General features: G+C 45.2%; 1 protein-coding gene across 1 annotated transcript; it reads right to left on the reverse strand.

The window, feature by feature from the left end:
• Window positions 1-3,130: 3,130 nt before the first annotated feature.
• On the reverse strand, window positions 3,131-44,827 carry LOC126204292 (L-dopachrome tautomerase yellow-f2-like). The gene is made up of 5 exons (XM_049938680.1): window positions 44,530-44,827; window positions 31,132-31,384; window positions 20,613-20,972; window positions 9,448-9,688; window positions 3,131-3,872 (listed from the first exon to the last, which is right to left on the reverse strand). Exons 1-5 carry the CDS (start codon window positions 44,825-44,827, stop codon window positions 3,654-3,656), a joined length of 1,371 nt encoding a protein of 456 aa, XP_049794637.1. The 3' UTR covers window positions 3,131-3,653.
• Between the last annotated feature and the right edge of the window lie 27,262 nt (window positions 44,828-72,089).

Below are 72,089 nucleotides of genomic sequence, written 5' to 3' on the forward strand. Positions count from 1 at the left end.
CCCGTTTAACTTTACGTTTTCCATGTTTTTACGAAAAATACCACCCTGCAACTTGTAATGTCGAAAGCAACGATTAATTGTTCAGCTTTCGAAAGGCGTCTGTGCCGGCAAAATTTGGACGTAACAAGTCGTTTCGGTCTCCTTCCAGATATTAGGGATCTCTCAAATCACGGACTAGCATAGCTTTTCAGTATCACTTTATGCGTTTGGTCGTTTACTAGTCGATAGTTATGAATGTTACATTATTTGTGATAATAAAAATAAGTAGACTGCCAAATAACATTGTAAATTTAATAAAAGTGATCCTCTTACACGTATTTTCCCCATTATTTGTAATATAAATAGTAAAGAAAATGACTGTGTTGAAAATAAAAAAATGACTGACGAACGGAACTCTAACCAGCGATCCAGCGGCTTGAACGCCAACCACTTTTTTTATTTTTTTTATTTAAACGGTTTGTTCTATATTGTTCATTGAATTCGTTCAGTTTGTTCATTGATCCGTTCGCTCAGTTCTAATATTAGAAAGGGTAGCTAACGCTCTGACCGAACACGCTGAGCTAGCGTGCCGGCACCACTCAGCTGTCGTCGCTTCATGGTTCAAATGATCAAATGTGTGTGAAATCAAAAATGGCTCTGAGCACTATGGGACTTAACATCTACGGTCATCAGTCCCCAGTCATCACGTGTGTGAAATCCTATGGGACTCAACTGCTGACGTCATTAGTGTGGTGTCACCGCCAGACACCACACTTGCTAGGTCGTAGCTTAAATCGGCCGCGGTCCATTAGTACATGTCGGACCCGCGTGTCGCCACTGTCAGGATCGCAGACCGAGCGCCACCACAAGGCAGGTCTCGAGAGACGTACTAGCACTCGCCCCAGTTGTACGACGACGTTGCTAGCGACTACACTGATGAAGCCTTTCTATTTGCCGAGAGACAGAATAGCCTTCAGCTAAGTTAATGGCTACGACCTAGCAAGGCGCCATTTGTACCATTGCATGTATCTCAAAATAGTCTCACTTGTATCATCAAGAATGTTGTATACCAAAGGACGATATAAAAGTTAAGTGTTCTAGTAGCTACGTTCTTTTCTTTATCACATTCATTACGAATCCTGTTCCAGACTTCGCGCCAGTCGGCGTGTGTGTACGTGTGCCCTTTCGGCTACCCGTCACTGTGGACTGGCTGCCTTGTCAGCCCACTACAATTCTACAATTAGTCCTTAAGCATACACACTACTTAACCTAAATTATCCTAAGGACAAACACACACACCCATGCCCGAGGGAGGACTCGAACCTCCGCCGGGACCAACCGCCGCTTCATGGTATAATTGGCCACGCACAGATATTTGACGACCGAAAGTATCTTGCGATTTTCTCAATAAAGCTTGAGAAGTTACACAATTTGTTGTCCTCATGGAGTACTACGAGTGTACGAAGTTTGCAGTAAATCCGCGTTCCAAACGTCGCGGCCTCCCCTAGCTAGTCGCCCGACGCGCGCAGCGGGAATGTGACACACCGAGAGCTACCCAAGCACCACTCACGACCCGTCCTCACAGCTTCAATTCTGCCAGTACCTCGTCTCCTACATTCCAAACTTCACAGAAGCTCTTCTGCGAACCTTGCTAAACTAGCGCTCCTGGAAGAAAGGATATTGCAGAGACATGGATTTTCGGTGTGGCACACAGTTTTAATCTGCCAGGAAGTTTCATATCAGCGCACACTCCCCTGCAGAGTGAAAATCTCATTGTGGAAACATCCCGCAGGCTGTGGCTAAGCCATGTCTCTGCAGTATCTTTTCTTCCAAGAGTGCTAGTTCTGCAACGTTCGCAGAAGAGCTTCTGTGAAGTTTTGAAAGTAGGAGACGAGATACTGGCAGAAGTAAAGCTGTGAGGAGGGGTCGTGAGTCGTGCTTGGGTAGCTTAGATGGTAGAGCACTTGCCCGCGAAAGGCAAAGGTCCCGAGTTCGAGTCCCGGTCCGACACACAGTTTTAATCTGCCAGGAAGTTTCAATTTCCCACCTATGCGCTGCTTATATAAAACGAACTCTGTAGGTCAGAGTCTTTTAAGGAGGAACATATTCGTCTTTTCCGCTGGTATACCCATCATCATTCATCCCCATTACTGTCGGAGGAAGACAATGGCAAACCACCTCCGCTAGGACTTTGCCTCGTACAGCGTTGCCGTCCTTCCGCATCGTCCCCTACGCTCCTCGGAGTATGGGACATCACCATCATCATATAGGGTGAACAGTAATAGAACCGACAATCTGCAGGGACGGATTCCTGTCCGGAAATGAAGGAAGAAAGTCCTACGAACATATGTTCGGAGTTGCATCATTGCCATGATAGGTTTCTCCTACGAATGAAGGTTTCTCTGACACTTGCCGTTTGTTCCTTGTGTGTTACAGGCTGTGTGATCGACGCAGCGTACTGTAGGCAGCGGAAAGGTCCGGTATTCATGTCGGGAACAAGCCGAGATTGTGTACAGCCAAGCAGATGGAAACGGTCGAGAGGTAGCATGGCCGCCGCACGGGATTTGCCGAGCGGTCTTGGGCGCTGCAGTCTTGGACTGTGCCGCTGGTCCCGGCGGAGGTTCGAGCCCTCCCTCGGGCATGGGTCCGTGTGTTTGTTTAAGTAGTGTGTAAGCTTAGGGACTGATGACCTTAGCATTGTCCCATAAGATTTCACACACATTTGAACATTTTTGGTAGCATGGCCATGCCAAAACAAAACGTGCAGGGAGGCGGCGGACTCTGCGTACACCAGATTTGGAGGACCAGCTTCTGCAGAATATTGATACGATTCCTAGTACATGCTTCAGACAAGTGGCCCGCTAACACGGTGTAGACCAAAGTACGTCATGTCTATCCTGCCTGACAACGGCTACTATCCCTATCACCTGCAGTCCCATGGAGGTCACTTCGAACATCTGTGATGACGTGGATGCGATGCAGCTCTGTTCTGTGTTCCAGTACGATAAGCTCTCGTTGCACGCCCACCGTCAATTTCCAGACACATTTTCATAGGACCTTTTTTCCTCCAGTTCCAAATTAGAAATCCGTCGCTGCGGTTTGGCAGTTTTGTTAATGTGCACACTGTATATTATTGTACCAATTTTTTTTATTTTTATACTTTTGATATTGACATTTAAGATAAAATATATTTCTTACAAAATAAATAAAATGAAGAAACAGCAGAAAAAAGATCGTGGGTGATGAAAGGCTTCAGAGTTTACAGCTGTGAGATAGTGATGAAAAATCGCAACGTTTCGTCGAGAGTTGTATTCATCATGTTCTGCCGAAGACTTCTGTAGCATACGCTGGAAGTGTCTAAATAAAAAGATTGTGGGTATCAGTTTAAGAGACCAATAGTAAGAGAAAAGCAGACAAAGATAGGCGATTAATAGCAAATATTTGTAATCCACGGATGTGTGATAAAATGCTGAAGTGATGATAGTATCTGATGATGATGATATGACATAAAAAGAACAAAAATAATGGTAACAAAAAAGCTCAGTCGTCTCTACTCTGACACTGCAGGCAGATATGGCATCAATGCACATTACACGAAAAAAAAAAAAACATACAAATTGTTCCGAAAATATTCTGGTCCTCTCGTCCAGCTTCCCGCACATTGATCTCGGCGCCTATCCAAAAGGCACGCTGATTAGGCTTAGACGTGCGGCGGGCGTCGGCGGCAGCTGCCATCTGTGGGCCGGGCGGTAAGGCTCGCAGACGGTGCCTCTGATGACGTCAGAGACGCGGCCCGTGAAGACGTGGTAGTTGTACGCCTTGCTGTCGACCTCGCCGTACAGCAGCACCGGCAGCACGTTGTTCACGAACCACAGGTCTCCGCGGGCGTCCACCTGCAACCAGAAGGATACGATGCAATTCTGTGTGTACAAATAGAGCCCTGACCACTGGAGAATAAGAGCACTTCATTTTGATAAGACTTGTTTCTGGTTGAAACTTCCTGGCAGATTAAACTGTGTGCCGGACCGAGACTCGAACTCGGGACCTTTTCCTTTCGCGGGCAAATGCTCTACCAACTGAGCTACCCAAGCACGACTCACGCCCCATCCTCACAGCTTTAGATCCGCCAGTACCTCGCCTCCTACCTTCCAAACTTCACAGAAGCTCTCCTGCGAACCTTGCAGAACTAGCACTCTCGGAAGAAAGGATATTGCGGAGAGCACTTGCCCGCGAAAGTCAAAGGTCCCGAGTTCGAGTCTCGGTCCGGCACACAATCTTAATCTGCCAGGAAGTTTCATATCAGCGCACACTCCGCTGTAGAGTGAAAATTTTATTCTTGTTTCTGGTTTTCTTTCTTCTTCAGGTGGCTTAATGTACTGACATACACTCCAAAAATAAATAAATAAATAAACCGAAGAAGAAGTTATGCAAATTTGTCGTAAAACTGATATTCGCACCGGCAATGGAGCGTGAAACTTTGACAATGCCAGCCACTCGTGCTAACGAAGCGTCAGAAAAATCATCAGACAAACGTAGGCCAAGAACCCGAGACAGAAGCCAACAGGCAGTTCGTCAGTGTTCTAGCAGTAGTGGACACCAAAAGATCCTGAGGAAGATCCCAGCAGAGGGGTCGAAACGTCGAACATTTTAGAAGAAACATGACACGGCCTAATAACCCAGACGATTTTAACTTCAATGACAACGGCCACGAAAGCCTGCAGACTTACAGTTCGTCAAAAGTTGTAAACCTTGGATGTCGATGAAAGATGTGTGCTGCTGCAGTGCAATTTGACCGCACAGCTGGCAAGGATAAGAGACAAGGGAAATGTCGTTGCCAGGGCATAAAATCTTTGCGAATTTCATTCCGTGTTCTCAGTTGGACAGTAACTATGCCTCGCATATGTAGATGTCAGAATTTGGGGGAGGACGTGTAGTTGGGCTCAAAGTAACCGGTGAATAATCGGCGGATCGCTCGATATTTGAATAGGAACGATGCCACTATTTTCCAATTTTGGCAGAAATGGGTCAACCACAGTGTCAAGAAGAAAGCGGTCGACCTAGAGAGACGACAGAAGGTGATGACCGACAAACAGCCAGACGATGGAGTTACATTCATTGAATGGTCGGAGAGTCTCTCAGAGACCCAGGTTCATCTTTACCATCGATCCTACGTGCAGCTGGTGCTTTATTGACCACAAGGACCATTAATAGGTGGCTCACAGAAAGAGGGCTGACCTCATGGCGACCCTTGCGCCAACTACCATTGACCTCCATACACCAACAAGACCATTTGCAGTGATGTAGGGCACTTTCGACCTGAAATCTCATTGGCTGCAACTGAATCGTCTTCAGTGATGAGTCTGGAGACGCCCCAGAAAGCGGTGGGATACCAACATATGGTCCGACAACCAGGAGTGTTGGTCTGGGGTGCCATTTCATTTCAGAGCAGGACCCCTTTGGTTGTCATCTGTGAGATTGTTACACGTATGTCGACGATATTCTACGCCCCGTTTTGCTGCTCTTCATGGCAAGCCATCCTGGGCTTACATATGAGCAAGATAATACCTGCTTGTCTTCGTGCTTGCCAAACCTTACCTTGGCCAGCAAGGTCACCGGATCTCAGGTGGCTGCAGCGTTGTGGGCGTGACCCTCTAACCGGCTCAGGATTTTGACGATGTAACGTGCCAATTGGACAGAATTTGACGCCCCCTCAAAAGGACATACAACTCTGGTTGCGTAAGGGCCAGAGGCCAGAAGTGGACCAGCGCATTACAGACTTATTCCTTCGATGACACATTTATCCAAACTTCCTCTCAACATCCAACAGCCTACAAACATGCAGCATTCTATCACAGGAATCACCGTCTCCTTTTCTGTCCACATATCCTCAGAAGACTACGACGAGGAACGTAATACAACAGATCATTTGCTACAAGTAATGAATCTGAATCCAAAATGATTGAGAACATTCTCAATAAAAAACTGAAGAAGTAAGCCAGATACCTACCGTACCCAGTGAACAACGTAGGACTGAAAACGAAGTGGTGCCGTTTATCCTCTACAGGTGAAACGTCTATTAGGCCAAGCAACGTTTTAAAGGCAAAGGGTTTCTCTCCCTTTCCCTATGTCCGACAGCCATTAGGTACATCTTGCTTCAGTTCAAAAGATAAACATCCGGTCATCGTGAAAACAGGAATTTACAAGATCATCTGTAAGTGGTATCAGTCCTGATATACTGGAGAGCTTGGAGGTCGATGTGTGCTACGCTCAAAGAATACCACAGAAGCTGGAGATCAAAGAAGCCAGATTCAGCCTTGCCGAACGGTGTTTAAATCAATACCACAAAAACATAATAGATGTAGAAGTCCTACACGCGGGGGGAAATGTTGCAATGCTCACTCAATTCGAAATCTTAGAAATTAAAAAAAGAAGATTATGCATCCCCGCATTTGTTATTGAACGATCTAAGTTTATTCAGTTTTTCATCCCTTTTAGAAAATGTTACAGCTTCTACACAGGAGCAAAACCTGGATGTCTTCATTCACGAGTAGATAACGACATAAATTGCTGTATACATGGCCCTATTCCACTGTATGTTGTTCATAATTATTATAAATGATTTCCTAATAGACGTGGTAGAAAAGTAATGTTACTGTGTCAAAACTTTCAACAGAGATAACATTTATACTTTAAGTCAGGAATCCATGAAAGTATAATAAGGGGAGATGGTACTAAGGACTTAAACTGTAAGTTGCTTTGAAGTCGGGGACGCCATGCTATATGTCCCAAAAAATTAGCAGACTATTGTTTATGATTGCTTTTTGTTCTTCATTTCTGTCGTGTGCGCAGAACAGTTGCTTCAAATAGAAAGTCTTGCAGAGCTTTAGTGAATAACACACAGTCAAGAAGACATTTTAAGACATTGCTAAAAACATATTTGATCGAATAATACGATGCATTTCGCCTCAACGTAACTTTCTCCTATTTATACGTTTGGAATGACCAATAAGAGAAGTAAACGATATGAAAAGGCTTCCCTTACTACGGACAGATGACACTGATGTTTGCTTTCTGTTACCCTCCCGAAAATGCTGAGGACATATTTTGTTGTGTTTGGATGGCTTCCAGTGTTTCCTTCTCACAGCGTTCACCCAGAGAGATTTTCGAGTTAGACTGATAGGAAGTCTGAAGTCAAATGACAGAATTAAAACTTCTACAGTAAAAGTAAATAGTGCAATCAAATTTCATGGACCGGCATATAAAAGAAAATCTCTCTTCAATGAGCCCACTTCCTAATGAAATACGATTCCTTTACAAAATTGGAGTGTAATCAGAATGCTTAGTAGCACCGTAAATGACGCAGGCTGGTGTTTTTGATAAAAATATTTCAACAGAAGCTGAAGTTTAGGGCAGCTCAGATGGCGGACGTCGGCTTCAAGTCTGTGACATCTTGACGACTCTCTTTAATCTAACTCAAATCAAGAATCAATAGCCGACCGCTGTGGCCGAGTGGATCTAGGCGCTTCAGTCTGGAACCGTGCTGCTGCTACAGTCGCCGGTTCGAATCCTACCTCGGACTTGGTTTTTGGTTGTTTGGGGGAGAGACCAAACAGCGAGGTCATCGGTCTCATCGGATTAGGGATCGACGGGGAAGGAAGTCGGCCGTGTCCTTTCAAAGGAACCGTCCCGCCATTTGCCTGGAGCGATTTAGGGAAAGCACGGAAAAGCTAAATCAGGATTTATTGGCAGGACACTTAGAAAATGTAACAGACCTACTAAGGAGACTGCCTCCTCTTTTAGAATACTGCTGCGCGGTGTGGGATCCTTACCAGATAGGACTGACGGAGTACATCGAAAAAGTTCAAAGGCAGCACGTTTTGTATTATCGTGAAATATGGGAGAGAGTGTCACAGAAATGATACAGGATTTGGGCTGGACATCATTAAAAGAAAGGCGTTTTTCGTTGCGACGGAATCTTCTCACGAAATTCCAATCACCAACTTTCTCCTCCGAATGCGAAAATATTGTGTTGACACCGACCTAAATAGGGAGGAACGATCACCACGATAAAATAAGGGAAAGCAGAGCTCGTACGGAAAGATATAGGTGTTCATTCTTTCCGCACGCTATACGAGATTGGAATAATAGAGAATTGTGAAGGTGGTTCGATGAACCCTATGCCAGGCACTTAAATGTGATTTGCAGAGTATCCACGTAGATGTAGATGAACCGTCGTCCTCCCGAATGCGAGTCTAGCGTGCTAACCACTGCGCCACCTCGCTCGGTACCTCGGGCATGGATGTGTGTGATGTCCTTAGGTTAGTTAGGTTTAAGTAGTTCTAAGTCTAGGGGACTGATGACCTCCCATAGTGCTTAGAGCCATTTGAACCAAGAATCAATAGATTAAGAAAGTTTACACTTTTATGGTTCAAATGGCTCTGAGCACTATGGGACTTAACATCTGAGGTCATCAGTCCCCTAGAACTTAGAACTACTTAAACCTAACTAACCTAAGGACATCATACACATCCATGCCCGAGGCAGGATTCGAACCTGCGACCGTAGCGGTAGCGTGGTTCCAGACTGTAGCGCCTAGAACCGCTCGGCCACTACGGCCGGCGTATCATTGTTTCCTCATCACCTTAACGTAGGGCGTAAGGTTAACAGCCTTGTCTTCCTGAATTGCGATAAGCTCCTGTACGTGACATTAACAGTAACTGCTTAACATTCAAAACTCTTACACACCTGAAATGACTCATAAAGTACACGGATTTGAAATCTAATACAAATATCTGGAACAGCCTTGGACAACACACCCACCATCAGAAAAGACGAACACGCCATTCGGCCTGCTTGAGCGAGTTGTTTATATCTCCTCGTGCAGTCCATGCTGCGGGGAATCAGTGTTGTTTTGCGCACTCGCAGATGTGATGCGCGTTCATGGTGACGAATTTTTCATCCAGTGAACTTAATTATGTTGTGTTACGGTCGGTCGGTAGGTTGACGTTATCGAGCAACTAGAGTCCTGAAAGGCGAAGAAACGATCCCGTGCGACCATCCCAATTTTTAGACGGGAATCTTTCACGAGCAGTGAGCAGGTGAGACTAATCCAATTATAAGAGACAATCGACATGTAGTTATTGTGCTAGTCAACTCAGTAATCTCGAATAGGCCACCTCGGCCGGCTCCACTTTTATCCTTGTTTGGTTGCCATCTTTGGGATCAGTTGTGTAGTAGGAAACGAGCTTATAACCCGAAATCTAATTCGTACAATAATAATAAAGCCGTGAAATAAGTCTAAATGTTTCGTTTAGTTATACAATTTTATCTCACTTGTTTTGTATTTTTCCAAGTTACTGGCATTTTTGCGGATACTGATTTTTATTGAAAATCGTGTATGTGGAGCAACTTTGTGAAGACGCTGTTACACAATGACGGCAAGCAGGAGCGCAGGTGTCGGTTAGTTACCTTGACGTCGCTGGGGTAGACGAAGGAGCGACCGTCGTCAGGGGCGACGACGCCTATGGTGGCGGGAGACATGGGGAGGCCGGTGCGCGAGTTCCAGCAGGTGACGCGGTGGTTGTTGACCTCCATCTGGAAGAGCACGCCCGTCTCCTCGTCCAGGAAGCTGCCCGTCGACTGGCCGCTGGGCCCGCGCGAGCCCACTGCCCGGAAGGAGCGGAACCAGGGCGTCGTGCCAGCAGCGGTCCTGCAAACGCCAGCCATTTTGAAGTACTCTCGTAGCTGCGACAGTTTCGGTGCATAACCATCTGACACAAAGCTTACAGGACAATTGGGTTAGCCATCAGTATACCACTGTTTAGCATCCAGCTGGGCGCCGATGATGGTGGCCCCGTTCAGAGATTTGCATCTACAGCTGTACTCCGCAAGCTATTTTATGGTATGAAACTTCCTGGCAGATTAAAACTATGTGCCGGTTCAAATGGTTCAAATGGCTCTGAGCACTATGGGACTCAACTGCTGAGGTCATTAGTCCCCCAGAACTTAGAACTAGTTAAACCTAACTAACCTAAGGACATCACAAACATCCATGCCCGAGGCAGGATTCGAACCTGCGACCGTAGCGGTCTTGCGGTTCCAGACTGCAGCGCCTTTAACCGCTCGGCCACTTCGGCCGGCCTATGTGCCGGACCGAGACTCGAACTCGGGACCTTTGCCTTTCGCGGGCAAGTGCTCTAACAACTGAGCTACCCAAGCACGACTCACGTCCCGTCGTCACAGCTTCACTTCTGCCAGTACCTCGACTCCTACCTACCGAACTTTACAGAAGCTCTCCTGCGAACCTTGCAGAACTAGCACTCCTTAAAGAAAGGATATTGCGGAGACATGGCTTAGCCACAGCCTGGGGGATGTTTCCGCTCTAGAGTGAAAATTTCATTCTAGAAACATCCCCCAGGCTGTGGCTTAGCCATGTCTCCGCAATATCCTTTCTTTCAGGAGTGCTAGTTCTACAAGGTTCGCAGGAGGGCTTCTGTAAAGTTTGGAAGGTAGGAGACGAGGTATTGGCAGAAGTAAAGCTGTGAGGACGGGGCGTGAGTCGTGATGGGGTAGCTCAGTTGGTAGAGCACTTGCCCGCGAAAGGCAAAGGCCCCGAGTTCGAGTCTCAGTCCGGCACACAGTTTTAATCTGCCAGGAAGTTTCATATCAGCGCACACTCCGCTGCAGAGTGAAAATCTCATTCTGGAAACTTTCCGTAGGCTGTGGCTAAGCCATGTCTCCGCATTATCCTTCGTTTCAGGAGTGCTAGTTCTGCAAGGTTCGCAGGAGAGCTTCTGTAAAGTTTGGAAGGTAGGAGACGAGGTACTGGCCGAAGAGATGCTGTGAGGACGGGGCGTGAGTCGTGCTTGGGTAGCTCAGTTGGTAGAGCACTTGCCCGCGAAAGGCAAAGTCTCAGTCCGGCACACAGTTTTAATCTGCCAGGAAGTTTCATATCAGCGCACACACCGCTGCAGAATGAAAATCTCATTCTGGAAACTTTCCGTAGGCTGTGGCTAAGCCATGTCTCCGCATTATTCTTCGTTTCAGGAGTGCTAGTTCTGCAAGGTTCGCAGGAGAGCTTCTGTAAAGTTTGGAAGGTAGGAGACGAGGTACTGGCAGAAGTGAAGTTGTGAGGACGGGGCGTGGAGTCGTGCTTGGGTAGCTCAGTTGGTAGAGCACATGCCCGCGAAAGGCAAAGGTCCCGAGTTCGAGTCTGGGTCCGGCACACAGTTTTAATCTGCCAGGAAGTTTCATATCAGCGCACACTCCGCTGTAGAGTGAAAATCTCATTCTATTTTATGGTATGTCGCTTGCCCCTTTGCTGTTCCAGTTGTGGGTGATACGCGGGAAGAAAGATTGTTGTTAAGTCTCCATGTGAGCTCGACTCTCTAACTTTCATGGTATCTACGCGAGATATATGTAGAAGGAACAACTACATTGAGTGATTCCTCCAGGAATGTACGCTCTTGGAACTTTAACAGCAAACCACACCACGCTGCAGAACACCTCTCTGGTAGCAGCTGCCATTACATTTGGCTGAACAGTTTCGTGACGTTTTGTGTTTACTGAATGAACCTGTGACAAAACGCGCTGCTCTTCTTTGGATCATATTTATTTCCACTATCAATCCACACACATCAATAAAAGTTTTGGATCATCCCTGTTCCCAGAACTCCTGAAGATAGACGTTGACAGTGGTTACTGTATCACAGACACAGTCCCTTTAGCTTTTTAGAGATGTCACTAAACCCACCCAAAGACTTAAACAACGGTGGATGAGGAGCGCCTATTAGACGGAGGGAGTCCTGCAGCCGATCAGCTCCAGTCATTCCACCAGGAAGGAGGTACACAGCTCGTGTTGTATGTAGTACAACCATGCCTGGACGGTCAATACCGCGGTTCGATCGCGTCGGCATTGTTACTTTGTGCCAGGCGTCTCGGAGTAAACCAAAGCGATGTTGGCCGGCCGTGGTAGCCGAGCGGTTCTAAGTGCTTCATTCTGGAACCGCGCGACCGCTACGGTCGCAGGTTCGAATCCTGCCTCGGGCATGGATGTGTGTGATGTCCTTAGGTTAGTTAGGTTTAAGCAGTTCTAAAGGACTGATGACCTCAGATGTTAAGTCCCATAGTGCTCAGAGCCATTTGAACCAAAGCGATGTTGTTCGGACGTGGAGGAGATACAGACAGACAGGAGCTGTCGATGACATGCCTCGCCCAGGCCGCCCAGGGGCTACTACTGCAGTGGATGACCGCTACCTACAGATTATGGCTCGGAAGAACCCTGACAGCAACGCCACCATGTTGAATAGTGCTTTTCGGGCAGTTACAGGACATCGTGTTACGACTCAAACTGTGCGCAATTTGCTGCATGATACGCAACTTCACTTCCGACATCCATGGCGAGGCCCATCATTGTAACCACGACACCATGCAGCGCAGTACAGATGGGCCCAACAACATGCCAAATGGACCGCTCAGAATTGGCATCACGTTCTCTTCACCGATGAGTGCCGCATATGCCTTCAACCAGACAATCGTCGGAGACGTATTTGGAGGCAACCTGGTCAGGCTGAACGCCTTATACACACTGTCAAGCGAGTGCAGCAAGGTGGAGGTTTCCTACTGTTTTAGGGTGGCATTATGTGGGGCTGACGCATGCCGCTGGTGGTCATGGAAGGCATCGTAACGGCTGTACGATACGTGAATGCTGTCCTACAACCGATAGTGCAACCATATCGGCAGCATATTGGCGAGGCGATTCTGGACGAAAATTCGCGACCCCATCGTCCACATCTCGTGGATGACTTCCTTCGGGATGACGACATTGCTCGACTAGAGAGGCCAGCATGTTCTCCAGTCATCAAACCTATCGAACGTGCCTGGGATAGAATGAAAAGGGCTGTTTATGGACGACGTGACACACCAACCAGTCTACACCGAATCGCCCTTGAGGAGTGGGACAATGTGGACCAACAGTACCTTGATGAACTTGTGGATAGTATGCCACGACGAATGCAGGCATGCATCGATATAAGAGGACGTACTACTGGGTATTAGAGGTAGCGGCGTGTACAGCAATCTGGACCACCACTGGACTCGCTATATAGTGGTACTACATGCAATGTGCGGTTCTCATGAGCAATAAAAATGGCGGAAATGGTGTTTATGTTGACCTCTATTCCAATTTTCTGTACAGGTTCCGGAACTCTCGGAACCGAAATGATGCAAAACTTTTTTTTGGTGTGTAGTATGGATCTCGGAACGACAGTAGTCGACAATTATTTGAGCGAAGGTTTAGTGAACTCTCTCCTTCGTAGTGGATTACATTTCCTGAGCATTATGGCTGCTTCCCATATGCGTTTTGTACAATTAGTTTTATGTGGACATTCCACTTCAAATCGCCCTGTACTCGTATTTCCGGATATTTAATAGAGGTGATTGCTTCCGGTTACTGTTTGTCAACTGTGTAATCATACAATAATGGGTCTTTTCGATTTTTTATGCGCAATACGTTACATTTGTTTACGTCGAGGGTCAAGTGGCAACCCCTGCCCCAAGCGTCGATCCTCTGCAGGCCTCCCTTGAACTGTATCGTTTGCCACGGTTCCTATTTTTCCCTTGGTTTACTCATGTTTGGAATTTCCGCGCTTTCCTAGAGGGCGTTGCGGAGCTAGCGCGCCCGCTGGGAGGAGGTGCTGTGTGCCGTGCCGAGGGCGGACGATGCAGTTGAGACGAGTGTTTGGCCCTGGACGACCGTTCTGCAGGGGGTTTTTTGTTTTCCGTTCATGGGCTGGGGAAGCTATGAAGTCCATCTGCGGCTGCCAATAACCTCCAGAAGGTGGTGTCGTCACTGAAAGTAAGAGTTTTCATCTAGTTAGTGCAATGGTCGTCGTCTGGCGGGGCCAATCTCCCGGTCTTATGGGAGCTATTAATAACTGTGTGGCAACGTTTCTCTGCTTTGAATTTGTGATCGGAAATTGCCTTACGTGTGTGTTACTGCCCCTTGCATGATCGTACATTTGAACGTCATGCTGAATTAAGGCGCGCGTCTTAAAGAAACAAAAAACGAAAAAAAGAAAGAAAAAATTTTTGGCTGTGGACCTTCTGCAAGCAATAGTTTTCCCATCGACGGCGTAGCTCACTGTTTGGATAAGCACGTTGTAAAATGTTAAGTAACCTTGTATTGTTAGTTGTTTGGGTTCATAATATTTTGTTCTTTTTGTCCACTTTTATAGGGTAATGTTTATATCGTCAAACATTTATAATTTTTTTATTGTTGTTGCCCTTTTTCTGTTCCCATTTTCCACTTGAAGGTTACTTGCAGTGCAAATTGATATGGGTAGTCGGTAAAGACAAGGGGTATATTATTGTTTTCTTTGATTTTAACATTGTAGTATATAACAGAAAACTTTAATTGCGTCAGAATAAGCTTTGTAAAGGTTATCTACAATCAATCTAGAAACAGAAATAATGTACGGAAATAAAACAATTGTAATATACCCTGTTGGCGTTTCTGCATCTGCTGCATTTAATTCTTTTATCTATCACTGATTGTGTATTCTTGCCTGGAGGTTAGAAATTTTATTATTACTAAATGTAATAATTATATGGCAAAAGGCTTGAAAGAGCAGTTAATTTAAATGAATTGTGCCTTGAAGAAAGGTTATAAGAAGACCATAAAAAAGTAAAACAAGGGTAACGGAATGTTGCTGGATGAAATCAGGCGATGTAAGTGGAATTAGACTACAAAATGAGATACTAAATGTAGCATGTGTTTTTATTTGTGTAGACAAAAAAGTAACTGAGGATGGACATAATAGCGAGGTCAGAAAATGTAGATTGACATTCGCAAGGAAAGTATTTCTTAAAAAGAAAACTCGAATATAATGTGAAATGTTGGGAAGTCTTTTCTGAAGGTGTCTTAAAGGTGTTTTCGTCTGGAGCGTTTCATTATAAGGAAGTGAAACTTGGATGATAAATAGTTCACACAAGAAGAGAGCTAATATGATTGTATGCATGGTCATCTTCCGAAGTAGCTGTTATATGTCTATTATTATTGATATTTCCGTCGTAAGCTTACTCCAGTTAAAGGATATTTTTCAGCATCTTCCACTCATTTTGGAAATATCTCTACACTCTGTTATTTATAGAGCAGAAACAGTGTTTCTTTTAAAAAACTGGCGTTGTTGTTGTTGTGGTCTTCAGTTCAGAAACTGGTTTGATGCAGTTCTCCATGCTACTCTATCCTGTGCAAGCTTCTTCATCTCCCAGAACCTACTGCAACCTACATCCTTTTGAATCTGCTTAGTGTATTCATCTCTTGGTCTCTCTCTACGATTCGCAGTACCAGCACAGCAAGGCCGTTTTGGTTAGTGTTACAAGGCCAGACCAGTTAATCATCCAGACTGTTGCCCCTGCAACTACTGAAAAGACTGCTGCCCCTCTTCAGGAACCACACGTTTATCTGGCCTCTAAACAGATACCCCTCCGTTGTGGTTGAACCTACAGTAGAGCTATCTGTATAGCTGAGGCGCGCAAGCCACCCCACCAACGGCAAGGTACATGGTTCATGGGGGGAAAACTGGCGTACTATTACCCATATTCTGAAATGCACTAATTTTTATTTTGTTGGAGCTGCTTTTTCTTACGCTGTGTTATTTTTTTCGGTTTACCTCACTTCTGTAAGCTTCACGAGGGAATAGCATTGTAGTTTCAATGTTTCTCCTCCAGCGCAGAGTTTCTCTGAATTCGTTAGTTCTCCGTGTAGGCTGTTAGTATTGCCAGTCTGTGAATGCAACGTACAGAGCGGTTCTAGGCGCTTCAGTCTGGGACCGCACGACCGCTACGGTCGCAGGTTCGAATCCTGCCTCGGGCATGGATGTGTGTGATGTCCTTAGGTTAGTTAGGTTTAAGTAGTTCTAAGTTCTAGGGGACTGATGACCTCAGTAGTTAAGTCCCATAGTGCTCAGAGCCATTTGAACCATTTTGCAACGTACAGAAAAAATGAGTAAATATTAACAATGTGCTGCATGAAGAATGTTGAAACTAAGGCATATCTCTTTTGTGAGGGTTACAGAAGTGAGGTGAAGTGGAAAAATAACAAATGCAGCGAAAGAAAAAGGAGGTTAAAAATGGTAGTAACTGAGGAAATCTTTTTTCGACCTCAAATTGTACGTCAGTTTCATCAAGAAATCTAGTTTTGATCTGTTAACATCGAAACGTAGAGCCGTATTATGTTTACCATATTTCCAGAACGACCACAGAAGATGTTTTATAAACAAAAACCAAATGTAGCTGGTAAAAATACTTTTTAGCTGCAGTAAGCTTATGAGAAAAACGATAACCTGTGTATACAAACGGCAATGTTCTGACCTTCTCACTCATTATCGCCCAGCCCAAACCGCTAAGGATATAGAAATTTGGAGAGTGTGTTGATATCATACTGTAGGTGTCGTTTAACAAGGGATTTTTCGAAATTTCACCCTTAACGAGTGAATTAGGGGATGAAAGGTATTTTCAAAATATGGCGCTATTAAGGCAATTTTGAAGCTACACCTACGAAAATTGGCATTTGGTCTCTAAAGAAATATGTATTTCATCATTTTTGGAAATTTAAGCCTTTTTTGAAAATAAATCATTATTAAAGAACAACTAGAATACAACAATGAAAATTTATATTTAAATTCTCGGTTGCAAATAAAAATATATGTTTAAGTGTTTTTGGAAATTCAAGTCTTAAGGGGGTGAAATAGGGGATGAAAATGTTTACTAAAATGTGTCATTATGGAAGCATTTTGAAGCTAAACCCAACAACTCAGTTATACATAAAAATACGTGTTTCAATCTTTTTGGAAATTCGAACAGGCGATGAAAGTTTTTATGGAAGTATTCCGTTATGGAAGCATTTTTTAAGCTAAATCTATGAAAACTTGTATTTGGCTCCTCTGTTAGAAATAAAAAAAATTGTTTCACTGTTTTTGGAAAATAAACCCCTAGGAGGGTGCAGTAGGGTGTCACTGATTCACTGACACATCACTGCCCAGCGAAAACTGATAGGAATATAAACTTAAAATTTGGAGAGGGTGTATGTAAGTGCTTGAAAGTAATCTGGGTAATTAAGAAATTCTCTGTAGTTATTTCAGAAAAAATTGGAATATTTTATAAATGACGTGTCAATAAGTTCGTTTCTCCAAGGTCTAGCTATACTGCCCGTAAAAAAATTTCATTTACGTGATATTTAACGGTCAAGAAACAATCCTGAACTTTTTTTTAACATGAAATATTTTGTGAAATGATTTGTCTACAAGTAATCAATGAAATATATTAGAGAAACGCTTGACGTGTCTTAGAATGGTGCTCGAAATTATTGGGGCGTGAAATAAGCTATGGAACACTTTTTTCCTCGGCTAATTTTGGTTGAAAAACCCGGAATTTTTCGTGGGATATCGTGGAATATTCCCGCTTCAGCCCCTATAGGTGGCTGCGGTACACGTAGCCTACAAAATGGCATCTGCAGTGGAGGTGCTTTCCAAGCAGAGAGCTGTCACTGAGTTTCTTTTGGTAGAAAACGCGAGCATCGCAGATATACCTAGGCGCTTGCAGAATGTCTATGGAGACCTGGCAGTGAACAAAGCCACGGTGAGTCGTTGGGCGAGACGCCTGTCATCATCGCAACGAGATAACCTATCTGATCTCCCTCGTGCCGGCCGCCACACACAGCTGTGACCCCTGTAACGTTAGAACGTGCGGACACTCTCACTCGACTTGATCCACGGATCACAATGAAACACCGCTCGCTGCACAATTGGACGTCTCTGTTGGTAGGGCTTGACACACTTGTCCTCTAGTTGGGGCACTCAAAGATCTGTGCCCTCTGCGTTCCTCAACAGAATACGATAGAGAGCAACGCAGAAGCAAATGTGCTGAACTGCTTCCGCGCTACAGCGCTGATCGTGGCAATTTTTTGGCGAATATTATCACCTGCGATGAAACATGAGTTCACCACTGCGAACCGAAAACAAAACGGCAATTCATGGAGGGCCGCCACATCACCTCTCCTCCGAAAAAAGAATTCAAAACCGCACCCTCAGGCGCTAAAGCCATGGCGGCGGTCTGTTGGAATTCTGAAGGGGTTAGTCTATCTGATGTTTTCCCTCATGGTGCAACGATAAACTTTGAAGTTTATTGAAGTGAAAGTGAAGAAACGATTTCAGCGTGCTCGTCGCCAGAAAAAATCAAACGAACTGCTCCTTCTCCATGGCAGTGCAAGCCCTCGCACAAAGATGTGCACTCTAGAGAAGCTCACAAAACTTCATTGGACTCTTCCTCCTTATCCGTCTTACAGCCCAGATCTCGCACCTTTCTGTTTGGGCCAATGAAAGATGCACTCTGCGGGGCCAAGTACGTGGATGATGGGGAGGCTACTGATGCAACAAGACGTTGGCTTTGGTGTCGACCATTAGAGTGTTACCGTGTGGCATAGGAGCCATTCTCGTAAGGTGAAAAATAGGGTTTTGCAACCAAAGGAGTGGGGAGATAATATGGTGTATCGGAAGCCTCAATAAAAGTAACTGCTTTCAGAAAAAAATGTGTTGCATTACTTACTGAACGCGCCTCGTATGTACAGCCAATGAGGTGCCACTTGAAAATTTAAAATTCCATGTTTAACATAGAATCTCAATAAGTATTAGAGGATCTTTGTTGGTGGATTGCATCATTCAATGTTCATCTACATCTACATCTAAATCTATATTTATACTCAGCAAGCCACCCAACGGTGTGTGGCGGAGGGCACTTTACGTGCCACTGTCATTACCTCCCTTTCCTGTTCCAGTCGCGTATGGTTCGCGGGAAGAACGACTGTCAAAAAGCCTCTGTGCGCGCTCTAATCTCTCTAATTTTACATTCGTGATCTCCTCTGGAGGTATAAGTAGGGGGAAGCAATATATTCGATACCTCATCCAGAAACGCACCCTCTCGAAACCTGGCGAGCAAGCTACACCGCGATGCAGAGCGCCTCTCTTGCAGAGTCTTCCACTTGAGTTTGCTAAACATCTCCGTAACGCTGTCACGCTTACCAAATAACCCTGTGACGAAACGCGCCGCTCTTCTTTGGATCTTCTATATCTCCTCTGTCAACCCGACCTGGTACGGATCCCACACTGATGAGCAAAACTCAAGTATAGGTCGAACGAGTATTTTTTAAACCACCTCCTTTGTTGATGGACTACATTTTCTAAGGACTCTCTCAATGAATCTCAACCTGGCGCTGGCCTTACCAACAATTAATTTTGTATGATCACTCCACTTCAAATCGTTCCGTACGCATACTTTCAGATATTTTACAGAAGTAACTGCTACCAGTGTTTGTTCTGCTATCATATAATCATAAAATAAAGGATCCTTCTTTCTATGTATTCGCAATACATTACATTTGTCTGTTAAGGGTCAGTTGCCACTCGCTGCACCCCGTGCCTATCGGCTGCAGATCTTCCTGCATTTCGCTGCAATTTTCTAATGCTGCAACTTCTCTGCATACTACAGCATCATCCGCGAAAAGCCGCATGGAACTTCCTGTGGTGTCACCGCCAGACACCACACTTGCTAGGTGGTAGCCTTTAAACCGGCCGCGGTCCGTTAGTATACGTCGAACCCGCGTGTCGCCACTATCAGTGATTGCAGACCGAGCGCCGCCAAACTGCAGGTCTAGAGAGACTTCCTAGCACTCGCCCCAGTTGTACAACCGACTTTGCTAGCGATGGTTCACTGACAAAATACGCTCTCATTTGCCGAGACGATAGTTTAGCAGCCTTCAGCTACGTCATTTGCTACGACCTAGCAAGGCGCCATTATCAGTCACTATTGATATTGTGAATCATGTACCGTCCAGACCGACGTTCACCATTAACGGATTAAAGTTAAGTATTCCACCAGCTACGTCCTTTTTTCTAAATTCTAATTTCCTTGTCCTGTTCCAGACCTCACGCCAGCCTGCGTGAGTTAAAACGCGTGCCTTTCGGCCTTCCCTAGTAACACGGTGTTGGCTCTCCTGCCAACCAAAACACTTCCGGCACTATCTACTAGGTCATTTACATATATTGTGAAAAGCAATGACCCCATAACACTCTCCTGTGGCACGCCAGAGGTTATTTTAACGTCGTAGATGTCTCTCGATTGAGAACGACATGCTGTTTGCTAAAAACTCTTCAATCCAGCCACACAGGTGGTCTGATATTCTGTAGGCTCTTACTTTATCAGGCTACAGTGCGGAACTGTATCGAATGCCTTCCGGAAGTCAAGGAAAATCCTGCCTCGGGCATGGACGTGTGTGATGTCCTTAGGTTAGTTACGTTTAAGTAGTTCTAAGTTCTAGGGGGCTGATGACCTCAGATGTTAAGTCCCATAGTGTTCAGAGCCATTTGAACCATTTTTTGAGGTGCCACTGAAAAATTTAACATTCAGTGTTTAACTTAGAATCTCAAAGTATTAGGGGATCTTTGTCGGTGGATTGTATCATTCAGTGTTTATGTAACCTGTTTTATTTCTTACTTTCAGACAAGTCGTTTCACAAATCATTTGGCCATTTTTAATGTCTCTTGGCACACGTAATACACTGTGGGGCAGAGTGGACCAACCTGTTACGCAGGAGTCTGGTGGAGACGGCGTACTCGGTGGTGGCAGACAGCGCGTGGAAGTAGAGGGTGCGGAAGCCGCCGTCCGCGGGGTCGGGCGCCGACAGCGCCGCCGAGAAGACGCCGTCCGTCCACTGGAAGTCCAGCCCGGCGATGCGGTAGTCGCCGTGCTGCGGCTCGAAGAAGAAGAAGTGGTGCTGCACGCGGAACGACGACATGCGCGCCAGGTCGAACACCACCATGGCGTAGGAGCCCAGGTCCGGCAGGTAGGCGAACGCCTCGGCGCACCGGTCCGCCGTCACGTCCACCGCGATGTGCGCGAAGAACGAGTCCGGCCGGTAGTCCGCTTCCTTCAGGTAGTAGCTGCGGACACACGGCCGCGCGTCAGATCCACAGTACCTACAGTATCTAAATCGATAAATGTAAGGTAATTTACTTGCTATTGTACAGACTACCACTGTCAGGGACACCAAAAGACTTATAATATCAAGTCTGTTTGTGTGGCCATCCTCCGCAGCAAGCATATAAATACTGGGTTTGGTACCGCGTCATAGTGTAAAAAACTACTGCTGCTATAGAAAAACCAACGTTTCGGCCACGATTGCAGCGGCCTTCTTCTGTCTCTAATGGTGCGTTCTAGCTATGCAGTGTCCTTCATATTTTGTTGTTAATGTTCACTGCGCATGGCATTACATCATAATTTTAAAAAGGTAGATAGTTTCATTGGTCACTTAAGGAAGAAGGAGAGGGAACTTTATTTTAATAATAACCTATTAAAATAATCATCTATTAAAATAAAGTTCCCTCTCCTTCTTCCTTAAGTGACCAATGAAACTATCTACCTTTTTAAAATTATGATGTAATGCCATGCGCAGTGAACATTAACAACAAAATATAAAGGACACTGCATAGCTAGAACGCACCATTAGACCCAGAAGAAGGCCGCTGCAATCGTGGCCGAAACGTTGGTTTTTCTATAGCAGCAGTAGTTTTTTACACTATGACGCGGTACCAAACCCAGAAAACTTTTATGTCGACTGACTCTGGCCGCGGAAGCCTACGCAATTATATAAATACTTGTTTTGCAGGCCGTGCGGTTCTAGGCGCTGCAGTCTGGAACCGAGCGACCGCTACGATCGCAGGATCGAATCCTGCCTCGGGCATGGATGTGTGTGATGTCCTTAGGTTAGTTAGGTTTAAGTAGTTCTAAGTTCTAGGCGACTGATGACCTCAGAAGTTAAGTCGCATAGTGCTCAGAGCCATTTTGAACTTGTTTTGCAAATCAAACTGCCTTTACCTGCTGCTAGTTACTTTATTTATCCATACGCGTTTCGCCTTCTCCTCTTCTATGGCATCATCAGCGGGATCTATGACGATACAGTTTTGTTAGTTATAGATTATCAAACAGTTCACTTCGCGATTCTTTGTAAAAAAAGTAATTACTTACGATTTGCTGATTTGCGTTTCCTCACATCTGGTCTGGAGGTCGCACTACCACTTTTATCAAATGGCTCTGAGCACTATCTACATCTACATCTACATCTACATCCATACTCCGCAAGCCACCTGACGGTGTGTGGCGGAGGGTACCTTGAGTACCTCTATCGGTTCTCCCTTCTATTCCAGTCTCGTATTGTTCGTGGAAAGAAGGATTGTCGGTATGCTTCTGTGTAGGCTCTAATCTCTCTGATTTTATCCTCATGGTCTCTTCGCGAGATATACGTAGGAGGGAGCAATATACTGCCTGACTCTTTGGTGAGGGTATGTTCCCGAAACTTTAACAAAAGCCCGTACCGAGCTACTGAGCGTCTCTCCTGCAGAGTCTTCCACTGGAGTTTATCTATCATCTCCGTAACGCTTTCGCGATTACTAAATGATCCTGTAACGAAGCGCGCTGCTCTCCGTTGGATCTTCTCTATCTCTTCTATCAACCCTATCTGGTACGGATCCCACACCGCTGAGCAATATTCAAGCAGTGGGCGAACAAGCGTACTGTAACCTACTTCCTTTGTTTTCGGATTGCATTTCCTTAGGATTCTTCCAATGAATCTCAGTCTGGCATCTGCTTTACCAACGATCAGCTTTATATGATCTTTCCATTTTAAATCACTCCTAATGCGTACTCCCAGATAATTTATGTAATTAACTGCTACCAGTTGCTGACCTGCTATATTGTAGCTATATGATAAGGTATGTATCTTTCCATGTATTCGCAGCACATAGCACTATGAGACTTAAGATCTGAGGTCATCAGTCCCCTAGAACTTAGAACTACTTAAACCTAACTAACCTAAGGACATCGACACACATCCATGCCCGAGGCAGGATTCGAACCTGCGACCGTAGCGGTCGCGTGGTTCCAGACTGAAGCGCATAGAACCGCTCGGCCACACTGGCCGGCCACTTTTATCACTGCCATATATTCACATCTTGGTGTTCTCGCCATCCACACACTGTTCATCATGTTTCTCACCACACAAAAGAGTGAGGTAAATAGTGAACAGTGTGTGGATGGCGAGAAAACAAAGATGTGAATATATGACGGTGATAAAAGTGGTAGTGCGACCTCCAGACCAGATGTGAGGAAATGCAGATCAGCAAATCGTAAGTAACTACTTTTTTTTACAAAAAGTGAACTGTTTGATAATCTATAACTAACAAAACTGTATCGTTATAGATCCCACTGATTATGCCTTAGAACAGGAGAAGGCGAAACGCGTATGGGATAAATAAAGTAACTAGCAGCAGGAAAAGGCAGTTTGATTTGCAAAACAAGTACTTATAAAAACTAACGAGAGTAGTTTTACAGAAAATCGTGTGTCTGACGGAATATTTTCAGATTTAAACACCTTCAAAATACTGTCCATCATCAGTAGGAAAATAAAAAAAATGTTGTAATGAGAGCAGAAGGTTTATTGACGCGTTTCGCGTTTTTGAGGCATCTTCATAACTTCTGCAAGAAAAAACTAATTGTTGTCCTAGATTTTGGTAGTGGAACTTTGAGAGAGATGACGATAATAACCTGCTGCGAAGGCATGCAGCTATGCTTTTTCACGGTTCTACTACGAATCTGGCTCTTCGTTGCAACTATAGGGCAACGTTTTTTAAAAATTCTTTTGCATTCTGGGTCCACACCAAAAGCTTCGGCTACTTATGACTAAATGTGTTACCCGCAGTTCCTAGTAAGCCCCTTCACTCTGGTGCTTTTATAGAACTTTTTTAAAAAGTTTTTACTGTCTTCTCATGCCAGATAAGACCATACTCCTAATCTGTTTTTCTGTATTTTTCACATATAGATATTGTGAGGATGTCTCAAAAAGGCGAAACGCGTCAATAAAGCTTCTTCTGCCATTGCAAACTTGAGCGTTTTTTCCTACTGAAAATATATCACGGTTACTGCACTACGGGGGTACAGTGGGAGGATTTACATAGTGTCCATCAGACACTTGTCCCAGCTTCTTTACGTTGGTGGACACTGTGTTTAGCCAGCTCTGAAATTATGTTGTTTAATGCCTTCAGCAATTTTTTCCACTTCTTTTATGTCTCGATAAAGTTTCTCTTTCGGTTTCCTTTTCACTCTCGGGAATAAAAAAAAAGTCAAAGTGGGGCCAGGTACGGTGTGCAGAGCGGATGAGGATCCTTTGTGATTTGGTTTTCGACCAAAATCTGCCTGACACTTAATGCTATGTGCGCAGGGGCGTTATAGTGGAGAAAGAATTCCAAATCGAAAAATGTGCTGAGAGAGCGGACTGATATTTTTATGAGAATGCAGGCTTTCTTGGTGAATCTCGATGATAAAATCTTATCGAGAGCCGAGTAAGTGCGTTGCTCTCCAGCAACGTTTCAGCAATTCTCTTACTTGCCATCTTCAGGTGAAGTGTCAAGTTCGCGCTGCTGCTCTCATCTGTTATTGTCTCCTCTTTGGGGAAGTGTGAGGGAGAGTTTGTAGCCTTTCTGCTTTTACTCCCCTGTGTACGTGTGTGTGTGATTGTATCTGTAGTTTTTTGGTGTCTGTGAAATGTGATGACTGTTCTGTTTGTGTCTGGTATTTGCCTGAGGCTGGCGAGATGTTTGGTGTTATGTGGGAAGGAGCAGGATTAGGGATTCGATATTGGGATTTTCTCTTCGACTTAATCGTCGAAGATCGTCATGGGGCGCTTGTGCTTGTCGCGGGACATGTCGTACCGACCTAGGGAGTGGATGAGGGCGTTTCCTGATCTGGAAGAACCCTCATAGAAGGCCCTTGCCAGATCTTGGAAACGCTCTCTCAGGAGTGGGATTTCGGCTGTGGCGTGCAGATCATCTATGGGGAATCCAAGAGGTAGATGCAATGCCCTCCTGAGGGCGCGGTTCTGCAGCCTCTGGAGTTTGTCCAGGTGCTGCTTTGCAACGTATTCCCAGACAGGGCACACACATTCCATTACTGGCCGGATCAGGGCCTGGTACACATTTACTCCTACTGGGCAGGGAAGGGAGCTGGTTGAATTCAGGATTGGGTATAGGATGGACATTCTGGCCCAGGCCTTCCTGTGGACCTCGTCTATGTGGGGTTTCCACGTAAGACGAGAGTCCAAGGTTACACCAAGGTACTTGGCGGTTCTGCGCCAGGGGAGTTGGGTACCGTTTAGGTGAAGGTGGAGGGGGGGGCGTTGAGGAGGTTCGCGCCTTCCGAGCCTGCGGGTAATCAGAATAGCCTGCGTCTTTTCAGAGTTGATGCGCCAGTGACGGGCCCAGGTTTCTGTGTCGTCTAAAACCCTCTGTAGCCTACGAATGACCAGGTCCTTGTTCGCATTTCTCGTGTAGAAGGCTGTGTCGTCCGCGTACTGTGCAGTGTGCACCAGGGGGCCGTTGGGGTGTCCGCAATGTACAGGCTGTACAAGACGGGCCCCAGGACCGACCCCTGTGACACCCCAGCACGAATACGCCTTTTGGTGGAGGTGGCAGTTTCTACTTTGACGGAGAAAGTTCTATTCGTGAGATAGCTTTTGATCAGCTGAACTATACTCCCGGGAAACCCTTGTGTGTACAACTTGTAGAGTATCCCTCTATGCCATACTGAGTCAAAGGCTGGCTACGTCTAGTAGCACTATCCCGCAGCAGCCTCTGTGGTTGAAGCCCTCTGTGGCTGCTTCAACCATTCTCATGACCTGTTGTGGGACAGAGTGGTTCTGCCGGAACCCGAATTGGAAATCCGGCAGAATTTGCTCTCTAGTAATATGTTCTTGTATGGGTCTTAGCAGGAGGCGCTCATAGATCTTGCTGAGAGTTGGCAAGAGGCTAATCGGCCCGTAGTGCTGCGGGAATAGAGGGTCTTTCCCTAGTTTGTGTATCGCGACCACTGCCGCATGTTTCCAGCAAGCTGGGAACTCGCGATATCGAGTAATCTCGTTGAGGACGTTCGCGAGGTGTGTGATCGCTGTGGGTGGGAGATTTTTGACTAACTGATTGGTGACACTGTCGTGTCCTGGCGTCTTTTTGTAGGGAGGGACGTAATTACTCTTGCCACGTCCTCGGTGGCAAAAAGTAAGGGTTCGTCCTCTGGGTCCTTCTCAGCATTGAGGAAGACAGCCAGTTGACGACTGACTACCTCTTCGTGCTCTTCGTCTTGGGGTTCTGCCGCTTGAAACTGCTTCTCGAAGGAGTCCGCGAGGGCGTCGGCCTTCCCAGCATGGCTGTAGACCAGACCCCGCTCGCCGTGCAGTGGCGGCTTCCTAGCGCGTCTTTTTGTGAACTATTTGGTTGCTTGCCATAGTGTATGATCGTCTAATTTGAGAGCTGTGAGGCGGTTTTGCCATTGCTGGTTTCTGTGCTCATTGAGCGCTACCTTCAGTTCTCTCTGTAGACGATTGAGCAGCCTCCTGGTGGCCTGATTTCTGGTGATCTTCCACTCTTTTGCCACTCTGTTCTTATGTCGAATTTGAGCTAGCAAGTGTTCCGGGAGCTGTCCGCATCTCGTGGTCGTGCGGTAGCGTTCTCGCTTCCCACGCCCGGGTTCCCGGGTTCGATTCCCGGCGGGGTCGGGGATTTTCTCTGCCTCGTGATGACTGGGTGTTGTGTGCTGTCCTTAGGTTAGTTAGGTTTAAGTAGTTCTAAGTTCTAGGGGACTGATGACCATAGATGTTAAGTCCCATAGTGCTCATAGTGCTCAGAGCCATGTTCCGGGAGCTGTATTTGCGGCGGTGGGCCATCCCTTTGTGGAGGGATGGCCTCTTTCGCTGCCTGCAAGATGGTACCTGTTAAGTCTTGTAGCGCTTGTTCTACTGTTTCGGCAGTAGATGGCTGAGCGCGAGCGATATAAGAGGCGACAGTTTCTCGGTATCGCTCCCAGTCTGTACGTTTGTAAGACGTCTGGTACTGTGTTTGAGTGCTACCCATTCTCCCACATCGACTTCTAGAATCACTGGGTTGTGGTCGGAGGACATTCTGCTGATTGTCCTTACGGTCACAAACCCTGCGATCCTCCTAGTGAGAGCTATGTATAACACGTCGGGCCTGCCTCCATTTTTTGGAAAATGTGTGGGCTCGACCGGACCCCATGTTTCCAAGTGGTGGGTGCGCGCTAGTTGTTGCAATTTGGCGCCTGCTCTGGAGGTTACTCTAGAATTCCAATCAGGGTGAGTTTGCCTTCAATCTGCCCTAGAGCAGCTATGTCTCCCTCATCTATCTGGTCTTGTGGGGGTCGGTAAATTGCAACAATTGTTAGGGATCCGGTGGCAGTGGTTACTTCCACCGCCACTACTTCGAGTTTGTTGGTAGCTGGTAAGAATACTTGGTGGTGGGGGATCCCTCTTTTTATGTATATGGCCACTCCTCCGCCTTGGGCTGGCCTGTCTTTACGGTAGCTAACGTAGCTGGGAACTGTCGCTTTTATTCCCTGTTTTAGGTGGGTTTCCCCCATCATGCATATGTCGATGGAGTACTCCTTCACGAGTTCTCTGAACTCGACCTCTTGATTAACAATGCCGTCTGTGTTAAAGACGCACATTGTCAGGCCTTGGATGTTTGGTCATCTATCCATGATGGGGTTTTGAAACTACTGAGGAAGTCGCAGAGGGGAGCGACTGCCTGAAGGGCAACGAGGATCTGTGTGTTCTGCCTCTGGGCCTCCCTGAATTCCTTCATCATATCCATGACGAGGTTCATGGTCTGCACCATAATGCCTAACACCTGATCCGAGGGTGTGGGCTGTGTGTGGGGTTCCCTACAGCTTTCTCTGTCATGGTGGACCTGGTCGTTGTTGCTATGTGTTTCTCGGTGTTGTTCTTGTGATGGTGTCTGGTGTTGTGGTGATGGGGCTACGTTTCCATGTCTTCTCGAAGGAGAAGCCACTTCGGCGTATGTTGCCCTTTGTGTGTCCCGTCTTGGTTTTACCCAGGCCTTGTCTGTGTGTGCTGTCGTGTTTTGTTTCCTTGTGTGACTGGTTGGTTTGGTGGTGTTTTGTTTGCGTGTGTGGGGGGCGGCCTTGGCACCCTTTGCCTGCTGTGAGTGTCTTTTGTGGACCTCACAACCTTGGTAACCCGCTGTCTGGTTTTCACCACACAGCGCGCACCTTATTTGTGGGTCCGTGTGTTTTAGTGTGCATGTCCTTGTGTCATGGGCCTCGGCGCGTTTTCTGCACCTTACTGCCATGGTGCAGTGTGCTGCAATGTGATTCAGGCCCTGGTACCTGAAGCACTGCACCGTCTTGTTTTTGCGGCGCAGTGGTTCAGTGGTCACAGGGACAGCCAGGATTGTATTTATTTCCCTCTTGTTTTGCGGGATATCTGGCAGTGTGACCTGATATAGGGGACATTTGCTCCCTATGTTGCCCATCTGCTGGACCGCCTTGACGACGTACCCCTGGGCAGTCAAGTCTGTGGAGGTCTCGGATCACAATGTTCTTGTTACGTGTCTTTGTTGTGGGGAATGTGTAGTGGGGTATGTTTTTGTTGTTAAGAACTGTTTTGATTGTGGTGTAGTGTTCAAGTGTGCGCACTGTTATTTTGATTTTGTCACCACCAGCAGGCTTTGCCTGGAAACTGCCTCCCCCGATTTCTGTTTTTAGCATCTCGAAAGTTCCTCATAGTTCTGAGTAAACCCTGCAACAATCGGAGGGAAGTGGTGGGTGACATGGTTTTGTGTTTGTGTTGTGTCGAGTGATGTCTCTGGCTCATCAGCCACCACCTGAAACCTGTTCAGGGTGGGTCCCACTCCCTGAACCGCCGGAAGCCTCGGTTGGCGAAAGGTTTTCTTCGCCAGCACGAAACCATCCTAGTCTTGCCCGGTTACGTGGTTCCCTTCCAGTGCCGTTGTTTCCTGGTCCCCTCCCAGGCCGACGAAAGGTGCTGTCGGGGCGCAGGTTCCTCACAGGGTGGTGGAGTGGTTGGGGTGGGGGTGGTGGAGTGCTTCTTTCCCTTGGAGTGCTTCTCCTTCCTGTCCTTCCTTGCACGCCGCTGTTTTGATGAGGTGGACTTGAGTCCAGGGATTTGAGGAACTGAGATCGGGTAGGGGGTTGGGTAGCAGTTGCGCGTTTGGGAAGGATTTTGGTCGGTTGACGGGACTTCTGCTTGCCACTTAGGTGGAGGATGTGTTCGGCGAGGCGATTTTGGCCGTTGGCAAGTAGGAGCGGCCTAAGGAGAGGGGAGGAAGGGGGGGGACGCAAATACTAACAATGTATTTGTTTGTGATATGCGTGTGTTTGCCATGTGCCATGTCTGGAGCGGAAAGGGGGGTTGCTGCCAGGTGATTGTCAGCTGCAACTTTTGTTGTCACCGTTGGGTTTTCCGGTTGCATTGCTGACCCTAGGAGAACGATGGTAGACGCGGAATTCTGGACGGAGGCGGCGGAAAACCTTTCTGTGGCTCCGCGGCCTGCTTCCAGGTCCTGGCCTACTTTTTCCCTATTCTTGGGGGGAGCAGAGACTAACTCTGAGGCAGCCGAAGCACTCGAAACAGCCGGCGGCGCGGCCCGCGGCAACAAGAGAACGCGCCTCGTGTCGTCAGCGGAAAGAGACCGCCGCGACCCCAAGGCACCACCCAAGCTCGACATACCACCTAGACGAGAAGACACGAGAATTCTGCTGTCGGGCGACGCCATGCAAAACTTCCCAAGTGCCGTTTTGCTGAGCTGCTAGACCTCGGTGCAAGTGCCAGTCAGTGTTTTAATAAAAACTGAGCCGGAAAACACTTATGTTTGTACTCCCGTGCAAGCGGGGGCCTATGGCTGACTGCGCGAGAAAGAGCAGCAAGCTCAACCCTTCACTGCCACTCAGCGAGTGTCAGGTTCACGTCTCGTCCGGATCTTTATAGCCGCTGGAGCACAGGTTTCTCTACATCCTCGGTGCCAATTAGGCGCTAGCGGAATCGGCGCGGCGGCGCGTGGTGGTGGTGGTGGGGGGCAGCTGCGGGCGTCGTCCTGGCGACTCGTCTCGATGTGGCCTGTTTATTCGATCCGCCGCCACCGACCTGCCTCCAACGGTGCGCTCTCGTCTTATTCTCGCTAATGTTGTGTTCCGTGCGGTGCTGAGTTGGGTGCCGCCATCGCGGTTGACCAGGTTATCACTGACCTGTATCTTCAGTGCCTCTTTAATAATAGAGTCCCAGAAACGCTTCGCTCTACACAGTCTCTTCTGAGAAAAACAGGGGTAAGCTTTAGGGAAAGACAGGTAATGTACAGTGTGTACAACATCCAAGGGGGAACAATAAGAGTGGAAGACCAAACACGAAGCGCTCAGGTTAGAAAAGGTGTCAGACGTTGCTTTCTTCAGTGAAAGTGAAGAAGAACTACAGGATCTGTTGAATGGAATTTTTTTAATGAGTGAAGAATAGGGACTGAGAGTAAATCGAAGAAAGACGAAAGTAACGAGAAGTAGCAGAAATGAGGACAGCAAGGAACATTACATCATAATTGGGAATCACAAAGCACTCGAAGTTAAGGAATTCTGGTACCTAGGCAGCAAAATAACCAATGGCGTACGGAGCTAGGAGGACATCAAAAGCAGACTAGCATTGGAAAAAGGACAGTCCCGGCCAAGAGAAGTCTACTAGTAGAAAACATAGGAATTAATTTGAGGAAGAAATTTCTGAGAATGTACGTTTGGAGCACAGCACACACGAACCGTGGAAAATGTGTGCTCCTCAGCACAAAGTTAGGTATTCACGTTATTATGTGTTCATATTCTTCCTAAAGTAAAGGTGATTTCAACTCACACGCAGTACTGAAGCATTTCACCTTCTCCTGCCCCTACTCACTTCCTACATTCGGCCTACCCTTCAGTTTACAGGAGCAGACCCACGCACCACCTTCCAGGAGGGATGCAAAAGTTAAGACATCAGCGAAGAACTTCCATGGTATTAGAGGGAGGTACAGAGGGTAAAAGCTGTAGAGGAATGCAAAGACTGGAATACATACAGTAAACAATTGAAGATGTAGGTTGCAACTGCTGCTCTCACATGAGAAGGTTGCCACAGAAGAGGAATTCGTGGCGGACTGCATCTAATCATATAGAAGACCAATGAGGAAAAAGAAGGGAGAAAGAGAGTACTTGAAGATGGGCCGGTCGTTGAGCAGGTTGAAAACGAGGATCTGCGGTGCGGTGATGGTGACGACAGTGCCGTTGCCTGGGTCGGCGAGCCCGGTGTCGACGACCCAGAGGCGGTCGCAGGGGTCCACCCAGACGCGGTAGGTGGAGGTGATGCGCGGTGCGCTGCCCCTGCTGGTGGGCCCCCTGCCCAGCCGGTTCGTCTCCCAGTTGGGGTAGGGCCGCAGCGCAGGCGACCGCCGCGCCGTACTCTTCCCTGTGGACAGACCAGGCCACGCTGCGTCTCAGGACGTTGCCTCTCTCCTTAGACATTACTGTACTAACTGCGGCCTTTACCGCTGTCCCTGCAAAAATAACGTTCTTGCACTAGTGGAAAATAGAACATGTATGCTGATGAGAAAGAAGTTTTGTTCGTATAATACACTACTGGCCATTAAAATTGCTACACCAAGAAGAAATGCAGATGATAAACTGGTATTCATTGGACAAATATATTATACTAGAATTGACATGTGATTACATTTTCACGTAATTTGGGTGCATAGATCCTCAGAAATCCGTACCCAGAACAACCACCTCTGGCCGTAATAACGACCTTGATACGCCTGGGCATTGACAGAGCTTGGATGGCGTGTACAGGTACAGCTACAATTGCAGCTTCAACACGATACCACAATTCATCAACTGGCGTATTGTGACGAGCAAGTTGCTCGGCCACCATTGACCAGACGTTTTCAATTGGTGAGAGGTCTGGAGAACGTGCTGGCCAGGGCAGCAGTCGAACATTTTCTGTATCCAGAAAGACCCGTACATGACCTGCAACATGCGGTCGTGCATTATACTGCTGAAATGTAGGGTTTCACAGGGATCGAATGAAGGCTAGAGCAACGGGTCGCAACACATCTGAAATGTAACGTCCACTATTCAAAATGCCGTCAATGCGAACAAGAGGTGACCGAGACGTGTAACCAATGGCACCCCATACCATCACTACGGGTGATACGCCAGTATGGCGATGACGAATAAACGCTTCCAATGTGCTTTCATCGCGATGTCGCCAAGCACGGATGCGACCATCATGATGCTGTAAACAGAACCTGGATTCATCCGAAGTAATGACGTTTTGCCATTCGTGCACCCAGGTTCGTTGTTGAGTACACCATCGCAGGCGCTCCTGTCTGTGATGCAGCGTCAAGGGTAACTGCAGCCATGGTCTCCGAGCTGATAGTCCATGCTGCTGCAAATGTCGTCGATCTCTTCATGCAGATGGTTGTTGTCTTGCAAACGTCCCCATCTGTTGACTCAGGGATCGAGACGTGGCTGCACGATCCGTTACAGCCATGCGGATAAGATGCCTGTCATCTCGATTGCTAGTGATACTAGGCCGTTGGGATCCAGCACGGCGTTCCGTATTACCCCCTGACCCACCGATTCCATATTCTGCTAACAGTCATTGGATCTCAACCAACGCGAGCAGCAATGTCGCGATACGATAAACCGCAATCGCGATAGGCTACAATCCGACCTTTATCAAAGTCGGAAACGTGATGGTACGCATTTCTCCTCCTTACAGGAGGCATCACAACAACGTTTCACCACGCAACGCCGGTCAACTGCTGTTTGTATATGAGTAATAGGTTGGAAACTTTCTTCATGTCAGCACGTTGTAGGCGTCGCCACCGGCGCCAACCTTGTGTGAATGCTCTGTAAAGCTAATCATTTGCATATCACAGCATCTTCTTCCTGTCGTTTAAATTTCGCGTCTGTAGCACGTCATCTTCGTGGTGTAGCAATTTTAATGGCCAGTAGTGTATACAAATTGCACTCTGTGTACAAAAAAAATCACAGTGGCCTCCAATGATCATAAAATTTTCATAACAAGTAATTCATTATATTCAGAGCCTGAGTTGTACTTCTTGCGCGGTGGCAGCATGCAGGGAACAGTAATCACAAAGTCAACAATTTTTTCACTTAGCCATATTAGAAAGGCCAAAACTCTGTGTCAAGTATCTGTACTGTAGAGTTATTCATCGAAATCAAATCGAAAATTTGCATGGAAATGGTTACTCGTTTAGTGTACAGATGCTCAGATAGCTTTCTACAGATAAACCCTGCAGCTAAACTAATACTTTAGGTTTGAATACAGTCTATGTGTTTCGATTTTTTCGTTCACTGCTTTATGTTTACAACTAGCCTTTCCTCTGCTGCTTTGCTCCTCTATCCACCTTATCCTTTTCCAGAAGTATAGCTCCAATAAAACAGGTTGATAAAGCAAGCCAATACTACTCCCAGAACATGCCTGTCGTGCTGGGCAGCCTACATGTCAGGAACTTGAAAACAGTTTTTTTGCCCCTGACATAGAGGGCTCTCAAAAGCAGGTCGATAAGGCAGGTCGACACTATTCCCACTCAATATGACTGTTCTGTATGGCAGTCTGTACAGCATGTGTCGGCAAAAACACATTTTTGTCCTTATCTACACTCCTAACGGAGCTAGGAGGTTGTAAATCTCACAGTGCTGACACTCATGAAGTTAGCTGTTTACGTCCCAGATTCTGGGGTTTGGGAGGCAATTCTGAATACAGCTGCATGCTGCTTTAGCATAAATGTGTTAATGAAGGGCAGAGCAAGGGAAAGCTTTTGGATCAAGGCTTGTGGCGAAATGTAGCAGATCCTGTAGAGCACGAAGTTTTCAGAGCATTGCTGTGAAGCTGACATTGATGTACCTACGATGTCATGTGTACACATCACAGATGGCCCTGTACCTAGCATTTTTATCATAGTTTCTGTAACACAAGGCAGAATGTAAGTTGCACTAGATGTTACATAAATGAATGTAATGTTTAAGTGCATGATACCTGTTAGACAAAATACGATGTTATAGTTTGTTCCCTTTACTGTTTACTGCTGGTGTCAAAATAGCTGTGCATGCATTGTGTATTTTATTTAAATGTTTTCATTTGTAATACTTCACTGCGAGGCACTTAGGATATGAGGGGTGCCTAAGTCGCAACCAGCAGGCGAGGCTTTCCCAAAAACCAGATAGGGATGGCTTAACTTTGAAATGGGTTGCCCCATTTAAATCTGACGGACAGCAAGAGGGATGCTGCCGACTCAAAAACATCTGGCGATAGGTGAGCGACGTAAATGGGTTTGTTGCTGTGTCGCTGCATTCTTGACAAATTTGGATTGCAGACGAACACTTCAAAATAATCCTAGCGGTGTGCAATACTCTAGAAACCCAGCAGTCAGCGTAGGCTAAGGCTAAAACGAGGCACGCCTTAAAACAATGCTGGATTTTCCAAGTTACAAGCCAGCCACAGAAAGTTCGAAATTTTCATCTTGTATGAAGTATGGGAGGCACAGTCACATAACATCGGTTGTTCACTGGGTGGGATTGCAAACTGACCTCACCAATGACAAAGACGCACAACGGAAAATTCAGCACCCTGGAGAAAAAAGTGGGGGAATATGGTAACAACACGGCTACGCAGGATAGCCAAGAGGGCAAACAGACAATAATCAGTGAGTGACCAATGACACAAGCAATCAGAGATGAATCACTCAGCCTGAAGTCAATCAATCGGTGAGCCAGCAATGCAGAGAGACAGGAATCGGACAGGAGAAGAGAGACAATGTGTTTGCCTTATGGAAGCATACCGAACTATACTTAGTCTTCAGACGTTAAGTCAGCTCCCTGCATTCATTCTGATGTCTATCGTCACTTTCCACTTCATACTGAATAGACAGTCTTCGCAGTCCGATGCTCAAATCTTTAAGCATCTGTCTGCAGTTCCTCGTCTTATCTCAACATCCAAATATCTATACTATGCTGACACCGCTTCTGTGAAGTAACCTCTGCAGACAACAGACGCCGATCGCTTGGACGATAATATTGCCATGGCCGCCAGGCTATACCACAAAGGATTTAGATCGGCAGTCAGTCGGCACAGAGAAAGAAATTCAAGCCACAGAACACGGAAGATGATGGTCCATTTCCCACTTGCTTTCCCAACTACTGAGTTGGGTTCATGCCCAGTAAACAGGCCGCGAGAACAATATTCGTGTTGTCAATAAAGTAACAAATGTAAATGTTTCGCTCTATTAATCTTTCAGTCAATTTAATTCACAACATTTTTGGTATCTAGTTCATTCCCTCTACCACTTTTGAATTTCAACACAGATTTGAGACAATTCAGAGTGAGAATTTTATTATCAGGCAACAAAGCACTGATTTAAAATTTTCGACAGCTGAATTCTTCTTCTTGTGCATATATGTTTATCGTGCTTGTGCTAATTGTTATGTTGGAAGATATTTCAACATTTTGGGCATTGCTTTTTCTGTGCAACAAAAACGACATGTTATTTTTTATAAGTAAATGAAAAGCACGATATTGTGTTTGTTCTACAGATTAACTTATTTAGTTAATCAGTTTTCGGTTTACAAGGCCATCATCAAACTTTAACTATCATCGTCAAAGAAGTTACAATATTTGTAAATTGCATCGTAAAAATATGCTACTCATCTGGAATGGAGCACAAACAACAGCAAATTTTATCCTTGACAGTGCATTGGTAATTTAATTAAAAAGTTGAAAAATAAATAAAGGATGCTAACATTAACACTAAACTCGAAAAATGGTGCTTACATAACAATCTCCGTATATAAAAGGCAATGTCCTAACTAGCTGACTGACTCATCATCCCCCTGCCCAGACCGCTAGGGATAGAATATTGAAATTTGGAGAAGGGACCTTATACTGCGGGCGTCGTTTAAGAAGGGATTTTTCGAAGGTCCAACCTTAATGGCGTGAAATAGTGGATAAGAGTATTTTTGAAAAAAAATTAGAGCTAGTAAACTGGTATTTGGTTTCTCGATCAGAAATAAAGAAATGGGTGTTTCAGCATTTTTGGAAAAAACCCTATGGGGGGGGGGGGGAGGGGGTGAAAGATTTTTTTGAAAATTCATCATTGTTAAAGAACTGATAAAGTATTTTTGATGCTACATCTATGAACATTGGTGTCTGACTTCTCGGTTACAAATAAAAAAAAATGTGTTTAAGTGTTTCTGTAAATTCAACCCCTAAGGGAATGCAACAGGGGATGATAATTTTTAAGAAAATATTTCGTTGCATTAAAAAAGTTTTGAAGCTAAATTTATGAAAATTGGTATTTCACTTCTAGATTAGATATAAAGAAATATTTGTTAAGGGATGAAAGTTGCTATGGAAATATCTCCACAAGAACGCAAAAGGCGTTATTAACAAAAACTTTAAACGCCAGCTATTAGGATTGCTTTTCTGTTGGAGGTACAATCGGAAAAGACCATGTTTAATTGGTCTCAGCTACCATTAAAAATTTAGAAGACGTTTCAATTTGTGAACAACATAAAAATTGGATTAAATAAAAACAAAAAATATCTCTACAGGCCATACAGTCTATGCGAGCGAAGCAACTACCGCTAAGCTACTTTGATATAAATTACTATTCATCCAGGCAGCTAAAGAAGGTATACCACATGGAAACTAATGCAGAAACAAATAAAAGATAGAATTGACAACTGTGATAACAGACTGTATAGAGGACAAAGGTCGTCACAATAAAAAGCCGGCCGCGGTGGTCTAGCGGTTCTAGGCGCTCAGTCCGCAGCCGCGCGACTGCTACGGTCGCAGGTTCGAATCCTGCCTCGGGCATGGATGTGTGTGATGTCCTTAGGTTAGTTAGGTTTAAGTAGTTCTAAGTTCTAGGGGACTAATGGCCACAGATGTTAAGTCCCATAGTTCTCAGAGCCATTTGAACCATTTTTTTCACAATAAAATAAAAGTAAGTACATAGCGACTTACGACTCCACATTTGCTGAGCATGTTCAGAATGAGGGCACAGCTACAAATCAGTCCAGTGTCCTTTTTTCAGGAAACACAGACCAAAAACTCAACCTGTTGGAAACCCTGGAAATCAAACATATGGCCCATAGCCCTGATTTAATATTAAATGACCAGACGCAGTTCAACCCTTTCTCTCTTCTATACTTCACATATTTCTCTCAGTTTCCCATTACTTCTCAAAAGTCTGTTCCTCCATTTTTCTGTATTGGTTTTCTTTTATTTTGCTGTGATTTTCTATGTACTCCACAGATTCTATTGTTACACTTATCGATTCCATTTCTTCTTCGTTTCTGTATCACTTTCCTCATATAATAATACTTCAAGCTATTGTTAGTAGTCTTTCCAAATTTTCGTGTTTAGCATTAATGTCTTGCCTGGGTCACTCATTGTGTATTTATTTATTGTTCAACTTTTTACCTTTTTAACTGCATTACTACTGCACAGTCAAAGATGACATTTACTGTATGTTTTTGCCTCGGTCTAGATGAGCAATAACATTTATGTTGCTTACAAATACAGTATTGTAACTTCTTTGAGGACGATAGTCAGTTAAAGTCTGATGACGAGCTCTCAACCCGAAAACTGGTTAACTAAGTAAAATAATCCTGTAGAACATACATAGTATTCTGCTTTTGATTTATTAAACTGAATATAGTCATTTTCTCTCAATGATTTGAATAATTTCGCTTGGCGAGACGAATCGTAGCACGGGAAGACGCTCCACTTTGGTACTGAGCCACCAACAAGCTATGCTTTATATTGGAAAATACTAGTTTTTGTTCAGCAGGATAGTCACTTCTGAACGGCTACAGTACACACAGGTAACTTGTTGTTAGACTGCCACTGATGGGAGTGACCGGACACAAAACTCGTGACCTGAAGTCGATCGATATCTACCGTCTTAAGCCGCTCTAGTTCTAGGAAACCCTTGTTCAGGAGTTGTAAACAAACAGTAAGTGTGCTGAGGGTACGTTATGGGTATTCCAAAGCAACTACTGTGCACATTACGTTAACAAGCTTTCCCAGTATACAGGGTGTTTCAAAATGAATATAAGATTTATAAGCCTTTGTAGCATTTATTAAATTCAACTTACAATTACGTATGAAATAATACATGCAACTAAAGAGCAACCCAAACAGTTTCTTTAAAGGACATCATGTTTACCGTTGGCTATAGAAATAATTTATGTCACAGTTTTCAAGTGATACTGCAAAATATTTTGCATCAGACTAAAACCCTCCAGCATGTATACATGTTGTGGTGTCACCGCCAGACACCACACTTGCTAGGTGGTAGCTTTAAATCGGCCGCGGTCCATTAGTACATGTCGGACCCGCGTGTCGCCACTGTCAGTAATTGCAAACCGAGCGTCGCCACACGGCAGGTCTAGAGAGACTTACTAGCACTCGCCCCAGTTGTACAGCCGACGTTGCTAGGAAAGGTTCACTGAGAATTACGCTATTAGCCGAGACGATAGTTAGCATAGCCTTCAGCTTAGTCAATTGCTACGACCTAGCAAGGCGCCATTTATTCTTTGCTATGTATCTAATGAAGCATGTACAGTAACAGGACCAATGTTCACCAATTGTGGATTAAAGTTAAGTATTCCAGCAGCTACGTACTTTTCTTTATAGCATTCATTAAGTATCCTGTTTCAGACCTCACGCCATCCTGCGTGAGCTTATAGCGTGCATTTCGGCTTCCTCCAACAACACGGTGTTGGCACTTCTGCCGACACATCACATGTCATCGTCAAAAATAAGCATTTTTACAATGTTAACATCATTCATGTGATTGCGCGCGAAGGGAAGATTATGGAACAAATAAGAGCGAGTGAAGTTAACCGTGAATTAACAATGCCGATGATGTCTACATAGATATTTGAATGTTGCAACTACGTCCTTATCTTTGCAGAAGGGCACCCATACAATAGTTTGCACGGGGAGGGTAGAGAGTGGTAGACCTGAGGGTGTGGAGCGGTTTTAATATTTTAGAAGACGAATGGGGACTTGTAAACAGTCATACAAAGTTCCACTTGCGACCCTGTTAAAAACCTGTTCAATTTCGTGTTTTAAATCATTTTCTCAAAATAAAAACTTCTGACTATGTGATAGTTTTTATTTTCCCTGAGAGCTAGGAGGGGTGGGAGGGGGTACGGGTTTGCAGTTTTTACACTCTAAAGCCTACAGAGTACGGTTTACAAGCCAACTTTGCAAACGAAATGTTGCTGCGTGACGATAAAGATTTTCTGGATGGTGTCGTCTTCCGTGGTGAAACGAAGTTTCGCCTAAGTAGAAATGTGAACACACACAATGTAAGCATCTGGAAGTCAAAAAATCCCCACGGGACTCTCATAAAATGAATGTTTTTGTGCCAAATACTCGGCGGAAGAGTATAGGCCATTATTTCCCGGTGAAACAATTGTAACTTGGGCTTCTTATCTTGACGCGCTAGACTTATGGCTCTTTCCTCAACTGGATGAAACTGAACCACAGATCTTTATTTGGCACCAAGATGGTGGCTACCTCACTGGCATAACGTTGTACCCGACCGCTAGGAGCCGGATGACAGAACTTGTTTTACATAACCTCCACATTCACACACGACCTGATGTCATGTGATTTTTACCTTTGAGGGTCCATAAAGGATAATGTGTGTGTGTGCTTTCTCTACCAGCTGATCTAATCAACGCTTTAGAAACAGCATTGTTGCAACAGTTACTCCAGACACACTGATTAAAGTTTGGGATGATCTCGCCTACCGACTCGCCGTGTAACGAATATTGCTCACACTGAACACTTTTAAGACTGTTTGAGATGCTCTTTCGTTTGCTGTATTATTTATAATAACTGTAATTTGAATGTAATAAATGTTACAAAGCCATAAATTCCGTATATTCTTTTTGAAATACCCTGTATGCCACTTTTAAGGGAGAGTCAGCATTGTCCTAAAGTCATGTGTATCCCACTGTAGCTGGTTACAAATATAGGCAACAGTCATTCGCCAGCCACTTCTGCTTCCAGTACAGCAACCGTGACTAGCGGGTAGTCGGGTTCCAGTGCCACAGGCGTTTCTCCACCTCTGGCGTTGCTATGCAAGTACGGCAAGTGATTAGCTACGACAAGGCGCCAGCCTCACCGCCGTCAGCTTGCGCTTCGACGATAGTGGCGCTGCAGTCGCAGCCCTGTGTTACACCCACCACCAAGCGCCGCGCATGTCCTTCCGCCTGCTGCCTGTTTACACGTTACACGTTACAGGCTTTACACCGACCGCACCCTGTAGCCTATTCATTGGAGATCTTGTTAAGCTCTCGCTGAGCTCTCGCCGGCCATGCACGGCAGCTCTGTCCAGCTGAGCCCAGCCTCTGGATTTGCGCCGCGCCCCAACGCTCCTCCAGCAGCTACTGGCGAAGATACTCCACACCGAATCACCAGCCATCACCCCCAGAGCCGTAGCCTCCTCAGACGCTAGCCTTCCCCAGATTCGATGTCCCAGGACTTGTGTTCTTACGTAGAACTAATTGTGAATCTGTAACAGGTAGTTTCCGTCGCGACCTATGTCACGGCGGACATTGACTTCGTTCAAATGGCTCTAAGCACTATGGGACTTAACATCTGAGGTCATCAGTCCCCTAGACTTAGAAACTACTTAAACCTAACTAACCTATGGACATCACACACCTCCATGCCCGAGGCAGGATTCGAAACTGCGACCGTAGCGGTCGCGCGGTTCCGGACTGAAGCGCCTAGAACCGCTCGGCCACAGCGGCCGGCCCATTGACTTCGTCAGATTTCTAGCAGATCAGGAACTTCTTTCAGTTTATATCTATCAGAATCAATATTATGGCAAACATTGCTTTTTATGTGTTTTGCTAATAAAGTAAGACTTCTACACTACCTGGGAATCATGAATCGTCGCACATGTGCCACACCACTGAGGATACACAACCGTGTTGTGCAAATCACATCAGTCACCCAACTTCATACTTGTAGACCACTGTAATATTCGAGATCGCTTTGGGGCCGTGAGGTAACCCCTGACCACTCGTACTTTTACCTGGTATGTTGTCTGTGTACTACACATCCGGACTACTCCGGTCTTTTGTACACGCTCATTATGTAGGTACTACGGCCCCACTACTTTCATGTGGTTCCCTATCGGCAGCTTTTACTCTTGGTTGGTAGCTAAAGCTGCTTTCGTTAGTGGTTTAACAGGGTGATTTTTTGGGTTAGTCTGTGTGTGTGTGTGTGTGTGTGTGTGTGTGTGTGTGTGTGTGTGTGTTGTATGCAGCCGGTGGAAGGTACCCTTAGATCAGATTTATATCCTACACTTACTGGCAGAATCCTTTCATAAGCTTGCTGCCACCATCAAGTGACTATTCTGGGACAGGTAAGAAAGTAAATTTCTTTGAAATTTTCTCAAAAGCTGAATGCTTTTTCCATTATTACTAAAGAGACTTAATAAATGCTTATCTAAGAATATAAAAGGTAATCAGTAACTGCTTATCCTGGTAAAAAAGTAAGTAATACTAAAAAAGTTAATAAATAGCACTGACACTGCATATCAAAATCCTTGATGTAAATTTGCTTGTACAAAAAAGTCTGACTCTCAGTGCATCTTAGCGGTTGAAACAAGAAAAGTTGTAAAAAAAAAATACAAAACTTCGCCAAAGTATGTGATTCTTTGGTTGGTGGTGTCCTAGAACTATTATCAGATGGGGCTGACTCGCGTACTTTGAGAACGTGATGCTGGGAATCATCCCGGGACCTCACAGGTTTGCACCAACTGGCAGCAGAGGAGGGTCATTAGATTTATGTCAGCTGAAGGGTTGATACCAATCGAACTTTACCACCGGGTGGTAATACAAAATGGTAAAAGTTGTTTGACTCGAAAAAAAGTATGAGCGGGCAGATAAGTTCAAATGGAATTTAACAAGTGTTGACGATTCGTCACTCCCAAGACACTCCGTCTGTGCAGTCACGGAGAAGAACGTTGTGAGAGTTGACGACTTCATATGGAAAAACAAGCGTACTGTGGTTCAAATGGTTCAAATGGCTCTGAGCACTATGGGACTCAACTGCTGTGGTTAACAGTCCCCTAGAACTTAGAACTACTTAAACCTAACTAACCTATGGACATCACACACATCCATGCCCGAGGCAGGATTCGAACCGGCGACCGTAGCAGTCGCACGGTTCCGGACTGCGTGCCTAGAACCGCGAGACCACCGCGGCCGGCAAGCGTACTGTGGTCACTGATATTGCAGTAACGGTGAACATGAGTCCCAGATAGCCCACAATATTGTTCGTTACGTACTGATGTTCAAGAAAGTGTGTCCAAAGTTTCAGATAAAAAAATGAAAGAAGGCGCATGAATGTGAGCAGAGAGGCCTGAAGTGCGTGTAGTTCCACGCCCGTATTTCACAGATGTGGCACCTTCACATTACCAAATTTTTAACCCACTCAAAGAAGCTCTTAGTGGCTCAAGATTCGCTGATGATGACGAAGTCCAAGCAGCAGTGCGTAGTGCGCCCCGAAGAAATCTTTGCATATGGTATTGAGAATCATAAGCGCATAGAACTTGAGAGGGATTACGTTGAAAAATAAATAAACGTTGTATGTCCATCCCGTTAGCAGGAGGTCTCTGGGACGACGGCCGTTTACTATCGTGACAAAAAAATAAAAACACCTACAGCCGTTCTTATGATTTTATTTTATTTTGTCGCTACCAGTTTCAACGCTTCATTGCGTCATCTTCAGGCTGTTTTGATGCGGTACTGGTTGATATGATCCCCATGCATAACCCATCAGTTGCCAGCATTACTGGATACGCAGATAATATGTCAGCACTCAAACCATCAACTGGGCAGTTAATGGTGATTCCCGTACACGAGAATCACCATACTGGGGCTGTGACGCACTTATGACTTTCGCGGCGACCCATAATGACGCCATTCGTTGGATTATCGTTTCAGTTTTGGCTCGTGCGATGTGGCCCACGTCACATCCAGTGTTGCGATTCGGCGTAAGAAAGCCTCTCCTTCGCGCTCATAGCGCTCCAAATGCGTCTGAGCAGCGTCGTAACGCATCCATTTCTGCATTTCCGTCGTCACGCGGAACCCATCGTGATGAAATTTTTCGCATGCCCAGGCGTTCCTTCAGGATGTGAAGCACAGTCGTATGCGCTAATGCGAATTCGTGGGCGAGCTCACGAATCGTATGGCGTCGATCACTGTTCACTAACGCGGCAACAGTATGTACGTCTTCTTCAGAGACGCTAGGACGACCTGCCACATTTGCCGACCTTCGTTGAAGGCTTTTACCCAACGTGCCACTGTTTTGTGCGGCAATGCCGGTTCCCCGCACGCCTCTTGAAGACCCTGATGACACTGTCGTGCTGTACGACCTCTGGCACATTCAATTTTCATTCAACTCCGTTGTTCGTGTTTCGAAAACATAGTGACACAGTTACATTAGACCGCTCGCTCACAAGTGACTGTGTTTCCCTGTGACGTGGGACAGGTGAGTCCATTTGCGGGGAGGTAAGGTAGGTACGTCAACAACGTGTGCTATCAGCGACAATAGTAGATTCCATTGCATAGTGTCTCCACAGCAGTGTTGTCGCTATTTAAGTTCCAACATACGTATATCGTACCAAGAGTGACGTGTTTGGGATAACTAAATGGTTCAAATGGCTCTGAGCACTATGGGACTCAACAGCTGTGGTCATAAGTCCCCTAGAACTTAGAACTACTTAAACCTAACTAACCTAAGGACATCACACACATCCATGTCCGAGGCAGGATTCGAACCTGCGACCGTAGCAGTCGCGCGGTTCCTGACTGAGCGCCTAGAACCGCTAGACCACCGCGGCCGGCTTGGGATAACTCTTCACTGCACCGTTGGCTAGTGTATACGTTCGTATCGCTTTTGTTTTGCATGTTTGAATTCCGCTTGCCCTGGGTTTATTTATCGATTGTCATTGTGACCTACAAATAAATAGTCACAGTTGCTATTTGAGTTTACATATAGTCGTTTTGTCTTTTGGAGACAGTGAGTGGAGTTGTGGACGCTAGACAATGGAGTGGCAAGTGGCACTGTTCGAGGTCGAGGGAGACAAAAAAATGGCGGAGCCGATATGAGTTAAGCTGGAGGGAGAGGAGATGAGGCGTAGGCGTTGATCATCGGCAGAGAAGGAAGGTGAGAAATCAGAGCTTGCACGGAAAGATTTAAGTGTTTTTTCTTGCACGCTGTTTGAGAGCGAACGGTAGAAAGTAGCTTAAAGGCGGTTTGAGTGAACCCTCTGGCAGGCAGTTAATTGTGAATTGCAGAGTAGGCATGTTGATGCAGACGTGGATGTAGAACTTATGCACGAACATAGTATAATACGGAAACAACTAAATACGACGAAATCCAATATGGCGTCTCCAAAGTAACAAGTAGAGGACGGGTGTAGCTTGCGCATTTTATCACTAGTGCGGTCGGTGCGCTTGCTGGAACAGAGCGGTGCGACTTACGGTCGATGTCGACGTATCCGAGCGTGGCGGGCACGCCGGCCTTGCGGCGCGGCACGGTGAGGAAGAGGCGGTCGCGCCAGACGGCGAGCCCCAGCGGCAGGTTGTTGCGCGGCTGGTAGTCGGCGGCCGCGGGCGGCCCGCCGGCCGGCCACGTCCAGTTGATCTGCCGCCACGAGAAGGCCTCGCGCAGCGCGTGCGGCCCGGCCGCGCCGCGCGCCTGCGGCGTCACCGTCGCCAGCAGCACCGCCGCCGACGTCAGCAGCGTCGCCGCCGTCGTCAGCAGCGCCGACGTCGTCATGGCGCGCCGCGTCTGCCGGCACCAGTCGCGAGCTCACTCTGCTGCAGTCGCGGTGGACGCAGCCTTCGTCGAAAAATCTGCCCGATGCCCAATGGACGAGTGGAGGCCCAGAATGGCGGGGTAGGAGTAGGGGTTGCACATCGCCAGATGCGATGAAGCTGGTGTCAGGACTCCTAGAACTGTCCTTAGCGGCTGGAATACTGCACAACATGCAGAATTGCTGGACCACACTGGCTGACAGCGCGATGACGAGCAAGGACTTTCGCGGCAGCAAGTTGGTACGTGGGGGGGGGGGGGGGGCACCAATGCACAAGGGGCGAGGTGGCCTTGATGATAAAGAGATGGTGCTGATGTCAGGAATCTAGGAAAAGCCGTGGTGCACGTGGCTAGATCGATGGCAGAATTCTGGGAGCAGCCTTGATGATAAAAATTGCTGATGCTGACGTCAGCCAAATATAGCAAACACAAATGCCTGAGCACTGGAATGACCTCTAGGCCGGGGTCAAGGCTATTTCATATGCTCAGTCACCCACTACTCGACTATAGCATTGCTGCCCGCCTCAAAATCGACAGTGCCTCTCCCGATGGTATGGGGTGTGTCGAGTCTGTTCAAATGGTTCAAATGGCTCTGAGCACTATGCGACTTAACTTCTAAGATCATCAGTCCCCTAGAACTTAGACCTACTTAAACCTAACTAATCTTAGGACGTCACACACATCCATGCCTGAGGCAGGATTCGAACCTGCGCCCATAGCGGTCGCTCGGTTACAGACTGTAGCGCCCAGAACCGATTGGTCACCCCGGCTGGCCACGAGTCTTTCATATGGATGCCACGAAACTAACTGGACGCGTGCTCTACAAAACGCCAACCTTTGGGTTGCTAAAAATGGCTAAAACCTAAAAGTGTGTAATTTTCACATTCGTTTGTTCTGTTGGCGTGGTAACTATCAGCCGCACTGTGTCAGTTGCGGAGTCAACAGACATGGACTTGTTCCATGTTCGACTCACGGTCCGTCACATAGTTTTAATCTGCCAGGTCTGAAATCCCGGCCCAACGAGTTCGAAAGCCCGCCAGAAGGCATGGACCTAGACCACAGCTGCTTGGCAGTGCTCCTAATACACTACTGACCATTAAGGTTGCTACACCACGAAGATGTACTACAGACGCGAAATTTAACCGACTGGAAGATGCTGTGGTATTCAAATGATTAGCTTTTCAGAGCATTCACACAAGGCTGGGGCCGGTGGCGACACCTACAACGTGCTGACATGCGGAAAGCTACCAACCGATTTCTCATACACAAACAGCAGTTGACCGGCGTTGCCTGGTGAAACCTTGTTGTGATGCCTCGTGTAAGGATGAAAAATGCATACAATCACGTTTCCGTCCTTTATAAAGGTCGGATTGTAGCCTATCGCGATTGTGGTTTATCGTATCGCGACAATGCAGCTCTCGTTGGTCGAGATCCAATGACTGTTAGCAGAATATGGAATCGGTGGGTTCAGGAGGGTAATAAACAGGCTGGATCCCAACGGCCTCGTATCACTAGCAATCGAGATGACAGGCATCTTATCCGCATGGCTGTAACGGATCGTGCAGCCACGTCCCGATCCCTGAGTCAACAGATGGGGACGTTTGAAAGACAACAATCATCTGCACGAACAGTTCGACAACGTTTGCAGCAGCATGGACTATCAACTCAGAGACCATCGCTGCGATTACGCTTGACGCTGCATCACAGACAGGAGCGCCTGCGATGGTGTACTCAACGACGAACCTGGCTGGACGAATGGCAAAACGTCATTTTTTCGGATGAATCCAGGTTCTGTTTACAGCATCACGATGGTCGCATCCATGTTTGGCGAAACCGCGGTGAACACACATTGGAAGTCTGTATTCGTCATCGCCATACTGGCGTATCACCCGGCGTGTTGGTATGGGATGCCATTGGTCACACGTCTCGGTCACCAGTTGTTCGCATTGACGACACTTTGCCAGAGGACGATACATTTCAGATGTTTTACGACCCGTGGCTCTACCCATCATTCGATCCCTGTGAAACGCTACATTTCAGCAGGATAATGCACGACCGCATGTTGCAGGTCCTGTACGGGCCTTTCTGGATGCAGAAAATGTTCAACTGCTGCCCTGGCCAGCACATTCTCCAGATCTCTCACAAATTTAAAACGTCTGGTCAATGTTGGCCGAGCAACTGGCTCGTCACAAAACGCCAGTCACCACTCTTGATGAACTGTGGTATCGTGTTGAAGCTGTATGGGCAGCTGTACCCGTACACGCCATCCAAGCTCTGTTTGACTCAATGCCCACGCGTATCAAGGCCGTTATTACAGCCCGAGGTGGTTGTTCTGGGTACTGATTTCTCAGGATGTATGCACGCAAATTGCGTGAAAATGTAATCACATGTCATTGCTAGCATAATAAATTTGTTCAAGGAATACCCGTTTATCATCTGCATTTCTTCTTGATGTAGCACTTTTAGTGGCCAGTAGTGTATTTGCGAGCGCCGCACTCAACGCCTCAGCACTAGTCGCAGGCCACACGCGACGCGCCAATCTACCGGCGCCTGTGGCCACGCTATAGGGCTAGCAACTTAGTGGCCCGGACCTCCGTTAAGGTGCGACTGGGGTCTCGTATCCTTCCGTGTACCAGGTGTAGAAGTATGAAACCGGTATTTGGTTGCAATAATTACATATCTGTTGTCTGAGACTGCTAAACAATATTTTATTCAAAATAATCTCCATTTCTATTTATACAATTCTCTCACCTCTTCCGCAGGCCATAAACGCCACGCAAAAAAAGGAACAGTTCTTCGTTTTAAGCGAACCAGTCAGTGAGCCATTTTCGTACCTTCTCATACTAATTGAAGCGTTGTTCAGCGACAGCCTGTCCCAGTGATGCAAAAAGATGATAATCGAACGGAGCCAAGTCTGGAGAATAAGCCGCATGCCCTAGTATTTCTGGACTGAACGCCTCGATCCTTTACCTGGCGCGTTTTGCTGTGTGATGGAGCGTTATCATGGAGCAATATGACTTTGTGTTGCCTTTTTCCATGTTCCGGTCGTTTTTCACTTAATTCTCGATTTAAATCGATCATTTGCTGTTGGTAGCGAGCAGTGTTAACGGTTTCTCCAGGTTTTAGCAGCTCGTAATAGATTACACCTTTCTGATCCCAACAAACATAGTCTTCTTTTCAAAGCGGTTTGGTCTTGGAGTGGATGTCGATGATTTAAGACGCCTAGGATTCTCATATCCAGTTTTCATCATCTGTCACTATTCGATGGACAAACGACTATCTTTCGTATCTGGCGAGCAGCATTTCACAAGTGGTCTTTCTATTTGCTTACTGCCTTTCATTCAGTTCATGCGGAACCAATTTTCCCACTTTCTGCACCTTTCCCATAGATTTCAACCAAAGAGAAACGGTTCCTGCGTCACATTCAATTATTCCGCGAGTTCCTGTTGAGTTCGGGTATCATCTTCATCCAATAAGGCCTGCAATTCGTTGTCTTCGAACTTTTTCGGTGGTTTCTCGCGCACGTCGTTTCTCACGTCAAAATCACCACGTTTGAATTGTTTGAACTATTTCAAACACTGTGTTTTCCCAAGAGCATGTTCGCTTTGACAAGCATTCGATGCGATTCTGCAGCAGTTTTACTTCAAATGAGAACAGAAAACCAATGCTGTCCGCAGTTCGTAGTTCGTAGGCACAAAACTCGACATGTTTACGGGTTTGAAACAGGTACCGATGACTGGAACTTGTTTTACTCAGTGTTGACCTTCGTTGTCAGCCGTTACAAGAAGCAGATGGAGCTGCTGACGCGGTCGCACGGGTCCTACACGACGGCCAGGGAAATTCCGGTTTCATACTTCTACACTTGGTATGCAGCGTTCCTCGATTCCAAATGTTGGTACTGCTGGGCTCTCGACTTCGGTTTACACTCCGGACTTGTCACTATCCTGTTGTTGTTCGTCCACCGCTGTCGTCGTCCTTCGTATTTTTCGGCGACTCACCGCCCTAGTTGCGCATTCTCAGCGCGACTGGCCGCCGGCCAAGATGTCTCGCAGCCGCCGAGCTGGCTGCAACCGGTGCCCGCTGGCGTGTGGGCGCGCGCAACGGTACACAGAGCGCTCGCGGAGCACAACTCTCTCAGACTTCCCACCTACTCGTGTAACTCCCACGGAGACTGCATTTAATTATGTTACACACCTGGCTCACAGACGTAAGTAGGGTCTCTGTACCACTAGAGCAAAAATCATATCTGCAGCAGCATATACGGCATGAATGCTCGTTACAAAATATTATCGTAAGTGTGTGTAGAGCAAAGTCTGTCAGTCTTGCCCGGTTTGTTTCTCCTTATGCGCGGAGGGAATGCTGAGGTCAGTTTCACTGGCACCGATGTTCCTCCTGCTTGTACACTGAGGTGTCGAAAGTCGAGGATAGCGATACGCAGGTATACGGATGGCGGCATTATCACGTGCCCAAGATACACTACTGGCCATTAAAATTGCTACACCAAGAAGAAATGCTGATGATAAACGGGTATTCATTGGACAGATATTTCATACTAGAACTGACATGTGATTACATTCTCACGCAATTTGGGTGCATAGATCATAAGAAATCAGTACCCATAACAACCACCTCTGGCCGTAATAATGGCCTTGATACGCCTGGGCATTGAGTCAAACAGAGCTTGGATGTCGTGTACAAGTACAGCTACCCGTGCAGCTTCGACACGATACCACACTTCATCAAGAGTAGTGACTGCCGTATTGTGAAGAGCCAGTTGCTCGGCCATCATAGACCAGACTTCAATTGGTGAGGGATCTGGAGAATGTGCTGGCCAGGGCAGCAGTCGAACATTTTCTGTGTCCAGAAAGTCCCGTACAGGACCTGCAACATGCGGTCGTGCATTATCCTGCTGAAATGTAGGGTTTCGCAGGGATCGAATGAAGGGTAAAGCCACGGATCGTAACACATCTCAAATGTAACGTCCACTGTTCAAAGTGCCGTCAGTGCGAACAAGAGGTGACCGAGACGTGTAACCAATGGCACCCCATAGCATCACGCCGGGTGATACGCCAGCATGGCGATGACGAATACACGCTTCCAATGTGCGTTCACCGCGATGTCGCCAAACACGGATGCGACCATCGTGATGCTGTAAACAGAACCTGGATTCATCCGAAGTAATGACGTTTTGCCATTCGTGCAGGCAGGTTCGTCGTTCAGCACACCATCGCAGGCGCTCCTGTCTGATGCAGCAGCGTCAAGGGTAACCGCAGCCATGGTCTCCGAACTGATAGTCGATGCTGCTGCAAACGTCGTCGAACTGTTCGTGCACATGGTTGTTGTCTTGCAAACGTTCCCATCTGTTGACTCAGGGATGGAGACGTGGCTGCACGATCCATTACAGCCATGCGGATAAGATGCCTGTCATCTCGACTGCTAGTGATACTAGGACGTTGGGATCCAGCACAGCGTTCCGTATTAGCCTCCTGAACCCACCGATTCCATATTCTGCTAACAGTCATTGTATCTCGACCAACGCGAGCAGCAGTGTCGCGATACGATAAACCGCAATCGCGATAGGCTACAATACGACCTTTATCAAAGTCGGAAACGCGATGGTACGCATTTCTCCTCCTTACACGAGGTATTACAACAACGTTTCACCAGACAACGCCGGTCAACTGCTGTTTGTGTACGAGAAATCGGTTGAAAACTTGTCTCGTGTCTGCACGTTGTAGGTGTCGCCACCGGCTTCAAGCTTGTGTGAATGCTCTGAAAAGCTAATCATTTGCATATCACAGCATCTTCTTCCGGTCGGTTAAATTTCGCTTTCGTAGCACGTCATATTCGTGGTGTAGCAATTTAATGGCCAGTAGTGTATAAGACGACAGCATTTTGACGCATCCGTCATTTATACTCAGATGACACATGTGCAAAGGTTTGCGACGTGATTATGGCCGCACGAAGAAAATTAACAGACGTTTAACACGGAAGTTGTAGCTAGACGCATGGGACATAGTATTTCGAAAATCGTCAGTGAGAGCCACAGTATCAAAAGTGTACCGAGAATACCAAATTTTAGGAATTACCTGTCACGAGGGACGACGCAGTTATCAACGGCCTTCACTTAACGACCGAGAACAGCGGCGTTTGCGTAGAGTGTCTGTTAACAGACAAGAAGCACTGCGCGAAATAACCACAGAAATCAATACTGAACGCACGACGAACTTATTCGTTACAACAGAAAGGCGAAATTTATCTTTAACAGGCTATGCAGCAAACGACCGACACGAGTGCCTTTGCTAACAGCACGACATCGCCTGCAGTGCCTGTCCTGCGCTCGTGACCATATCGGTTGGGCCCTTGTCGAATGGGAAACTGTGGCCGGTCAGATGAGTCCCGATTTCAGGTGTTAACAACTGATGGTGGGGTTGGAGTGGGGCACAGACATCGCGGAGCAATGGTCCCAGACTGTCCACAAGGCACTGTGCAAGTTGGTGGTGACTCCTTAATGGTGTGGGCTGTGTTTACTTGCAATAGACTCAGTTCTCTGATCCAGTGGAATCGATCTTCGGATACTTGGAGCCCATTTGCAGCCATTAATGGACTTCATGTTTTCAAACAACGGTAGAATTTTCGTGGATGACAATGCGACATGTCACCGACCCACAGTTTATTGCAACTTCTTTGAAGAATATTCTGGACAGTTCGAGTGAATGGTTTCGCCAATCAGATCGCCCGACATGTATACGATTGAACATTTATGGGATATAATCGACAGGTCAGTTCGTGCATAAAATCCTTCAGTGCCAACACTTCCGCAATTATGGACGGCTTCAGAGGCAGCACGGCTGAATATTTCTGCAGGGAACTTCCAACGATTTGTCGAGTCAATGGCACGTACAACCGCTGCACTGCGCAGGGCGAAAGGAAGTCCGACATGTTTCAGGCGGTATCCTGCGACTTTCGCCACCTTAGCATAAACTTCCAATGAAGGACGGCAGAATATTTAATTTCGACGATTAGGTCATTGCAGATCATGGTCGAATAGGACAAGGAAACCGAGTCCTCCTGAAAAAAACTACTCTTTCACCCTAATCGAGTCAGGAAAACCACAGAAAATCGAAATCAGGATGGCCGGAAAGTTGTATGAACGTATATCTTCCTCAATGATATACAAATAAAATAAGAACAATTTTTTTTCTTCTGATGTTTTTCGTTTTAGATGTGCGGAGTGTGAAGGTAAGCAGGCTTAGGAAAATTCTAATTTTTGATTGGAAAAATTGTCAAAATTGTCCCACAAATAAATCTAAGTTAGTTCCAAGTTCCCGGCGCGACCACAGTTTTCGGTTAGTTTCACTTGGTTCTCAGTTTGATGTTGGAACTGGAAGTCCTTGTTAAATAGATAATGTTTCGGCTCACCAGTGTACGTCCAGAAAAAAATACCAGAGCTTGGAGTGTCTATGTAGACTCTCCCTGCGTGTTAGTTTATCAAATTCTTGTCGGGTTTCCAGCCGGATCAAACTGTCATCTGAGCACAATCTTTGAGCGGTTCACCTGGCCGCCATCATCAGGTGAGGAAAGCTACGCTGCTCTCGCCGTTAACTTGTTCCACTCGCGAACGACTGCACTTTTCTATGCATCGGAATTACAAGAACGCATGCGCTAGATACAGTGCACATGCACTCAATCATTCCTGCTGCCCCCTGGCGCAAAAAGAGTTGCAGCGCCTCCGGTGGTGAATACTGTTGAAAACTATATATCGTTACAAATGATTATTCATAGCCGGCCGTTTCAGATGTCGTTGTTTCTGCATGTCTGATAAAACAGGATTCCACGTTTCACTTAGTGGGTATCACGATTAATGATATTATTTGCTAGTCTGATTTCAACAGATTCTTTTAAAACATAATCCCAATATCGAGAAACATTTGAAACTACTTGTGTCTCATTGTATAGCATCCTGTGTCCCTCTGTAAGGCAATGCTCAGCCACCGTAGATTTATCTGGTTGTAATAATCGCGTATGGCGATGATGTTCAATACACGTGTCTTTGACGGTACGTATAGTTTGACGAATGTAAATTTTTCCACACTCACACGGTATTTTGTAAACGACAGACTTCCTCAATCCTAAATCATCTTTGACAGAGCCAAGAAGTGCTCTAATCTTAGCTGGCGGGCGAAAAACATATCTGATCTCATATTTCTTCAAAGCTCTACCTATATTGGCGGACACATTCCCAGCATACGGAAGAAAAGCCACAGACCTAAAGATTCATTCAGAAGGTTCAGGTAGAGGTCCAAACTCAAAAGCACGTCAAATTTGTCGGTCCGTATAGCCGTTATTATTAAGATGTTGCAGCTCCTGTGGTAAATTTTCAGCATCCGAGACAGCATATGCTCGTTTAAGCAAGGTCCGAAGAACTCCTGTACGTTGAAAAGGTGGATGGCAACTGGTAGCATGTAAATACCTGTCGGAATGAGTCGGTTTCCTGTAAACACTGTGTCCAAGAGTTCCGTCTTCTTTTCTATAAACTAGTACATCCAAATAAGGTAACTTTCCCTCCTTTTCAATTTCCATCGTGAATTTGATGTTGGGATGAAGACAATTAAAATGGTCCAACAAGCGGTGCAAAGAGCCTTTTCCACGTGGCCAAACAAGAAACATATCGTCAACATATCTCAGTAAACACGAAGGCTTCAAAAAAGATGTTTTCAGGGTCATATTCTCAAAGTCCTTCATAAAAAGATTAGCGACTATATGGAATAAAGGACCCCCCATAGCCACACCGTCGGTTTGTTCAAAATATTTGGCATCAAATGAAAAATAGGTGGACGTCAGAACAAGACGGCAGAGCCTCGTTATTTCCATATCAAGTTTCAGTAATTAAAATCAATCACTCTTGAAGAGGGACCCGAGTAAAAAGTGATACCACATCAAAACTAACAAGTAAATCAGTGAGACCAAGACGAAGCAACTTCAAACGCTGAATAAAATCCATGGAATTATGAATATGGTGTTCACATTTACCCACATGAGGGCTGAGAACCGACGCTAAATATTTTGCCATGTTGTAATTTGGTGCACCAAAATTAGAAACAATAGGGCGCACTGGGACCCCATCCTTATGGATCTTTGGCAAACCTTATAATCTAGGTGAAACGGCCGCACCAGGACGTAGTTTTTTGGTAGTGTCCTCAGGTAAGGAACTCTTCTTCAGGAGAGAAATCGTAGTCCAAGTTATGCGATCCGTGGGATATGACGGATCCTTAAGTAAATCATACATCTTATTCAAATAATCTGCCTTTGATATTGAAACGGTCGCATTACCTTTATCCGCTGGTAAAATGAACAGTTCAGGGTCCTCTCTAATAGACAGAATAGCTGCTCGTTCAGCTGAAGAAATGTTACTTTGTGGAGGCCGAGCCCGACGCAAAAAGTGAGAAACCTCCTGTCTAATCTCTTCTGCCTGTTCTTCCGGAAGATGAAACACAGCTTGCCCAACAGAAGAAATGAATTCCATGGTGGGAATGCTTCTAGGCGTGGGTGCGAAGTTTAAACCTTTTTCCAACACTGAAACCGTGACATCATCCAGTTCCTTACTTGTAAGATTAACCACAGTCCGTCGACAAGTATCATTTCCCGGTATCAAGTGTTGACGACAAAGACGTTGAAATTTAGAGCACTGCCTACTAGAAGCACTCTTGTGCACCCAATCTGATAAAGTCCAGGAAGAGAGATCAACCCACTCCCAAGATATTGTAGACAGCAGTGAAGATAAAATAAATCTTTGGATATAATATCCAATAGTCTGCGAGTAAAACGTATTTGAGCAGAGCTTAGACTATGTATCGATTCATTTATGCACAGAGCTTTCTTTTTTATATCTTTTACCTTTGGGCAAGTCGTTGTAGAAGTGCGCCATCACTCATTTCGAATCAAACAAGTTGACAGCACGGCACAATATCTTCTACAATATTTTACACATTATCGTTATTAGTAGATCTGTAAGGATCGCAGTGTCTGCGCATAAACAGTGGCGGTCCGGAGACTTTTCGACTTCATAAATTCAGAAATATAGATCACAGACACTAGAAAAGATCATTCAGTGCACCTACGTAGCGTCTGTCATCGGGCGCACAATGTGATGTAACTGGCTTCAGACGTGCAAAGCTCACCCTGTGAAGTAAGTGGAGGAATTTTATGTGTCAACAGCAGGTTCAATAATAGTGGAAAATGTACCGGACTGCAAGGAATTCACGAAAATACTCTGGGCGAAACAGCATCGTGACACATTCAGGTTTCTGGAGTAAATAAGTGAAGGAAATACACAACATCCACATTCGGAGCGGACATTCCCAGCCACCTATAAAGCTGTTTGATTGCAGTGGACGAAGCCTTTCGTTTAAAGTCGTTCTTCACATCATTAATTTTTGTACGAGGTTTGAACCGCTAAAGTAAAGCAGAAAATTCTGTACCTGAGTTATGGAGTGCTAATCATAGTACAGTCTTGACTGGCGATCTGTAGGTGTATGTGCATAGTGGTCCAATCATGGGTCACGAGTTTGGTGGAAGCTTGCTCCAGTGATCGCTAGACAAAACCATTCTGTTCTGTTTCGTGTGCGTACTCGTTCTGGATCTCCACTCTATTTGGGACTGCCTTGAGGATATTGTGAGTACTGAGTTGATGTTCCGATGATTATTCCCATACTGTAATCTACAATAGTTATGCTGAGGATGATGCTATGCTACCGCAGCTTGGCGTAATATTTTGTTTGGAATACTCTCAGGGATATATGTTTTCATTCAGTCCTGTCCAGATTTAACATCCGTTGTTAAAAGAGAGAGATGTTGTTCCATGTTCACTGAACAATATAGATATTTCAATTGCCCATCCTTGAAATTAGAGTTGACATTCATTACTTTCCCATTGTTCTGATATTTTGTCGAGTATTTTAATGTGTATGGAGTGTCCTTCCATTCTCTTTCCACGTGGTCCAACAAAGGACGGCTGTAATTTTCTTCTTCCCACTGTTTATTGAGTCAATGAAGGAATTGTCCTGAAGTACTTTCGGTTTATTCGCATCGCCTAGTCATTTAGAAAACTCACTCTAGTTCTAAGCTATTTCCATATGCTCTAACATTTTTATGGGAGACAATATCTCATCTGAGAACAAGTTATCACGTACATTCTTCCTGCAGCGGAATTATTGCTGAAAAAAGAGCTGCCAAAATGTTCTGAATTAGATGCGTGCATACTACAGCCAGTAAGGTAAGTCAGAGTTGACTTCATATTACTCCCGATTATGTTAGACTATTTTATTCCATGTTCTGTCTGTGAACAGACATTAGGCTTATAAAGTGAGGTTTCACGTCCTCATTGCACGTAATCTGCCTATAAGGGAGGATACCCTCACTTGCAGATCACGCCAGGAAGTTAGTTCTGCATTCATTCAAATATTTGTTCAGGCTCCTCTTTATTCTTCATTGAGCAATGAGAGCTTTTCCTACTTTTGAACATTTCAATTAAATAGAGGTCAGATAGCGTTAGGGATTATTCTTGAGTCATAATATTGTATAAAAGGGAAATATTTTCAGGGCAGTCTACTGCAATCACATCTCCTACGTATGCAGTTTACCTAAAAAAACAGGAGGCTTTCTGTGTTGATCGAAGACATCAGGGAATCGTGCTGGTGATGTGAGGGATGATACAAACTGTAGGAACTTCTATGTTGTTTGTAGATAATAATGTCGCAATGGGTCCTCTGGCCTGCTACATCAAGTCGAGCTACTGGACAACCAAATTTCATTGTTTCCTCATCTCCTTAACGAAGGCGTAAGATTAACAGCCTTGTTTCCTGAATATGCTCCTGTATCTGACATTAACAGTAACTGCTTAACATTCAGAACTGTTTCTCATCTGAAAGAACTCGTAAAGTACACGGATTTGAATCCTAATACAAATATCTGGAACAGCCTTGAACAACACGCCAAACATCAGAAAAGACGAACACGCCATTCGGCCTACTTGAGCGGGTTGTTTATGTCTCCTCGTGCAATCCATGCTGCGGGGAATCAGTGTTGTTTTGCGCACGCGCAGATGTGATGCGCGTTCACGGTGACGGTTTTTTCATCCAGTGAACTTAATTATGTTTCGTTACGGTCGGTCAGTAGGTTGACGTTATCGAGCAACTAGAGTACTGAAATACAAAGAAACGATCCCCTGCGGCCACGCCAACTTTTAGACGGGAATCCTTCACGAGCAGTCAGCAGTTGAGACTAATTCAATTATAAGAGGCAGTCGAGATGTAACTGTTTATGGTGTCCAAGTCAGAGAGCTCGAAGCTAAAAAGGTTCTCAGTATATTCAGAGCGCACTGAGTTTATCACTTTCTTTTTCCAACCAATGTTTTCGTTACTACCACTCTCCTGCTGAAACAAATGAACAATGCTGTTTTAAAACTTAAAACTTTATGAAATAGACCAGACAACAGATTTCTCAAAAATAAGTCAGCTATTGCGCTGGTCAACTCAGTAACCTCGAATAGGAGTAAGCTGATTGAACCCTGATGTAGAACAATTTTTCGTCAGTAATATTTAGTCACGTTGGTGGTGTACAGCTGTTGTAGATCACCAGATCACGTACTAATGTTCGATATTGCTCCACAATCTTTTATGGTGTGAGAACGTGAAGCTGTTGAGTGGTTCCATTTGTTAAATGGGACTGTTAAGCTTGGAATTCCTCTTAGTGTAGGTCAACATGAATAGGGTATGTGCCTGCACTTTCCTACCTCATAGTTTCATTTGATACTCATCCATGACAAACATGTATGTATCACATCCATATAGTACACAGATTTACCCATTGTATCAGGTCGGAGGAAAGCAACGACAAACCACCTCCACTACGACCTCACCCAGAACAACAAACTGGATACATGTGTCAGTGGTGGGTTAAGCTGTGGCTGGTGGAAGAACTGATACGTGTATGACGTTATAGCCGCTAAGGTGGAGAGAGGTAATTTTAATGCACCCCTGGATAGCCTGGATGCCTCCTTCAGAAGGATTTCACCGAATTTCACAGTGTTTTGGCGTACAGGTATCACTACACCATAATTTAACACAATGTGTCTTTAAAAGAGTGACAAGAGAAACATCAATAACAGTAAACCAAGTGGTGACTGAGGTCACTACATGTCGTTACAGCAGTCACCACTTGAAAGGAGCTGAACACTCAACCGTTGGAAGGATGGTGCCCAAGCTGTCACTGCTTGGAATTAGCGTTGAGCAGCTTGCTTGATGAGCTTCAAGGGTTTCTGTGGCTTGTAATTCACCACCATGGTTACCTAGAAACTTGTTGTTGGTAGTGAGCAAATTGTTAGCTGTAGAGAGTGCCTTGCTTTATTACAGGTGCAAGTAATGTTATTCATTGTTCAATTCAAAAGCTAATCAGCAAGTAGACGAAAATTTAGTGTTTTGGTGTGTGATTCACCTGTTGACTCAGGTCATTGAATTACTTTGTTTTGAGTGAAATTTTGCATTGATTCATTAAGCCGCACATTGCCATCTGTTACGTGTTATATGATAGGCAAATTATCGAATTACAATATGTGAATTTTAGAGCATCACTAAGCTCATTTCTGTTGTGTAAAGGAAAGTTGATCAAATGTGGCCTTTGACTGATAACAGGCAATAGACAGTTGTGCAAGGCCGTTGGAAGTATAATCTTTAAACCTCATGTCTTCAAGGTTGATTAGTAATCTTGAAGGTGGCATGTATTGTGCATGAACTGCTTTCTAATATTGGTTTGTCTTACAGGTTAAAACGTGATTGTTCTAGCTTTTCAATTAATTGCTAAATCTCTTAAAATTAAGGAAATCAGTCCTGGGAGTCTTTTGTACCACTTTTTTATCTGTCTAGTAGTTAATGAGTTCAATGAGTAAGCGTTATTTTATTTAATGATGGGTTTGTGCCATTGATAGTGGGCACATTTGATTCAAATTAAGTCGTCTTTACTGAATTGTCCTTTATGTACCAGTCTTTGCTAAACCTGAGTTAGGCTCATTTCTATCTTCAGGTCGTTAATTATAAATGTTTTTTTCTTCAGCTCCTTCATTGGGTTTCTAATACCACTATTTGCTATTTTGGCTGTTTAAAGAAACTTTTTTGAGGTGTGATTAGTTCCACCATGAACTATATCTCAGGTTTAAAAAAAATTGTCACTATTTATTTTAAAGGACTAATTTCATTACTTGCTCTTTCTGCCTATTTTTTAAAAAAATTTCTGTGATCAGTTAAAGAATTATTCTACCATTACCTTTTTCTAGTCACTTTAAAAGTCAATGTGATGGATTATGACTTATTTAAAAAATAAATTAATTTCATTCACCTCAAATTTTATGTGATGAGTTAAGAAGTCTGTTTTTAATGGGATTCTGACCATTGTGGTAATCACTTGTCTAAACTTATTCATCCATTCCAATTATTGTTTGAAATACCCATCAAAACACCGGGCTATTAATTTATCGTTCCACTCTGGGACAGTGCACAGAAGAAAACGAACCATTAAATCTTTCCATGCTAGATCTGATCCCTCTTATTTTATTGTGATGATCATTTTTTCCTATACACTAGGTGGGAGCGAACAAAATATTTTGTGACTGAAATTTCATGAGAAGACCCTGCTGCAATGAAAATCACTTTTGTTTCAATGACTGCAACCCTAAGTCACGTATCATATCCACGGCACTCTCTCCCCTATTGCGCAATAATACGAAACAAGATGTCCTTCTTTGGGTTTTTCTGATATTCTTCGTCAATCATATCTGATGCAGATCTCACACCGCAAAGAAGTACTCCGGAAGAGGGTGGAGAACCGTAGTGTAAGCAGTCTCTCTAGTAGCCCTCTTGCGTTTTTTAACTGTTCTGCCACTAAACCATTGTTTTTGGTTCGTTTCCCTACCACATTAGCTATATGATCGAATTGAAGTCATTTGTAATTGAAATCCCCAAGTATTTGATTTAATGGTCAGCCTTTAGATTTGTGTAATTTATATAATTTATCGTGTAAGAGAAATTTAGCGTGGGTGACTTCACATTTTTCATTTTTTAGAGTCATTTGTCATTTTTCGCACAATGGAAATATCTAAATCACTTTGCAGTTAGTTTTGATCACCTGCTGACTTTACAAGATGGCAAATGACAACATCATCTGCATACCATCTCAGAGGGGTGCTCACATTGTCTCCTATATAGTTTACGTAGATCAAGAACAACAGAAAGTCTGTAACAGTTCCTTGGGGTATGCCACATATACTTCTATTTCACTCGATGACTTTCCGTCAGTTACTGCGAACTGTGACTTTTCTGACAGGAAATCACGAAACAAGTCGCACACAGAGGCGATACTCCATATACAAGCAATTTGATTAGAAGATGTTTATGATGAATCGTGTCAAAAGTCTTCTGGAAATCTAAAAATCAATTGGAGATCCACAGTCGAGAGCACTCATTGCTTCGTGAGAATAAACAGCTAGTTGTGTTTCACAGGAACGATATTTTTTAAATTCGTGTTGGCTTTGTCAATAAATCATTGCCTTCGAGGTAATTCATAATGTTCGAGCGGAGTATATGTTCCAAAATCCTACTGCAAATCGACGTTAGCGACATGGGTCTGTGATTGAGCGGATTACTCCTGGGGTACGGGAGTGACTTGGGCAACTTTCCAGTCTTTAGGTAAGGATATTTCGTCGAGTGAGCGGTTGTATATGATTGTTAAGTATGGAACTACTGTACCAGTATACCCTGAAAGGAACCTCACCGATATAATCTAGATTGGATGCCTTGATTTCATTAAATAATTTAAGTGCTTCGCTTCACCGTGGATATTTACTTCTAAGTTAGTTATTTCGACAATTGTTCTTGATTTGAAATCCGGAATATTTATTTCGTCTTCTTTGGTCAATGAATTTCAGAAAACTGTATTTAGTAACTCTACTTTAGTGACACTGTCATCAATAACGTCAATAACAACGCCAGTGAAGATAGAGGGTGCGTCTTGTCGCTGGTGAACTTTACATACGACCAAAATATTTTTAGGCTTTCTGCAACATTTCGAGACAGAGTTTCGTTGTAGAAAGTATTAAAAGCATCTCGCATTGAAGTTCTTGCTAAATTTAGAGCTTCTGTGAAACATCGCCAATCTTGGTTGTTATGCGATATTTTAAATTTCGCATGCTTTTTCAGTTTCTTCTGAATCAGTGTTATGACCTATTTTGGGTGTGATGGGGGTTCGGTACCATCTCTTATTAATTTGTTTGGTATATATCTCTCAATCGCCCTCGAAATTATTTCTCTGAATTCAAACCACATGTTCTCCATGCTTATATAGATTTGAAGGAGTTGAGACTCTCTCTTACGAATGCGTAATTTTGATATTTTTGTCTTGTGTAATGCTGCCTTTTGTTTTGGCAAATAAAGTGTGTTGGATTTAATCAAGATTTTAGTGGCACAGTACCGTACTACTCTCCGCGCCCGTTCCCTACTCATTCAATCAGGAAATGAGATTTGCTGTCTGAGCATCAAAATTAGTGATGGTGGTTGAAGTACAGAGGATATAAGATGGATACTGGCAATTATAAGAAAAGCGTTGAAGACCACAAAAACAGCAACTTTTTGTCATGATATGAAGACAAACTGGCTCAGCACCTAAAATGTCCTTTATTTTACGAGATGAAATAATTATGGTACGGTGATTTCGAAATACATTATAACGAGTAAATATAAGATTATAACGTGTTTTCAGGTGATTGGTTCATCAATTATTTCCAATGACCATCCAGTCACAATGCCATGTTATTCACACTCGGCTGGGTCGGAGATTTTCTCCGCTCCGGGACTGGGTGTTGTGTTGTCCTAATCGTCATCATTTCATCCCCATCGACGCGCAAGTCGCCGAAGTGGTGTCAAATCGAAAGACCTGCACCAGGCGAACGGTCTACCCGACGGGAGGCCCTAGCCACACGACATTTCCATTTATTACAAAAAAAAGTGGAATTTAAATTTATCCATGTTATATGGATGTTGTTTGAGGTCTGCGACTGTATTATAAGATTATGTGGAATACTTTATACTGCTGCAGTCACTTTTTACTAATATTTTATTAGCACAATGCATTTTGGAAGCATGCTGCCATCATCAGGTGCATTATACAGTTACTTATACATCAGCTGAGAGGTTATGTACATTAGCTGTGTGTGCCATTGGGGTTAAGAATCGAAAAATAAACCAGTGTGGAAGGATAAATCTGTTACAGTGTTACATTATGTGAATAGAACGATTAGGTAATATATTAGTGCGTTTACTTACATTTCTGTTGGCGATTTCATTTTCTGGCACACAGAGCACAGTAACAGATAAATCACAACTTAGGATTTTCACAAACATCTGTTTACATCTTTCCAAAGAGTTTTAAAATCTAGGATAAACTACTTACAATTTCAAAGACTGTTAACATCTTTCCAGAGAGTTATAAAATCTAAGCTAAACTACTAAAAATTTGAAACACAGCGAAGATGAGGACTTTTATCTAGATGTATTGGCAATATGGAGAGTGTTACATGGATACTTACTGAAAACTATTCTGTCAATGCACCTGATGATGGTAGCATTCTGCCGAAATGCATTGTGCTAGTAAAATATTAATAAAAAGTGAATGCAGCAGTATAAATTATTCCACACACAAAAGTGGAACTGCTAGATAAGGAGGAAGAAACAAAATGAAATTTTACAATTTGAGAGAGTATTTGACATAATTTCGGTGATTACAGGCTAGAGTCAAATTTATGAAGAACTTGGAAGTTTGAGCCCACTTGTCGGTTTAACGTTGGACCCACGCTGTCCTGAACGCATGGTCTGATTCTGCTGAGATGGGTGTCATAAAGCCATTGTATCCTCTCCTGGGGCAAGCTGACCCACAACTGTTGTAACTGGTCCTTTATATCCTGGATACAGGCATTGCGCCGCAGTTGACGTCCGAGCTGGTCCCACACGTGTTCAAGTGGGTACAAAACTGGGGATCTTGCTGGCCATGGAAGTACCTCGGCATCGAGCATACAGTTAATAGAGACACGTGCTCTATTCGAAAACTGCACCACGGTACTGTTGCTTGAGAGATAATACAAGAGGACGCAGGATGTCTGTGACGCACCGTTGCGTCGTCAGAGTTTCCTCAGTCACTACCAGTCAGGATCAAAAAACACACCCGACGACATCCCACACCATTATGCCGGGAGTAACACCACTGTGCCTCTTCAAAACACTGGAAGAATGGGATTTGTCCTCAGGTCGCCGCCATACCTACCGCCAATGGCTATCCGGTGTAATGCAGAATCGCGATTCATCCCTGAAGACACTGCGACGTCACCCAGCAACACTCGATGCTCCCCAGTCATGGCGTCACTCAAAAGGTAGCCGTTTCTACATCTACATCTACATTTATACTCCGCAAGCCACCCAACGGTGTGTGGCGGAGGGCACTTTACGTGCCATTGTCATTACCTCCCTTTTCTATTCCAGTCGTGTATGGTTCGCGGGAAGAACGACTGTCTGAAAGCCTCCGTGCGCGCTCTAATCTCTCTAATTTTACATTCGTGATCTCCTCGGGAGGTATAAGTAGGGGGAAGCAATATATTCGATACCTCATCCAGAAACGCACCCTCTCGAAACCTGGCGAGCAAGCTACACCGCGATGCAGAGCGCCTCTCTTGCAGAGTCTGCCACTTGAGTTTGCTAAACATCTCCGTAACGCTATCACGGTTACCAAATAACCCTGTGACGAAACGCGCCGCTCTTCTTTGGATCTTCTCTATCTCCTCCGTCAACCCGATCTGGTACGGATCCCACACTGTTGAGAAATACTCAAGTATAGGTCGAACGAGTGTTTTGTAAGCCACCTCCTTTGTTGATGGACTACATTTTCTAAGGACTCTCCCAATGAATCTCAACCTGGTACCCGCCTCACCAACAATTAATTTTATATGATCATTCCACTTCAAATCGTTCCGCACGCATACTCCCAGATGTTTTACAGAAGTAACTGCTACCAGTGTTTGTTCCGCTATCATATAATCATACAATAAAGGATCCTTCTTTCTATGTATTCGCAATACATTACATTTGTCTATGTTAAGGGACAGTTGCCACTCCCTGCACCAAGTGCCTATCCGCTGCAGATCTTCCTGCATTTCACTACAATTTTCTAATGCTGCAACTTCTCTGTATACTACAGCATCATCCGCAAAAAGCCGCATGGAACTTCCGACACTATCTACTAGGTCATTTATATATATTGTGAAAAGCAATGGTCCCATAACACTCCCCCGTGGCACGCCAGAGGTTACTTTAACGTCTGTAGATGTCTCTCCATTGATAACAACATGCTGTGTTCTGTTTGCTAAAAACTCTTCAATCCAGCCACACAGCTGGTCTGATATTCCGTAGGCTCTTACTTTGTTTATCAGGCGACAGTGCGGAACTGTATCGAACGCCTTCCGGAAGTCAAGGAAAATAGCATCTACCTGGGAGACTGTATCTAATATTTTCTGGGTCTCATGAACAAACAAAGCGAGTTGGGTCTCACACAATCGCTGTTTCCGGAATCCATGTTGATTCCTACAGAGTAGATTCTGGGTTTCCAAAAACGACATGATACTCGAGCAAAAAACATGTTCTAAAATTCTACAGCAGATCGATGTCGGAGATATAGGTCTATAGTTTTGCGCATCTGCTCGACGACCCTTCTTGAAGACTGGGACTACCTGTGCTCTTTTCCAATCATTTGGAACCTTCCGCTCCTCTAGAAACTTGCAGTACACGGCTGTTAGAAGGGGTGCAAGTTCTTTCGCGTACTCTGTGTAGAATCGAATTGGTATCCCGTCAGGTCCAGTGGACTTTCCGCTGTTGAGTGACATCAGTTGCTTTACTATTCCTTGGACACTTATTTCGATGTCAGTCATTTTTTCGTTTGTGCGAAGATTTAGAGAAGGAACTGCAGTGCGGAATTCCTCTGTGAAACAGCTTTGGAAAAAGGTGTTTAGTATTTCAGCTTTACGCGTGTCATCCTCTGTTTCAATGCCATCATCATCCCGAAGTGTCTGGATATGCTGCTTCGAGCCACTTACTGATTTAACGTAAGACCAGAACTTCCTAGGATTTTCTGTCAAATCGGTACATAGAATTTTACTTTCGAATTCACTGAACGCTTCACGCATAGCCCTCCTTACGCTAACTTTGACATCGTTTAGCTTCTGTTTGTCTGAGAGGTTTTGGCTGCGTTTAAACTTGGAGTGAAGCTCTCTTTGCTTTCGCAGTAGCTTCCTAACTTTGTTGTTGAACCACGGTGGGTTTTTCCCGTTCCTCACAATTTTACTCGGCACGTACCTGTCTAAAACGCATTTTACAATAGCCTTAAACTTTTTCCATAAACACTCAACATTGTCAGTGTCGGAACAGAAATTTTCGTTTTGATCTGTTAGGTAGTCTGAAATCTGCCTTCTATTACTCTTGCTAAACAGATAAACCTTCCTCCCTTTTTTTATATTCCTATTAACTTCCATATTCAGGGATGCTGCAACGGCCTTATGATCACTGATTCCCTGTTCTGCACTTACAGAGTCGAAAAGTTCGGGTCTGTCTGTTATCAGTAGGTCCAAGATGTTATCTCCACGAGTCGGTTCTCTGTTTAATTGCTCGAGGTAATTTTCGGATAGTGCACTCAGTATAATGTCACTCGATGCTCTGTCCCTACTACCCGTCCTAAACATCTGAGTGTCCCAGTCTATATCTGGTAAATTGAAATCTCCACCTAAGACTATAATATGCTGAGAAAATTTATGTGCAATGTATTCCAAATTTTCTCTCAGTTGTTCTGCCACTAATGCTGCTGAGTCGGGAGGTCGGTAAAAGGAGCCAATTATTAACGTAGCACGGTTGTTGAGTATAACCTCCACCCATAATATTTCACAGGAACTATCCACTTCTACTTCACTACAGGATAAACTACTACTAACAGCGACAAACACGCCACCACCGGTTGCATGCAATATGTCCTTTCTAAACACCGTCTGTGCCTTTGTAAAAATTTCGGATGAATTTATCTCTGGCTTCAGCCAGCTTGCTGTACCTATAACGATTTAAGCTTCGGTGCTTTCTATCAGCGCTTGAAGTTCCGGTACTTTACCAATGCAGCTTCGACAGTTTACAATTACAATACCGATTGCTGCTTGGTCCCCGCATGTCCTGACTTTGCCCCGCACCCTTTGAGGCTGTTGCCCTTTCTGTACTTGCCGGAGGCCATCTAACCTAAAAAACCTCCTAGTCCACGCCACACAACCCCTGCTACCCGTGTAGCCGCTTGCTGCGTGTAGTGGACTCCTGACCTATCCAGCGGAACCCGAAACCCGACCACCCTATGGCGCAAGTCGAGGAATCTGCAGCCCACACGGTCGCAGAACCGTCTCAGCCTCTGATTCAGACCCTCCACTCGGCTCTGTACCAAAGGTCCGCAGTCAGTCCTGTCGACGATGCTGCAGATGGTGAGCTCTGCTTTCATCCCGCTAGCGAGACTGGCAGTCTTCACCAAATCACATAGCCGCCGGACGCCAGAGAGGATTTCCTCCGATCCATAGCGATACACATCATTGGTGCCGACATGAGCGACCACCTGCAGATGGGTGCACCAATGTTTCCGGAATCCAAGTTGATTCCTACAGAGTAGATTCTGGGTTTCCAAAAACGACATGATACTCGAGCAAAAAACATGTTCTAAAATTCTACAACAGATCGATGTCAGAGATATGGGTCTATAGTTTTGCGCATCTGCTCGACCTGTTTCTGTTGTGATGCTAACGCAGCCAACACACAGGACGATAATTCCGTGGTAAGGCTGCTGTTAGTTTCTGACCAATAGTGCGGGATGGCTCTGAGCACTATGGGACTTAACATCGGTGGTCATCAGTCCCCTAGAACTTAGAACTACTTAAACCTAACTAACCTAAGGACATCACATCCATGCCCGAGGCAGCATTCGAACCTGCGACCGTAGCGGTCACGCGGTTCCAGACTGAAGCGCCTAGAACCTCACTGCCACACTGGTCGGCATAGTACTGGATGACACAGAGTGTTTCACAGTCCGTTATTTGCTCTCGAATGCCAGGCGCAGACCTGAAGGGGTTATTTTCTGCATGTTGCACAATATAGTGATCTTTCCTTGTGCTGGCCAGATGTGGTCAACTGGAACATTGATGACGAGTATTCCTGCTCTCAAGTCCCTTCGCAGTCCAATATCGAACCACTGTCACACAAATCTCGATATCGGACGTCCCGAACAGTCGGTCAAATGGAGACCTACAACGAGATCGATTTGAAACTGTCAGGTGCTGATAACGCTACCTCAAAAGAGTACATAGCATCTCCATGTCCTTCACTGTGACTATTCTACATATGACACTGTTCGCCCCTCTGAAACAACCTACCAGACCTGGTAACACTAAAAAATAACATCTCTAATACATTCTGGTAGTCATTATACCTGCCACAGGGAATTATTACAAATGTATTCATTAACTTATCCTCTAATGGTGTATACGTATGCGAAGTCATATTGACATCCGACCATGTCATCTGTGAGCTCCACTGTTTTGCTAGGCCGTGTATTTTACTGTCAGTACAGTTATTGTACGTCAATTTTAGTGGCTAGTTTAAAAAGGAATGCGAGAGTCAGTCAAACAGAAATGCCTCCTATTTTTTTCCGCATTAAATGAATTTGGTCAAGTGAAAAATTTGAATTTGGCGCTATTCTTCCCAAGTCTATTGCAGTAGTATGTTTCTGTGTCAACAGATGCTAGTACTGCAGTCGCTTACAAAATGGCCGACATCGATGTTAACGTTAGCGTTCTGTTGTAGTATTCTTGACTGCAATAAGTGTAACACCCATTCGTATTCATGAAAGACTGAAAAATGTGTACGTAATGGAGAAGTGGATATCAGCACTGTTAGACGATGGGTTCGTTCCTGTAAGGAAGCTGAAGGGCAACCACCGTTGGCTGGCTAAACACGGAGTGGCAGGCTGGTGGTGACTGCAGGGACTCCAGACAACATTCAGTGAATCGATGACATCATTCGTGATGACCTTCTGGTGGCTGTAGATGATTTGCATTGCATAATCTTCTCCTTCGATAAGGGCAGTGAATGACGATTATTCAAAAACTGGGATTTTCACAAGGTTTGTGTGACTTGTTTATCAAGAACGTTAACCGATCAGAACAAAGAGGCAAGAAAAACAACTGCCTCTCAACTATTGCATCTCTTCCGCTTGGAGGGAAAGGAGTTTATGGAAAAAAAAAACTGTGACTGGAGACTAAACATGGAGGCATTTTTTGAACCAGTATCAAAGAAGCAGCCACTGGAATAGGCTCAAAGAAACTGAAGGAGGGAAAATTCAAACGTGTGCGAATGGCTACAGTATTCTGGGATGCAGAAGATGTGATTGTGGTTTATTTTTAGGAATAGGGGTGCACAGTAAATTCTGTCCAATACGTCAGAACCCTCAAACAGCTTAAAGCACATCTTCAGAGAGTTCTTCCAGAAAAAGCTGTGACAGATGTTATTATTTTGGTTGACAATGCAAGACCACACTCCAATCGTAACACCTCTGAAGAGACTGCGAGAATTGAATTGGAAGTCTTGCCTCATCCTCCATACAGGCCTGACCTGGCACCATTGGACGTCCATCTGTTCGAGCCGCTAAGAGAAGATCATCGTGGGATTCACTTTGAAGATGAGAAGTCCGTGAGACTGATCGTGCGTCAATGGCTTCAGAAGCAAGACTGTGGCATTCATACACTCGAGTACTTGCTCCTGTTAAAAAATGGACCAAACCTGAAGAAATGGACGAAGATTATATTGAAAAGCCATATGTTAATCGTCAATGTCATGATTTTCAGCCTACGTGGTTGAAGTTGAAATTCTCGACAAATAAAAAGAAAAGAGGCATTACTTTTTGATTTACTCTCATATATCCTGAGCTCTTATATTTTGTATTTCTTTGCGAAGGTGAGTAAGAACGGAACAGAGTACGCAAAAGTTCCTTTCTTATTTTACCTTTCGGAATCCAATTGCCAACATTTTAACTATATTCGTTTAAAACTAATTTATTTTGGCTGCTCATGATATCTATGGTCAGCGCATAATTCATAGAAGCAACAACAGGAACAATTCCGCACAACTCCCAACGATCACAACTTAAGGCAACCTTAAGTACGTTCATTTGAAAACACAAAGTCTGGTTTTGTGTTTTTATCCACTCGGAACATGTTGTTCGTCTGCAATGACATCGTTGTTCGCCTGCCATTCGCCTCTGAGTTGCAAGAATGACATTTTTCGAGAAGAAATATATATATATATATATATATATATATATATATATATATATATATATATATATATATATATATATATATATATATATATATAATTTTTTTTTGAGTCACAAGGGGGGATCTGTGATAGTAAACTTCGTGTTCTGCTTTACGGCAGGTCTTGTCATGGGGGAAGCCCCGTCAGAGAGGTCCATCGCATGAGGGTCTAGGGAAGTGATCCCAGTGGTGGTTTTCCGTTGCCTTCCACTGATGATGATGAAATGATAATGAGGACAACAGAACACCGAGTCCCTGAGCGGGGAAAATCTCCGACCCATCCGGGAATCGAACCCGGGCCCCTTGGCGTGACAGACCGCCGCGCTGACCACTCAGCTGTCGGGGCGCTGTGATAATAGATTAGAGAAAATGAACTTCTTTGCCAAGATCGTTGATAAATAATCTTTATTCTGGACAACCCGTTTCGGTAATCAATGTTACCATCTTGAGATGTAGACAGACAGGTTATTAATGGTCTTGGCAAAGAAGTTTATCTTCTGCAATCTGATGCTTTTAGTTTTATTGCCATTCTTGCATACGATCGTTTCTGACGTGGGAGCTGTTTTGGCCAGACGTCCGACTCCACATGTGGGGAGACGTTGGGTGCGCGCGCCGACTCTCCTTATAACCGGGTCTATTAATAGCTGTTCCAGTGCCGCACGCCGCACGCCGCGAGGTGGACGCGGAGGCCGCCGAACCCAGCACAGAGCTGTCCTCCACATGTCAGAATGTACCTTCGCAGTCGAGAAAGGCCGGTTCAAAGATGTGGCGCAGCCATCAGAGCGTTAAATGTCTCTGTGGCGATGGAAAATCCCTTTGAAGACCATCTCCTACAACAACCACGTAAAAAATCTGCAGATCTGCAAATCACTTTTGGTGTAAACCTTTGGGGTATGTCAAAAATACTTACTTTTAATCAAGACCAGATTCACTGAAGTGTCAAAACACTTTGATCACCTGCGATTTCAGTCCTTCTCGGCATATTCCACTGATGAATTATTCTCGTGTTATCAGCCGAGTGGTGGCGCCGTCTTGTCGCAACATTTCAGTGAGTTGCAATGGGTTCCCCCCTGGCCCCAGGTATGGAGCACTTTGAAGATGTGGCACTGAACACCGGCCGCTATAAACCAAAGGTGCTCTACAGCTACATAGACGACACTTTTGTAGTGTGGCCCCATGGCAAGGAAAAAACTACAGGAGTTCTTACGCCATCTCAGTGGCATACATGACAGCATCAAATTCACCATGGAGGTAGAAGAGAATGGCTGCCTTCCCTTCTTGGATATTTTGATGAAGAAAAATCCCGACGGTACGTTGGGACACTCTGTCTACAGAAAGAAGACGCACACGGACTTTTATCTCAATGCTCGGAGCTGCCACCATCCAGCACAACGTAACTCAGTACTGAATACCTTAGTACAAAGAGGCAGCTCGATCTGTGACAGCGAGAGTTTTCCGCGTGAGTTAGCACATCTGCGGGAAACCTTCCGTAACAACGGGTACACCGAGACACAAATGAGACACGCCTTGCGTGCAGGCAAGAGGCGGGAGGAGAAACCAGAAGAAGACGAAGCAAAACGCGTGGCGTTTCTGCCGTTTGCTGGACCGCTAACATCCAAGATCGCAAGAATATTAAAGAAGCACGAAATAACGACCATCTTTCGCGCACCGAAAAAAGACAAAGATATACTTGGCTCAACCAAAGACCAACTGGGGTTGCAGACGCCGGGCATTTACAGTATTAAGTGCGAATGTGGGATGGAACGTATCGGGCAGACACAACGATGCGTCTCCCAGCGCTGTACTGAACACATCAGGAACGTACGACTAGGACTGACAAACAAGTCCGCTGTAGCAGAACGTAGCATTATCGATGGACACACCTTCGAATTCGAAAAAACGAAGAAGCTGTGCAGCGCCAACGGTTTCTGGGATTCGATCTTCAAAGAGGCAGTGGAGATAACGTCTGCATAACAATTTAGGGATAGCGGTTTTCAGCTCAGTGCAGCGTGGAATCCCACAATTGACAAAATACGTCAGGAACGCTCCGATCTGAAGGCAGCGGCGTCCGCAGACAGATTGGATAGCCACCGGGTCTCGACGCCGGACCGCGCCCCCCTCCCCCTCCCGCTAACCCCCCCCCCCCCTCACCACTACCACCGACGCGGTACCCCCTTCCGGAGGAACGTGATTGGCCGGCCTACTGTAGCGAATGCGGCCAAGGAGCTATATAGATATGTGGAACACAGCATCCCGATTATCTCACGAATAGGACTTTCTCCGTCAAAGTAGAAACTGCCACCTCCACCAAAAGGTGTATTCGTGCTGGGGTGCCACAGGGATCGGTCCCGGGGCCCGTTTTGTACAGTCTGTACACTGCGGACACTCCAACGGCCCCCCTGGTGCACAGCGCACAGTACGCAGACGACACAGCCTTCTACACGAGAAACGCGAACAAGGACCTGGTCATCCGTAGGCTACAAAGGGTTTTAGATGACACAGAAACTTGGGCCCGTCGCTGGCCTATCACCATCAACTCTGAAAAGACACAGGCTATGCTGATTACCCGCAGGCTCGGAAGGCGCGAACCTCCTCCACGTACCCCCCTCCATCTTCACCTAAACGGAATCCAACTCCCCTGACGCAGAACCGCCAAGTACCTTGGTGTAACCTTGGACTCTCGTCTTACGTGGAAACCCCACATTCCACAGGAAGGTCTGCGCCAGAATGTCCATCCTATATCCAATCCTG

This window comes from Schistocerca nitens, chromosome 9, assembly GCF_023898315.1.
Source record: "Schistocerca nitens isolate TAMUIC-IGC-003100 chromosome 9, iqSchNite1.1, whole genome shotgun sequence".
Taxonomy (NCBI): domain Eukaryota; kingdom Metazoa; phylum Arthropoda; class Insecta; order Orthoptera; family Acrididae; genus Schistocerca; species Schistocerca nitens.

Excerpts from the sequence above, each read along its gene's own strand:
- LOC126204292 (XM_049938680.1), bottom strand. The coding sequence starts at position 44,827 with ATGACGACGTCGGCGCTGCTGACGACGGCGGCGACGCTGCTGACGTCG. Across the intron at positions 9,689-20,612 it reads ACCAGACTCCTGCGTAACAG|GACCGCTGCTGGCACGACGC; the intron begins GTTGGTCCACTC and ends TGGCGTTTGCAG. Across the intron at positions 3,873-9,447 it reads TCTACCCCAGCGACGTCAAG|GTGGACGCCCGCGGAGACCT; the intron begins GTAACTAACCGA and ends TTCTGGTTGCAG.